This window comes from Ylistrum balloti, unplaced genomic scaffold, assembly GCF_031769215.1.
Source record: "Ylistrum balloti isolate Yb309-2 unplaced genomic scaffold, AGI_CSIRO_Ybal_v1 Utg370732, whole genome shotgun sequence".
Classification (NCBI taxonomy): domain Eukaryota; kingdom Metazoa; phylum Mollusca; class Bivalvia; order Pectinida; family Pectinidae; genus Ylistrum; species Ylistrum balloti.
Window position 1 is genome coordinate 288,639 of NW_026782432.1, and position 70,009 is coordinate 358,647.

The following is a 70,009-nucleotide window of genomic DNA, read 5'->3' on the forward strand; positions in this document are numbered from 1 at the left end:
GTAACCATACTAATCATAGACGGGATATACTCTCTCAAATTGCCCCTCCCCCAACCAAGTCTTGTAGCGCATTTTCCAAAGCTCGGCGATTCTATACAACGAATCTTCTCCGGAAAGCGGAAATTTAAAATTCCTCAAATATCTTCAGATTTAGAAACTGTTTATGAGTAAAAAAAAACTTTTGCAGGGCTATGACACTCTCAATGTGTGTTAGTACGAAAGCCAGAAAGAAAAGTAACTGCCAGCCTTGATAGCCTTCACCGGTGTCGGTTTCGTGATTAATTTCCACCTCCTGACGTTTTCAATAAACACAAAGCTCATCGATACTGCTTTAACCTTTAACAAAACGTTTTAGATTATGTAACAGACCCCTTTTTTTCAGCGAATTCAGAGATTAATGACAAAAGCATTCCTGACGTGTTCATTGCCTTAGTAACTGAAATGACAGATACTTTAAAGCGTTTGTATTTCGCCGAACTTATTTCATACTGCTTAATTTCTAAATTGGATAAATTATGTAATCAAAATAGGTTGATGGAGTAGAACACGATCTTCGATACCATTCGTTTGATAAATGACCAGAAGGCCGACACGTAAAACCCGGAAATCAACACAAATCATTGGTTTGTATGTACATAACACCGTTAACAAAATTAATGTATTTAAGAGGACACTTCGTATTGAAAAAGGTAATTACGTCATTGCACAACATGCGGGAGGCCCGTCGTATCTTATCCAGATCAACTTTGGTAATAATTGTCTCGTCAAACGACCTTCACATAACAACACATGGCAACCCGTGATCACCATTACCAGTGATGCTAATAACAGCTTAGCACCGCCGGTACCACCTGAAACAGTCTGGTAATGTTCTGCCGTAGAATGGCTTAAATATAGGAAACTGTAAGGTCTTAAAAGGTTAGTGAAGCAAATAAATGTGTTCTGTTTCAAAATGAACCCACGGATTCCGGATACGTTACGGGAATAATTGTTTAATTCACCGCATTAATGGTGGGTGCGTTTCAACCACTTTTATGAGCCCGTCCATTTTCTGTCTCTAAAATGAGGCAATTGAAATGTTAATATCAATAACTTTATTATAAAAGTTAATATTCACATTAAATTATCACTTTAGAGACAGTCTACATCGAACCACGTCTCTTCGAGCGCTTTGGAACATCAAGTCAGTCTTGAAATCCTGGGCGATTTCACGGACGAGACGCTGGAATGGCACTTTCCTGATGAGGAGTTCGGTGCTCTTCTGATACCTACGGATTTCACGGAGAGTTACTGTTCCTGACCTGTTTCTGTGTGGTCACTCCTCTGGTGGCTAGGGCACTGTCTCTAAAGTGATAATTTAATGCGAGTATTCACTTTTGTAGTGCTGTTGTTATCAACATGACTATTTATCATACATGTACTACCCGGAAAAGAAATAGGGCGGTGATAGCTCAGTCGGTACACCTCATGAGGTGCATGGTTCGTGCATGGAAGCGGAGAAACTGGCTGGTCTGTGCTAAAAGCTTGTGAAAACACCCTAAATCATTTTGATTCAGTTCAGCTAGTTAGCCAACGCCTACTAGAAGGTGACACCGTCTAAACTCGGCAATCAAATACGCAACAAAAGGGATAGAGATCCGAGTTTATGGTTAATCTAACCATGCTTTCTGTTATCGGACTTCATAAATACTAAAAGAAAGTGTTTACAAGGAGATTATTGAACAATTTGTCAAATGTCAGCCTGAAATGGATGCCCGTCAGTTTTGATAAATTACTGCAGCTGCCGGTATTGCTACTGTGCCGAACCTCTCACCCTTGACCTCTGACCTCTGACAGTAATACTCATGATTGACCTGTAAGAGCCTAGGTCACTGACCTATCTTTACGTATTTTATCAAAATTGATTGTCGTGGTGGAGAAATAACGTTTTAAAATCTTTATGAGATAACATTAAATATGTATGGTACAATATATCATAGTTATCAATGACTTGCCTCGGGCGGCGTTTACATGCATTATTCAAATTTCAATTATTTGACAATTCTGTTATATCAAAAAAAAAAAAAAAAAACAGATTAAAAAATTGCCATAATGTAAACCCACTACCTGTCTGACCATCATGACGTCACGACCATAACGAAGGTACCGGTGGTAGGTGACCAATCAGAATCTCGTCACCGGCTGTGATTCTAGATATCAGAAATTCTACAAAAACTTCATTACAAAAAGATAAAATACACTACAGTGTCAACACAGAAAGGTTAAATACACCACAGCGACAACACAGATAGGTAAAATACACCACAGCGAAAACACAGATATGTAAAATACACCACAGTGTCATCACAGAAAGGTAAAGCACACCACAGTGTCATCACAGAAAGGTAAAATACACTACGGTGTCATCACAAGAAGGTAAAATACACCACAGTGTCATCACAGAAAGGTAAAATACACCACAGTGTCATCACAGAAAGGTAAAATACACTACAATGTCATCACAGAAAGGTAAAATATACCACAGTGTGAACACATAACGATAAAATACACCACAGTGTCAACACAGAAAGGTAAAATACACTACGGTGTCAACACAGAAAGGTAAAATATACCACAGTGTCAACACAGAAAGGTAAAATACACCACAGTGTCAACACAGAAAGGTAAAATATACCACACTTTCAACACAAAAGGTTAATTACACCACAGCGACAACACAGATATGTAAAATACACCACAGTGTCATCACAGATAGGTAAAATACACCACAGTGTCATCACAGAAAGGTAAAATACACCACAGTGTCAACACAGAAAGGTAAAATACACCACAGTGTCAACACAGAAAGGTAAAATACACCACAGTGTCATCACAGAAAGGTAAAATACACCACAGTGTCATCACAGAAAGGTAAAATACACCACAGTGTCATCACAGAAAGGTAAAATACACCACAGTGTCATCACAGAAAGGTAAAATACACCACAGTGTCATCACAGAAAGGTAATATACAACACAGTGTCATCACAAAAGGGTAAAATACACCACAGTGTAATCACAGAAAGGTAAAGCACACCACAGTCTTATCACAGAAAGGTAAAATACACTACGGTGTCATCACAAGAAGGTAAAATACACCACAGTGTCATCACAGAAAGGTAATATACAACACAGTGTCATCACAGGAAGGTAAAATACACCACAGTGTCATCACAGAAAGGTAAAGAACACCACAGTGTCATCACAGAAAGGTAAAATACACTACGGTGTCATCACAAGAAGGTAAAATACACCACAGTGTCATCACAGAAAGGTAAAATACACCACAGTGTCATCACAGAATGGTAAAATACACCACAGTGTCATCACAGAAAGGTAAAGCACACCACAGTGTCATCACAGAAAGGTAAAGTACACTACGGTGTCATCACAAGAAGGTAAAATACACCACAGTGTCATCACAGAAAGGTAAACACAGAAGGGTAAAATACACCACAGTGTCAACACAGAAATGTAAAATACACTACAGTGTCATCACAGAAAGGTAAAATACACCACAGTGTCAACACAGAAGGGTCAAATACACCACAGTGTCAACACAGAAAGGTAAAATACACCACAGTGTCAACACAGAAAGGTAAAATACACCACAGTGTCATCACAGAAAGGTAAAATATACCACAGCGACAACACAGAAAGGTAAAATACACCACAGTCTCAACACAGAAAGGTAAAATACACCACAGTGTCAACACAGAGAGGTAAATTATACCAGTGTCAATACAGAAAGGTAAAATACACTACAGTGTCAACACAGAATGGTAAAATACACCACAGTTTCAACACAGAAAGGTAAAATACACCACAGTGTCAACACAGAAAGGTAAAATACACCACAGTGTCAACACAGAAAGGTAAAATACACCACAGTCTCAACACAGAAAGGTAAAATACACCACAGTGTCAACACAGAAAGGTTAACTTCACCACAGTGTTAACACATAACGATAAAATACACCACAGTGTCAACACAGAAAGGTAAAATACACCACAGTGTCAACACAGAAAGGTAAAATACACCACAGCGTCAATACAGAAAGGTAAAATACACCACACTGTCAACACAAAAGAGTAAAATACACCACAGTGTCAACACAGAAAGGTAAAATACACCACAGTGTCAACACAGAAAGGTAAAATACACCACAGTGTCATCACAGATAGGTAAAATACACCACAGTGTCAACACAGAAAGGTAAAATACACCACAGTGTCAACACATAACGATAAAATACACCATAGTGTCAACACCGAAAGGTAAAGTACACCACAGTGTCAACAAAGAAAGGTAAAATACACCACAGCGACAACACAGAAAGGTAAAGTACACCACAGTGTCAACAAAGAAAGGTAAAATACACCACAGCGACAACACAGAAAGGTAACATACACCACAGTGTCAACACAGAATGGTTAACTACACCACAGTGTCAACACAGAAAGGTAACATACACCACAGTGTCAACATAGAAAGGTTAACTACACCACAGTGTCAACACATAACGATAAAATACACCACAGTGTCAACACAGAAACGTAAAATACACGACAGTGTCAACACAGAAACGTAAAATACACCACAGTGTCAACACAGAAAGGTAAAATACACCACAGTGTCGACACAGAAAGATAAAATATACCACGGTGTCAACACAGAAACGTAAAATACACCACAGTGTCATCACAGAAAGGTAAAGCACACCACAGTGTCATCACAGAAAGGTAAAGTAACAGTGTCAACACAGAATGTCAACACATAAGGTGTACACCACATCACACAGAAAGGTAAAATACACCACAGTGTCAACACAGAAAGGTAAAATATACCACAGTGTCATCACAGAAAGGTAAAATACACCACAGTGTCAACACAGAAAGGTAAAATACACCACAGTGTCAACACAGAAAGGTAAAATACACCACAGTGTCAACACAGAAAGGTAAAATATACCAGTGTCAACACAGAAAGGTAAAATATACCACAATGTCATCACCGAAAGGTAACCAACACCAGAGTGTCAACACAGAAAGGTAAAATACACCACAGTGTCAACACAGAAAGGTAAAATACACCACAGTGTCAACACAGAAAGGTAAAATATACCACAGTGTCAACACAGAAAGGTTAAATATACCACAGTGTCAACACAGAAAGGTCAAATACACCACAGTGTCAACACAGAAGGGTCAAATACACCACAGTGTCAACACAGAAATGTAAAATACACCACAGTGTCAACACAGAAAGGTAAAATACACCACAGTGTCAACACAGAAAGGTAAAATACACCACAGTGTCAACACAGAAAGGTAAAATACACCACAGTGTCAACACAGAAAGGTAAAATACACCACAGTGTCAACACAGAAAGGTAAAATACACCACAGTGTCAACACAGAAAGGTAAAATACACCACAGTGTCAACACAGAAAGGTAAAATACACCACAGTGTCAACACAGAAAGGTAAAATACAGCACAGTGTCAACACAGAAAGGTAAAATACACCACAGTGTCAACACAGAAAGGTAAAATACACCACAGTGTCAACACAGAAAGGTAAAATACACCACAGTGTCAACACAGAAAGGTAAAATACACCACAGTGTCAACACAGAAAGGTAAAATACACCACAGTGTCAACACAGAAAGGTAAAATACACCACAGTGTCAACACAGAAAGGTAAAATACACCACAGTGTCAACACAGAAAGGTAAAATACACCACAGTGTCAACACAGAAAGGTAAAATACACCACAGTGTCAACACAGAAAGGTAAAATACACCACAGTGTCAACACAGAAAGGTAAAATACACCACAGTGTCAACACAGAAAGGTAAAATACACCACAGTGTCAACACAGAAAGGTAAAATACACCACAGTGTCAACACAGAAAGGTAAAATACACCACAGTGTCAACACAGAAAGGTAAAATACACCACAGTGTCAACACAGAAAGGTAAAATACACCACAGTGTCAACACAGAAAGGTAAAATACACCACAGTGTCAACACAGAAAGGTAAAATACACCACAGTGTCAACACAGAAAGGTAAAATACACCACAGTGTCAACACAGAAAGGTAAAATACACCACAGTGTCAACACAGAAAGGTAAAATATACCACAGTGTCAACACAGAAAGGTAAAATACACCACAGTGTCAACACAGAAAGGTAAAATACACCACAGTGTCAACACAGAAAGGTAAAATACACCACAGTGTTATCACAGAAAGGTAAAATACACCACAGTGTCAACACAGAAAGGTAAAATACACTACACCGTCAATACAGAAAGGTAAAATACACCACAGCGTCAACACAGAAAGGTAAAATACACCACAGTGTCAACACAGAAAGGTAAAATACACCACAGTGTCAACACAGAAAGGTAAAATACACCACAGTGTCAACACAGAAAGGTAAAATATACCACAGTGTCAACACAGAAAGGTAAAATACACCACAGTGTCAACACAGAAAGGTAAAATACACCACAGTGTCAACACAGAAAGGTAAAATACACCACAGTGTCAACACAGAAAGGTAAAATACACCACAGTGTCAACACAGAAAGGTAAAATACACTACGGTGTCAACACAGAAAGGTAAAATATACCACAGTGCCTACACAAAAAGGTAAAATACACCACAGTGTCAACACAGAAAGGTAAAATACACCAAAGTGTCAACACAGAAAGGTAAAATACACCACAGTGTCAACACAGAAAGGTAAAATACACCACAGTGTCAACACAGAAAGGTAAAATACACCACAGTGTCAACACAGAAAGGTAAAATACACCACAGTGTCAACACAGAAACGTAAAATACACCACAGTGTCAACACAGAAAGGTAAAATACACCACAGTGTCGACACAGAAAGATAAAATATGCCACGGTGTCAACACAGAAAGGTAAAATACACCACGGTGTCAACACAGAAAAGTAAAATACACCACAGTGGCAACACAGAAAGGTAAAATACACCACAGCGTCAATACAGAAAGGTAAAATACACCACACTGTCAACACAGAAAGGTAAAATACACCACAGTGTCAACACAGAAAGGTAAAATACACTACGTTGTCAACACAGAAAGGTAAAATACAGCACAGTGTCAACACAGAAAGGTAAAATACACGATAGCGTCAACACAGAAAGGTAAAATACACCACAGTGTCAACACAGAAATGTAAAATATATCACAGTGTCCACACAGAAAGGTAAAATATACCACAGTGTCAACACAGAAAGGTAAAATACACCACAGTGTCAACACAGAAAGGTAAAATACACCACAGTGTCAACACAGAAAGGTAAAATACACCACAGTGTCAACACAGAAAGGTAAAATACACCACAGTGTCAACACAGAAAGGTAAAATACACCACAGTGTCAACACAGAAGGGTAAAATACACCACAGTGTCAACACAGAAAGGTAAAATACACCACAGTGTCAACACAGAAAGGTAAAATACACCACAGTGTCAACACAGAAAGGTAAAATACACCACAGTGTCAACACAGAAAGGTAAAATACACCACAGTGTCAACACAGAAATGTAAAATACACCACAGTGTCAACACAGAAAGGTAAAATACACCACAGTGTCAACACAGAAAGGTAAAATACACCACAGTGTCAACACAGAAAGGTAAAATACACCACAGTGTCATCACAGAAAGGTAAAATACACCACAGTGTCAACACAGAAAGGTAAAATACACCACAGTGACAACACAGAAAGGTAACATACACCACAGTGTCAACACAGAATGGTTAACTACACCACAGTGTCAACACAGAAAGGTAAAATACACCACAGCGACAACACAGAAAGGTAACATACACCACAGTGTCAACATAGAAAGGTTAACTACACCACAGTGTCAACACATAACGATAAAATACACCACAGTGTCAACACAGAAAGGTAAAATACACCACAGTGTCAACACAGAAAGGTAAAATACACCACAGTGTCAACACAGAAAGATAAAATACACCACAGTGTCAACACAAAAAGGTAAAATACACGACAGTGTCAACACAGAAGGGTAAAATACACCACCGTGTCAACACAGAAAGGTGAAATACACCACACTGTCAACACAGAAAGGTAAAATACACCACAGTGTCAACACAGAAAGGTGAAATACACCACACTGTCAACACAGAAAAGTAAAATACACCACAGTGTCAACACAGAAAGGTAAAATACACCACAGTGTCAACACAGAAAGGTAAAATACACCACAGTGTCAACACAGAAAGGTAAAATACACCACAGTGTCAACACAGAAAGGTAAAATACACCACAGTGTCAACACAGAAAGGTAAAATACACCACAGTGTCAACACAGAAAGGTAAAATACACCACAGTGTCAACACAGAAAGGTAAAATATACCACAGTGTCAACACAGAAAGGTAAAATACACCACAGTGTCAACACAGAAAGGTAAAATACACCACAGTGTCAACACAGAAAGGTAAAATACACCACAGTGTCAACACAGAAAGGTAAAATACACCACAGTGTCAACACAGAAAGGTAAAATATACCACAGTGTCAACACAGAAAGGTAAAATACACCACAGTGTCAACACAGAAAGGTAAAATACACCACAGTGTCAACACAGAAAGGTAAAATACACCACAGTGTCAACACAGAAAGGTAAAATATACCACAGTGTCAACACAGAAAGGTAAAATACACCACAGTGTCAACACAGAAAGGTAAAATACACCACAGTGTCAACACAGAAAGGTAAAATACACCACAGTGTCAACACAGAAAGGTAAAATACACCACAGTGTCAACAGAGAAAGGTAAAATACACCACAGTGTCAACACAGAAAGGTAAAATACACCACAGTGTCAACACAGAAAGGTTAAATACACCACAGTGTCAACACAGAAAGGTAAAATACACCACAGTGTCAACACAGAAAGGTAAAATACACCACAGTGTCAACACAGAAAGGTAAAATACACCACAGTGTCAACACAGAAAGGTAAAATACACCACAGTGTCAACACAGAAAGGTAAAATACACCACAGTGTCAACACAGAAAGGTAAAATACACCACAGTGTCAACACAGAAAGGTAAAATACACCACAGTGTCAACACAGAAAGGTAAAATACACCACAGTGTCAACACAGAAAGGTAAAATACACCACAGTGTCAACACAGAAAGGTAAAATACACCACAGTGTCAACACAGAAAGGTAAAATACACCACAGTGTCAACACAGAAAGGTAAAATACACGACAGTGTCAACACAGAAACGTAAAATACACCACAGTGTCAACACAGAAAGGTAAAATACACCACAGTGTCGACACAGAAAGGTAAAATACACCACAGTGTCAACACAGATAGGTAAAATACACCACAGTGTCAACACAGAAAGATAAAATACACCACAGTGTCAACACAGAAAGGTAAAATACACCACAGTGTCAACACAGAAAGGTAAAATACACCACAGTGTCAACACAGAAAGGTAAAATACACCACAGTGTCAACACAGAAAGGTAAAATACACCACAGTGTCAACACAGAAAGGTAAAATACACCACAACACAGAAAGGTAAAATCCACCACAGTGTCAACATAGAAAGGTAAAATACACCACAGTGTCAACACAGAAAGGTAAAATACACCACAGTGTCAACACAGAAAGGTAAAATACACCACAGTGTCAACACAGAAAGGTAAAATACACCACAGCGTCAACACAGAAAGGTAAAATACACCACAGTGTCAACACAGAAAGGTAAAATACACCACAGTGTCAACACAGAAAGGTAAAATACACCACAGTGTCAACACATCAAGGTAAAATACACCACAGTGTCAACACAGAAAGATTAAATACACCACATTGTCTACACAGAATGGTAAATTACACCACAGTGTCAACACAGAAAGGTAAAATACACCACAGTGTCAACACAGAAAGGTAAAATACACCACAGTGTCAACACAGAAAGGTAAAATACACCACAGTGTCAACACAGAAAGGTAAAATACACCACAGTGTCAACACAGAAAGATTAAATACACCACATTGTCTACACAGAAAGGTAAAATACACCACAGTGTCAACACAGAAAGGTAAAATACACCACAGTGTCAACACAGAAAGGTAAAATACACCACAGTGTTATCATAGAAAGGTAAAATACACCACAGTGTCAACACGGAAAGGTAAAATACACCACAGTGTCAACACAGAAAGGTAAAATACACCACAGTGTCAACACATAACGATAAAATACACCACAGTGTCAACACAGAAAGGTAAAATACACCACAGTGTCAACACAGAAAGGTAAAATACACCACAGTGTCAACACAGAAAGGTAAAATACACCACAGTGTCAACACAGAAAGGTAAAATACACCACAGTGTCAACACAGAAAGGTAAAATACACCACACTGTCAACACAGAAAGGTAAAATACACCACAGTGTCAACACAGAAAGGTAAAATATACCACAGTGTCAACACAGAAAGGTAAAATACACCACAGTGTCAACACAGAAAGGTAAAATACACCACAGTGTCAACACAGAAAGGTAAAATACACCACAGTGTCAACACAGAAAGGTAAAATACACCACAGTGTCAACACAGAAAGGTAAAATACACCACAGTGTCAACACAGAAAGGTAAAATACACCACAGCGTCAACACAGAAAGGTAAAATATACCACAGCGTCAACCCAGAAAGGTAAAATACACCACAGTGTCAACACAGAAAGGTAAAATATACCACAGTGTCAATAAGCTGACTATATACCCCGGGTATAGCTGTCTACATAATGTATCCCTAAAGACTATATACCCGGGGTATAGCTGTCTACATAGTGTATCCCTAGAGACTATATACCCGGGGTATAGCTGTCTACATAGTGTATCCCTAAAGACTATATACCCGGGGTATAGCTGTTTACATAATGTATCCCTAAAGACTATATACCGGGGTATAGCTATCTACATAGTTTATCCCTAAAGACTATATACCCCGGGTATAGCTGTCTACATAATGTATGTATCTAAAGGGGTATAGCTGTCTACATAGTGTATCCCTAAAGACTATATACCGGGGTATAGCTGTCTACATAATGTATCCCTAAAGACTGTATACCCGGGGTATAGCTGTCTACATAATGTATCCCTAAAGACTGTATACCCGGGGTATAGCTGTCTACATAATGTATCCCTAAAGACTGTATACCGGGGTATAGCTGTCTACATAATGTATCCCTAAAGACTATATACCCGGGGTATAGCTGTCTACATAATGTATCCCTAAAGACTATATACCGGGGTATAGCTATCTACATAGTGTATCCCTAAAGACTATATACCCCGGGTATAGCTGTCTACATAATGTATCCCTAAAGACTGTATACCGGGGTATAGCTGTCTACATAATGTATCCCTAAAGACTATATACCCGGGGTATAGCTGTCTACATAATGTATCCCTAAAGACTATATACCGGGGTATAGCTGTCTACATAGTGTATCCCTAAAGACTATATACCGGGGTATAGCTGTCTACATAATGTATCCCTAAAGACTATATACCGGGGTATAGCTGTCTACATAATGTATCCCTAAAGACTGTATACCGGGGTATAGCTGTCTACATAATGTATCCCTAAAGACTATATACCGGGGTATAGCTGTCTACATAATGTATCCCTAAAGACTATATACCGGGGTATAGCTGTCTACATAATGTATCCCTAAAGACTATATACCCGGGGTATAGCTGTCTACATAGTGTATCCCTAAAGACTATATACCGGGTATAGTGACTATATATCCCCGGGGTATAGCTGTCTACATAGTGTATCCCTAAAGACTATATACCGGGGTATAGCTGTCTACATAATGTATCCCTAAAGACTTTATACCGGGGTATAGCTGTCTACATAATGTATCCCTAAAGACTATATACCCGGGGTATAGCTGTCATAATGTATAGCTGTCTACATAATGTATCCCTAAAGACTATATACCCCGGGTATAGCTGTCTACATAGTGTATCCCTAAAGACTGTATACCCCGGGTATAGCTGTCTACATAATGTATCCCTAAAGACTGTATACCGGGGTATAGCTGTCTACATAATGTATCCCTAAAGACTATATACCCGGGGTATAGCTGTCTACATAGTGTATCCCTAAAGACTATATACCCGGGGTATAGCTGTCTACATAATGTATCCCTAAAGACTGTATACCGGGGTATAGCTGTCTACATAATGTATCCCTAAAGACTATATACCGGGGTATAGCTGTCTACATAATGTATCCCTAAAGACTATATACCCGGGGTATAGCTGTCTACATAATGTATCCCTAAAGACTATATACCCCGGGTATAGCTGTCTACATAGTGTATCCCTAAAGACTGTATACCGGGGTATAGCTGTCTACATAATGTATCCCTAAAGACTATATACCGGGGTATAGCTATCTACATAGTGTATCCCTAAAGACTATATACCCGGGGTATAGCTGTCTACATAATGTATCCCTAAAGACTATATACCCCTAAAGACTATATACCGGGGTATAGCTGTCTACATAATGTATCCCTAAAGACTTTATACCGGGGGTTTAGCTGTCTACATATTGTATCCCTAAAGACTATATACCCCGGGTATAGCTGTCTACATAATGTATCCCTAAAGACTATATACCCGGGGTATAGCTGTCTACATAATGTATCCCTAAAGACTATATACCCCGGGTATAGCTGTCTACATAGTGTATCCCTACATAATATATACCCGGGGTATTGTTTTCTTCCTTGTGTATCCCTATAGACTATATACCCGGGGTATAGCTGTCTACATAATGTATCCCTAAAGACTATATATCCCGGGTATTGCTGTCTTCATAATGTATCCCTAAATACTGTATACCCAGGGTATATAGCTGTCTACATAATGTATCCCTAAAGACTATATACCCGGGGTATAGCTGTGTACATAATGTATCCCTAAAGACTGTATACCGGGGTATAGCTGTCTACATAATGTATCCCTAAAGACTATATACCCGGGGTATAGCTGTCTACATAGTGTATCCCTAAAGACTATATACCCGGGGTATAGCTGTCTACATAATGTATCCCTAAAGACTATATACCCCGGGTATAGCTGTCTACATAGTGTATCCCTAAAGACTATATACCCGGGGTATAGCTGTCTACATAGTGTATCCCTAAAGACTGTATACCCGGGGTATAGCTGTCTACATAATGTATCCCTGTATCGGGGTATAGCCTACATAATGTACTAGACTGTATACCGGGGTATAGCTGTCTACATAATGTATCCCTAAAGACTATATACCCGGGGTATAGCTGTCTACATAGTGTATCCCTAGAGAATATATACCCGGGGTATAGCTGTCTACATAGTGTATCCCTAAAGACTATATACCCGGGGTATAGCTGTCTACATAATGTATCCCTAAAGACTATATACCGGGGTATAGCTGTCTACATAATGTATCCCTAAAGACTATATACCGGGGTATAGCTGTCTACATAATGTATCTCTAAAGACTTTATACCGGGGTATAGCTGTCTACATAATGTATCCCTCAAGACTATATACCGGGGTATAGCTATCTACATAGTGTATCCCTAAAGACTATATACCCGGGGTATAGCTGTCTACATAATGTATCCCTAAAGACTATAGCTGTCTACATACTGTATCCCTAAAGACTCTATACCGGGGTATAGCTGTCTACATAATGTATCCCTAAAGACTATATACCCGGGGTATAGCTGTCTACATAGTGTATCCCTAAAGACTATATACCCGGGGTATAGCTGTCTACATAATGTATCCCTAAAGACTATGTATCCCTAAAGACTGTATACCCCGGGTATAGCTGTCTACATAATGTATCCCTAAAGACTGTATACCAGGGTATATAGCTGTCTACATAATGTATCCCTAAAGACTATATACCGGGGTATAGCTGTCTACATAATGTATCCCTAAAGACTGTATACCGGGGTATAGCTGTCTACATAATGTATCCCTAAAGACTGTATACCGGGGTATAGCTGTCTACATAATGTATCCCTAAAGACTGTATACCGGGGTATAGCTGTCTACATAGTGTATCCCTAAAGACTGTATACCCCGGGTATAGCTGTCTACATAGTGTATCCCTAAAGACTGTATACCGGGGTATAGCTGTCTACATAATGTATCCCTAAAGACTATATACCCCGGGTATAGCTGTCTACATAGTGTATCCCTAAAGACTGTATACCGGGGTATAGCTGTCTACATAATGTATCCCTAAAGACTATATACCGGGGTATAGCTGTCTACATAGTGTATCCCTAAAGACTATATACCGGGGTATAGCTGTCTACATAATGTATCCCTAAAGACTGTATACCGGGGTATAGCTGTCTACATAATGTATGCCTAAAGAATATATACCCGGGGTATAGCTGTCTACATAATGTATCCCTAAAAAGTATATACCCGGGGGTATAGCTGTCTACATAATGTATCTGTAAAGACTATATACCCGGATGTTTACAATAGTCAGATATATTTTAAGGAGTAGATAGAGAATTGCGCGACATAGTTTTTTTTTACTGAATACATTGACATTAGCTCACATTTTTACCGAAAACAACATGTGTGGTTAGTTCTGACGATTTCTCTGTTATTACCAGGAATTTGTGAATTTTATTCTGAATTTAAAGTAGGTATTAATTTACAAAGTTGTTTTGATAAAGATAATACAGAGAGAAAAACTGTGCCTAAATATGAACATTTTAGAAACAGGAATATATATGTAAACGAACATTATTTTTTTCCAAGATAAAATTGTGCATGTTTACCACACGGGGGTGATGGTATCATTTATCTCGGGTAGAAGATATCTTCCTACCGCTGTTACTTGTCTATGTAGAATAGAGCTCTTCACATTTCCCGACTCAGTGTCATCTGTCAATCTTAAATACGAAAAGTCACGCGCATAAAACATGAATACGTTTCATTAGCATATTTTATTTTGGGTTTAATGCAAATCAAACATTTTTTTAGAAACTATGAAATTATCATAAAATGAGTTTATTTGAAAATATTTAACTTAAATGAGAAAAGAAACCACGAAACGAAAACAGATATTAAGAAATTATTTGAATATTGCAATTTATAGTAAAAAAAAAATATTTTAATACCTGTAAAATGTACATAAATTATTTAAATGTAGTAATTTATATTCCAAAAAAATCTTTAAAAACATATCAATACCTGTTAAATATGCAGAAATCATTTAAATATTTTAATTTATATAAAAATATAAATCATTTTTAAGACATTTAACTACCTGTCTCATGTGATTCTGTCTCTAGCCAATTGCATAACTTGTAAGGTATTTCTCAGTCGTACTCTAGATTTTGACCTCTGTGTACCTTACTCAGTGCAAATGATTCACCAGCCCCACACCACTCCTTTGCCCAACACAAACACGACCTTGGAACAATCGCTTTCGTAGGCTGAAAGTCGTTTTCTTTTCTGGGCGGAACGAATTAATTTTTTAGATACTAGAACGGCACGTGTAATACCTTTGTACACGTTTTCTGTTGATAGTAACTTTACATACAACATGATTACATCCTTGCGAGTTATCTGTGTTCAATACGTACAGGGATCATAACCCTGAAAGATCGAGTGACAGGAAAAATAGTTCCGTTGTAGTTTGTTTATTTTTTAATGCTTCTTCATAGTTAATTTTAAACAATATTGAATCCTACAAAACAATACTACATATAAACGTAATGCATCTAGGATATAGAAAAACAAGCTTGGAGATAAACGTTACGTATTTCGCAGCTTTTTCCAGTGCACGTTTTTTCTTACACGTGTAGTGTCAATGTAACATCATTACCATATGTACGTGTATTTGTAAAATATTAAGTCAGTAGAGCAGTTTATATGTACTCTTATCAACATCGTTCTTTCATAGAAATAAATTTTACTGGCAATATAAAAAAAAATCCTGAATGGAATCAACATGAAGATGTTTTTCTTAAAATTATCGTCTTTCGGATTAACTTTATCGTCCGGAAATGTGTTCGGTATCCCGGAAGTGCTATTTATTATGTACTACCTTGTTTTTGTTTGTAGGGTTCCCCGTAAAAAGCCAGAGTCATTTTCAGTGTCTTTGAGCGTATGTTACCTTGTAGTAGCTGGTAATAATATCACTGAACAACTTGCTGGAAGCTCGCCGCAAGTCGGCCACAGTAATTAGAATAACGTGTCTTGCTAAAGGACACCACCACGTCAGCAGATACCGATAACACTGAGAAATACCAATCATCGCGGTTCGGGAGTATCAAACCACACACCTTGGAACTTGAGTTTATGTAGATCAACGTTTTAACTACCTGAGCTATCGGGACTTCAAGCATATACGATAGCGTATAATTTGGCTCGAATTTATGGTAGGAGATTTTGCTATGGAGGAGAAAACGGTGTCACAAAGCAGGTGTGAAACAAATACAGCGTTGTGTATTTTGATATGAGGAAGGAACGGTGCCACTAAGCAGAAATATATACAGCGTTGTGTATTTTGATATGGGGAGGAGGGAACTATATCACTTAGCAGAAACATATACAGCATTGTGTATTTTGATATGAGGAAGGAACGGTGCCACTAAGCAGAAATATATACAGCATTGTGTATTTTGATATGGGGAGGAGGGAACGGTGTCACTTAGCAGAAACATATACAGCATTGTGTATTTTGATATGGGGAGGAGGGAACGGTGTCACTTAGCAGAAACATATACAGCATTGTGTATTTTGATATGGGGAGGAGGGAACGGTATCACAAAGCAGAAATATATACAGCGTTGTGTATTTTGATATGGGGAGGAGGGAACGGTATCACAAAGCAGAAACATATACAGCGTTGTGTATTTTGATATGGGGAGGAGGGAACGATGTCACAAAGCAGAAACAAATACAGCGTTGTGTATTTTGATATGGGGAGGAGGGAACAATGTCACAAAGCAGAAACAAATACAGCGTTGTGTATTTTGATTTGGGGAGGAGGGAACGATGTCACTTAGCAGAAACATATACAGCGTTGTGTATTTTGATATGGGGAGGAGGGAACGGTGTCACTTAGCAGAAACATATACAGCGTTGTGTATTTTGATATGGGGAGGGAACGGTATCACAAAGCAGAAACAAATACAGCGTTGTGTATTTTGATATGGGGAGGAGGGAACGATGTCACAAAGCAGAAACAAATACAGCGTTGTGTATTTTGATATGGGGAGGAGGGAACGGTGTCACTTAACAGAAACATATACAGCGTTGTGTATTTTGATTTGGGGAGGAGGGAACGATGTCACAAAGCAGAAACAAATACAGCGTTGTGTATTTTGATATGGGGAGGAGGGAACGGTATCACAAAGCAGAAACATATACAGCGTTGTGTATTTTGATATGGGAGGAGGGAACGGTGTCACTTAACAGAAACATATACAGCGTTGTGTATTTTGATATGGGGAGGAGGGAACGATGTCACAAAGCAGAAACAAATACAGCGTTGTGTATTTTGATATGGGGAGGAGGGAACGGTGTCACTTAACAGAAACATATACAGCGTTGTGTATTTTGATTTGGGGAGGAGGGAACGATGTCACAAAGCAGAAACAAATACAGCGTTGTGTATTTTGATATGGGGAGGACTGAACGGTGTCACTTAGCAGAAACATATACAGCATTGTGTAATTTGATATGGGGAGGAGGGAACGATGTCACAAAGCAGAAACATATAACATATACAGCATTGTGTATTTTGATATGGGGAGGAGGGAACGATGTCACAAAGCAGAAACAAATACAGCGTTGTGTATTTTGATATGGGGAGGAGGGAACGGTGTCACTTAACAGAAACATATACAGCGTTGTGTATTTTGATTTGGGGAGGAGGGAACGATGTCACAAAGCAGAAACAAATACAGCGTTGTGTATTTTGATATGGGGAGGACTGAACGGTGTCACTTAGCAGAAACATATACAGCATTGTGTAATTTGATATGGGGAGGAGGGAACGATGTCACAAAGCAGAAACATATACAGCATTGTGTATTTTGATATGGGGAGGAGGGAACGATGTCACAAAGCAGAAACAAATACAGCGTTGTGTATTTTGATATGGGGAGGAGGGAACGGTGTCACTTAGCAGAAACAAATACAGCGTTGTGTATTTTGATTTGGGGAGGGAACGGTATCACAAAGCAGAAACAAATACAGCGTTGTGTATTTTGATATGGGGAGGAGGGAACGATGTCACAAAGCAGAAACAAATACAGCGTTGTGTATTTTGATATGGGGAGGAGGGATCGGTGTCACAAAGCAGAAACAAATACAGCGTTGTGTATTTTGATATGGGGAGGAGGGAACGATGTCACAAAGCAGAAACATATACAGCGTTGTGTATTTTGATATGGGGAGGAGGGAACGATGTCACAAAGCAGAAACATATACAGCGTTGTGTATTTTGATATGGGGAGGAGGGAACGATGTCACAAAGCAGAAACATATACAGCGTTGTGTATTTTGATATGGGGAGGAGGGAACGATGTCACAAAGCAGAAACAAATACAGCGTTGTGTATTTTGATTTGGGGAGGAGGGAACGATGTCACTTAGCAGAAACAAATACAGCGTTGTGTATTTTGATATGATATGCATCAGTGCACTCATATGCGCCGAGTTTCTACTCCGCGCCAAAGGTCAATAGCTGTGACCTTTGTACTTTGAGTACCAGTGTGTTTTGATAAAGGTCGTTTGTTTCACTGCCCTTTAACTATTAAGATCCCGTTAAAATTTCTAAAGCATTGTTAGCTTTTTCCAGCAACAAAAGCCGATGTTTAAATGTCTAAATATATTTGTTTTTCTATATCTTAATTAAGTTGTCACAAATTTATCTTGCCTTGATTTCGAAATTTGCTCAATAATTCATTTTGATATGATGGCACGATACGTAGGCTAAACAGAGGACATGGGATTATTTATCAAAACAAACAGACCTATGATCTCATGTCATCAATCTTTGTCTTTCTCATTTTTGTTCAATATTAGATGTGTCCAATATTTTCAGGTTTTTTTCACCAGTAGTACAATTCTTTTGTCCTTTTGTCCTAGTATTCAGATCGATTTTTTATTGAACATTAACAAAAAATAATTTTAGAGTTACTCAGGATTTGAAAGGGAATTTTACATGTTTTTCACTCATTTTCATTCTGTTTTCCTAGTATTCAAATATGATTTTTAATGAACATAAAGGTTTAAAGTAACTAACAATTTGGAATAAAATGTTTAATGTTTTTAAATGATTCTCCTGAGATTGAATTTCTTTTTATACAGATACGCTGGACATACTGCGTATATTAACCCTAAGAAAGGGACAGAATTCAAGGGGCCACTTAGCCACAATATTTGCGGTTTTGGCAAAACGTGACTTAACTAGTCTCCTTCAACCAGACTCTTGTTGTCTGCACACGCAACAACAATGTGATCAAGCAGCTGGAAGAATGAGACTAGACTTGTGCTGCAATTTCCCCTTCAGGTCAACCTGAATTAACATCAATAAGATTTGATATTGAAGATTAATCGATTATCTAGAGAAATAAAAACAAACTAAATTTTACTGTGTAGTTAAAGGATACACTGTGATACGCTTGGATTAATTGTAAACTATTTTTGGTATATGATTAAAAGCGAAGTCCTTCAATTTACATTTATAAGATATGTCATTAAACTACGGAACAACGTTGAAATTTTTTTTAAGTTGGCGGTCCCAGGTGGCGCTATGATTCAGTCTCAGGATCGAAAATATGACGGACATCATATCCGGCGTGTCGACTCATCGCTTTCCTTGTGTGTCATATTTCTATGATTAAGTCGCGTGAGATCCGACGAATTCTACTTAAGGCTGATGTAATCATTATACTTATTCATTTTGAAGTGGTAAATAGTCCATCGACACAAGTATACCACAAAGGACCGCAGAAGTAGGGGTATTTCTGATCAAATAGTGGTCTCTGTGACACAGGGGCGCGCAATTTTAACACAGGAACACGTTTCTTTGAAAGTGGGTATTTTGGCTCAAGGACTTGTGGCTTCGTAAAGCAGAAAGCATGAATGTTTTGCATCCAGGGTCATGGATAATTGTACTCGAGGTGAAAAACACTGTTATTTGAATAGTATGACGTGTAGAATTTAGACACCAGCGGATGTAAGGGGTTTAGATATATGACATCAAGGAGGTAGACCCAGAAACGTCGGGATTAAGATAAATGACATCAAGGAGGAAGGCACAGAAACGTCTGGATTAAGATATATGACATCAATGATATAGACACAGAAATGTCGGGATTAAGATATATGCCACAAGGAGGAAGGCACAGAAACGTCGGTGTTTAGATATATGACATCAAGGAGGTAGACACGGGGATTTAGACATGGTGACATGGGTCGGGGATTTAGACATGGAGACGCAGGCCGGGGATTTAGACATGGAGACATGGGCCGGGATTATGACATGGAGACGCAGACCGGGGATTTAGACATGGTGATATGGGTCGGGGATTAAGGCATGGAGACGCAGACTGGGGATTTAAGCATGGTGACATGGGTCGAGGATTAAGACATGGAGACGCAGACTGGGGATTTAGGCATGGTGACATGGGTCGGGGATTAAGACATGGAGACGCAGGCCGGGGATTTAGACATGGTGACATGGGTCGGGGATTAAGACTTGGAGACGCAGACTGGGGATTTAGACATGGTGACATTGGTCGGGGATTAAGACATGGAGACGCAGGCCGGGGATTTAGACATGGTGATATGGGTCGGGGACTAAGACATGGAGACGCAGGCCGGAGATTTAGACATGGTGACATGGGCCGGGAGTTCAGACACAGCCCCGGAATTCAGACACGAGAACGTGGGGGTTTAGACACCAAAAGTCCGTAATTATAACATTGTGGCGCAAGCCGGGGCTTTAGACACGGATACCCTGGAATTAAGTCAAGGTGTAGTTTATCACAGAAACCTAGTGATAGAGATGAATTTATGGATTTAGAAACAAGGACCTGATGATATGTTAGAGATGTAGTTAGTGTACTTTTACGTTTGGACCTGATGTCTCACCTTATGAACAATGCCGGTTGGTTTTCACTTACATATAGACAGAAGGATTCTAAACAATAATTAGGACAATCTATCGCTGTTGGTCACCAGTCTGTAAAGGTTTGTGTTGTATATGATAAAACACACATCACGGGTATGACAGCCTTAGAAAAAAGGTTACAGCGTTAGCGGTACAGCGAAATGTAGTGGGTATATGAAAAACTCGCATGTTCGTTGGAGAAGCATCATGCCAGATGTGAACTGTTTTAGTAAAAAGAAAATACCACAGGACTTGACAGAAACATTCACGAGACTAGAATGGGCCGAATGTGTTGGACATGACTATCAAGTAATCTTGTTATCAGAAAGACATGTTTTTAGCATGGGTTCAAAACAGGTGTGTAACTACTGACAATGTTATTTGTGTACAACATCATATGTTCATTTTTACAAATGAACTGCCTCGTTTTCAAAACTGTCAAGTGATCATGATATGTAAGCGTTGAATGTTAGAGGGGTGTCCCGAATAAACTGAGTGGTCAAGGTGGACCTTTGAAATAAATTGTGAACATTGGGATAGCAGGGAAACGTGACTGTGTACACTACACATAAAATCAATAAAAGTAATGTTTTTTTTTCTGTCATGTCGCTTTAAACTAAACAAAATCAAGGGCATCGAAGAAAAAGAAAAATTCTAACGCTATGTTATCACAATTTAATGCCCAGTCAAACAACGAACACATCAAATTCGATTGATAAAAAAATAATTTATTGAGCAGAATTAATTAGTTCTTTAGACTGAAACACAAACACCTGCTTCAACTGTATACAATGATGTTGCCATTTCTTCTCTAACAGACAGCCAGGTATACACAACACAAAAAGACACAGGTTTCACTGCATCGAAAATACACCACTATTTGTTAAACATCTCCTGTCAGAAATACCGAAACAACTGATTTAGCGCCAATCTTCGGAAGTCATTTCTATTTTCGATGAACGTTTAATTAGATGGCTTCCGTATTCAGGTTTCCAGAACGCATAACAAATGGAATAAATCCGAACTTAACTTTGGCGTCTGTTATGACGTCTTCAAGGACATTTAAATGAACTGCAATGTAGAGAGTTCCGTTGCTGTCTCTATGTGTTACAGATTGTGTCTAAACGTTGAGGATTTCAACATTTTTCTGCTGTACACAAACCATAACAAGCCTCTCGACACTTCAGGCCATAAGCATTACAGACAAGACCTAGAAGGACGAAACAGCTGTATGATGTAACTTCACTTACGGGTCCAAGAAGGACGAAACAGCTGTATGATGTAGCTTCACTTACGGGTCCAAGAAGGACGAAACAGCTGTATGATGTAGCATCACTGACGAGTCCTAGAAGTAGAGAACAGCTGTATGATGTAGCATCACTGACGAGTCCTAGAAGAACGAAACAGTTTTTATGATATAGCATCACTAACGAGTCCTAGAAGGACGAAACAGCTGTATGATGTAGCAACATTGTCGGGTCCTAGAAGTAGAGAACACCTGTATGATGTAGCATCACTGATGAGTCCTAGAAGTAGAGAACAGCTGTATGATGTAGCAACATTGTCGTATCCTAGAAGTAGAGAACATCTGTATGAAGTAGCATCACTGACGAGTCCTAGAAGGACGAAACAGCTGTATGAAGTAGCATCACTGTCGTGTCCTAGAAGTAGAGAACAGCTGTATGAAGTAGCATCACTGTCGTGTCCTAGAAGTAGAGAACAGCTGTATGAAGTAGCATCACTGTCGTGTCCTAGAAGGACAACACAGTTGTATGATGTAGCATCACTGTCGTGTCCTAGAAGTAGAGAACAGCTGTATGAAGTAGCATCACTGTCGTGTCCTAGAAGAAGAGAACAGCTGTATGAAGTAGCATCACTGTCGTGTCCTAGAAAGACAACACAGTTGTATGATGTAGCATCACTGACGAGTCCTAGAAGCAGAGAACACCTGTATGATGTAGCATCACTGTCGAGTCCTAGAAGTAGAGAACACCTGTATGATGTAGCGTAGCATCACTGTCGTGTCCTAGAAGTAGAGAACAGCTGTATGAAGTAGCATCACTGTCGTGTCCTAAAAGTAGAGAACAGCTGTATGAAGTAGCATCACTGACGAGTCCTAGAAGGACAACACAGCTGTATGAAGTAGCATCACTGTCGTGTCCTAGAAGTAGAGAACAGCTGTATGAAGTAGCATCACTGTCGTGTCCTAGAAGCAGAGAACACCTGTATGATGTAGCATCAATGAGGTGTCCTAGAAGTAAAGAACAGTTGTATGATGTAGCATCACTGACGAGTTCTAGAAGTAGAGAACAGCTGTATGATGTAGCATCAATGAGGTGTCCTAGAAGTAGAGAACAGCCGTATGAAGTAGCATCACTGACGTGTCCTAGAAGGACAACACAGCTGTATGAAGTAGCATCACTGTCGTGTCCTAGAAGTAGAGAACAGCTGTATGAAGTAGCATCACTGTCGTGTCCTAGAAGTAGAGAACAGCTGTATGAAGTAGCATCACTGTCGTGTCCTAAAAGTAGAGAACAGCTGTATGATGTAGCATCACTGACGAGTCCTAGAAGGACAACACAGCTGTATGAAGTAGCATCACTGTCGTGTCCTAGAAAGACAACACAGTTGTATGATGTAGCATCACGGTCGTGTCCTATAAGTAGAGAACAGCTGTATGAAGTAGCATCACTGTCGTGTCCTAGAAGTAAAGAACAGCTGTATGATGTAGCATCACTGACGAGTCCTAGAAGTAGAGAACAGCTGTATGAAGTAGCATCACTGTCGTGTCCTAGAAGTAAAGAACAGCTGTATGATGTAGCATCAATGAGGTGTCCTAGAAGTAGAGAACAGCTGTAAGTAGAGAACAGCTGTATGAAGTAGCATCACTGACGAGTCCTAGAAGGACAACACAGCTGTATGAAGTAGCATCACTGACGAGTCCTAGAAGGACAACACAGCTGTATGATGTAGCATCACTGACGAGTCCTAGAAGGACAACACAGCTGTATGATGTAGCATCACTGAAGAGTCCTACAAGGACGAAACAACTGTATGATGCTGCGTAATTCATTTCTTAAGCTCTATTCAATTTTGAATTTGTATTTAAAGATGCTTTTCACGTGTGTGTTTTGTACAATTCTAAAAGTTTCACCGTTATCATTATTCCTGTTCCCTGTCTACGGATCTAATGTGATACTTTATGGTAAAAATATTTCAAATGGTTGACACATACGTAATAGTTACTTACAGCGGAATTTTTTGAGGAAGAAGGGCAAAAAAGACATAAGTGATATGGCCTTAAATCAAACACCAGCACATCAAAATGATAAATGAAAATTGTTTGAAGGAAGCTTAATGTTTGTGATATAAGATCCCCAGTCATTGTTATGAAAAACAATTCGTTCTTGTCACAGAAGATTGTTCAAAACTATCTGGAGTGGATCGGAAGTGATCGTGAGTACGGTCCGACTTCCGGCACGTCTCCGAGTGCAATGCGTACTTATACCTTCAAGCAGGGTCTGTCACCGTGAAGAATGTATTCTGGACAAATGCCACGTGCGGTGATGGTCGATGACTTGATCACGTGACGAATACGCGTGTATGAAGAAGCCTATTTCAGATCAAGATGGGATTATATGTATGTAAAAATTGACAAACAAACAATCGAAAACGGACATTCTCAACAAAAATGTCGGTATATGGATATGAATAATGATTTACAAAATCGACAAGCAAATGAATGTCATTCGGAACCAGTCCCCGTGAATTTCCATTATGATCCGAATGTCTCTATGTTATGATTGCTCTCGGACTAAGCAGACAGTGGAACGAAAACATCCTCATTATTCTTAATGTTCACGTGCGAGTTTAGATTACTATGATTAAGTTAAGTAAAACTTATCTAAGGTAAAGAAGCAAACTAGAAAAGTCTGATTTCTAGTCACGCCCTCTCCTTGTCCCCCTTCCTACCCCCATCCCTCCCCTTCTCATACCTATCCGCCCCTCCCCTTGTCCTCACCCCTACTCTCCCCTTCCCTTGTCCTATCCATCCGTCACTTTATCAGCATCCCTATTCGCCAAATTCCCTTTTTCTCATCCCTTTCCATTCCCTTCCCTTGTCCCAATCCATATTCGCCCCTTCCCTTGTTCTCATCCCTACCACCCTTCTCCCCTTCACCTCATCCCTACCACCCTTCTTCCCTTGTCCCAATCCTTACCATCCTTGTCCTTATCCCTACCACCCTTCTCCCCTTATCCAAGACCCTACCACCCTTGTCCCAATCCCTACCACCCTTCTCCCCTTGTCCCAATTCTTACCACCATTCTCCCCTTGTCCCAATTCGTACCACCCTTATCCCCTTCTCCTCATCCCTACCACCCTTCTACCCTTGTCCCAATCCCTACCACCCTTGTCCTGATCCCTACCACCCTTCTCCCCTTATCCAAATACCTACCGCCCTTCTCCCCTTGTCCCAATCCCTACCACCCTTCTCCCCTTGTCCTTATCCCTACCATCCTTCTCCCCTTCTCCTCATCCCTACCCCTATCCCTCCCCTTGTCCTCATCCCTACCCCAATCCCTCCCCTTATCCCTACCCCTATCCCTCCCCTTGTCCTCATCCCTACCCCTATCCCTCCCCTTCTCCTCATCCCTACCCCTATCCCCCCCTTGTCCTCATCCCTACCCCTATCCCTCCCCTTGTCCTCATCCCTACCCCTATCCCTCCCCTTGTCCCATCCCTACCCCTAGACCTCCCCTTGTCCCATCCCTGCCCCTATCCCTCCCCTTGTCCTCATCCCTACCCCTATCCCTCCCCTTCTCCTCATCCTTACCACCCTTCTCCCCTTGTCCTCATCCCTACCACCCTTCTCTCCTTCTCCTCATCCCTACCCCTATCCCTCCCCTTGTCCTAACCACTAGGAAGGGATCGGTGAACGCTGTAATCCGATGATAAATCGACTGAGCCGTGGAGCGGTCTCCGAAAACTCGACGAACTCTTTTGAATGTCGTTGCAGGACCGTCCAGGAGACACTAAAAATTCTCTTACTTATTATCAATTTTATATTTTTCGTGATTGAAGACATTGTTATCGTATCAGAATACAGCACTTTTGTCGTGATTTGTCGTCTTTTGGGGCGAAAAGATGAGAATTAAGACCTGTTGATTATCGTCCTTTCGGCGCGAAAAAAAAAAGAAAGAATAATAATTTCGAATCTAAATGCTACGAGACGAATCAACGAAATGGCAGAAATCAGCCACCATAGGAAACCAAAATTTATCGATCCATTTAAAAAACAAAAAGAAATGATTCCATTCTATGTCACGGTTTGATATCCCGCACTCGTCACACAAGCTCTTACATACGTCATCTTTTGTTTACAATCAGTATTTCATATACACAAATTTTTCAGTTTTATTAACAATCTTTCTTTTATTTAATCTTGTCATACATTTGTATCGACGATTCTAACCGTAATACTTAAGAAAACTTATATATCAAAAGGTATATCTATTTTTACCTCAGAAACACGACACCATAAAGTTCAACAACAGCTTCAACTAGCGTGATAAACATATGTTCCCTTAAGAGTATGAATACACATCAAGCAAGTTACACCGTGTTCTCAAACCGTCAAAGCTGATTTATTGTGTGTTTTTAATGCTGAAGTAATGCTTGGGGTGAATTCAGACGGTTAATGTCATAACCATTACCCTCAGGCACAGGAAAAATTTAGGTCACGTGTGATGAGGTTATATTGATTTTATGAAACTTTCATGTTTTCGACAAATTGCAGCTAAGAAAAATAGAACGTGTTATTGAAACGTTATCTTTAAGAAACGCTGAACTCTCAACGGACGTACACCGTGTACAGAGATCCTTGTAAGTCTGGACACCTTGGTTTGGGTGTACAGTAGAACCTTGTTAGTCTGGACACATTGGTTTGTGTGTACAGTAGAACCTTGTTAGTCTAGACACATTGGTTTGTGTGTACAGTAGAACCTTGTTAGTCTAGACACCTTGGATATTGTGTACAGTAGAACCTTGTTAGTCTAGACACCTAGGTTATTGTGTACAGTAGAACCTTGTTAGTCTAGACACCTTGGTTCGTGTTTAACAGTAGAACCCTGTTAGTCTTGACACCTTGGTTTACAAGTACAGTGGAACCTTGTTAGTCTAGACACATTGGTTTGTGTTTACAATAGAACCTTGTTAGTGTGGACACCTTGGTTTGTGTGTACAGTAGAACCTTGTAAGTATAGACACTTTGGTTGGTGTGTTCAGTAGAACCTTGTTAGTCTGGACACATTGATTTGTGTGCACAGTAGAACCTTGTTAGTGTGGACACCTTGGTTTGTGTGTACAGTAGAACCTTGTAAGTATAGACACTTTGGTTGGTGTGTTCAGTAGAACCTTGTTAGTCTGGACACTTTGGTTTGTGTGTATAGTAGAACCTTGTTAGTCTGGACACCATGGTTTGTGTGTACAGTAGAACCTTGGTACTCTTGACACCTTGGTTTACAAGTACAGTGGAACCTTGTTCGTCTAGACATATTGGTTTGTGTGTATAGTAGAACCTTAATAGTCTGGACACTTTGGTTTGTGTGTATAGTAGAACCTTGTTAGTCTGGACACTTTGGTTTGTGTGTACAGTAGAACCTTGTTAGTCTGGACACATTGGTTTGTGTGTACAATATAACCTTGTTAGTGTGGACAGCTTGGTTTGTGTGTACAGTAGAATCTTGTTAGTATGGACACCTTGGTTTGTGTGTAAAGTAGAACCTTGTAAGTATAGACACTTTGGTTTGTATGTACAGTAGAACCTTGTTAGTCAGGACACTTTGGTTTGTGTGTACAGTAGAACCTTGTTAGTCTAGACACTTTGGTTTGTGTGTATAGTTGAACCTTGTTAGTCTGGACACCTTGGTTTGTGTGTGCATTAGAATCCTGTTAGTCTTGACACCTTGGTTTACAAGTACAGTTGAACCTTGTATTCTAGACACATTGGCTTGTGTGGACAGTAGAACCTTGTTAGTCTTGACACTTTTGTTTGTGTGTATAGTAGAACTTTGTTAGTCTGGACACTTTGGTTTGTGTGTACAGTAGAACCTTGTTAGTCTGGACACTTTGGTTTGTGTGTACAGTAGAACCTTGATAGTCTAGACACCTTGGTTTGTGTGTACAGTAGGACCTTGTACGTCTAGACACTTTGGTTTGTGTGTACAGTAGAACCTTGTTAGTCTGGACACTTTGGTTTGTGTGTACAGTATACCCTTGTTAGTATGGACACATTGGTTTGTTTGTACAGTAGAACCTTGTTAGTCTGGACACTTTGGTTCGCGTGTACATTAGAACCTTGTTAGTCTGAACACTTTTTATTCGCGTGTACAGTAAAATTTACAATACCTGAACACCTTAATAAAGTGAACTTACTTTCAACGGGATTTTTGAATAACCATTTGTTGACCTAGATAATTTAATTGATTTGCGCCTTTAAAATACATCAAGAAAAGGACATTTTGTTCAATTACATGTAGTAACTGTCACATGCCACTTGGAATTGGAAATTTATTTACAAGGAAAGTAAAATTCCTTTTTCTTCTCAAAAAATCAATATGTCGACCTTAGGTAAAAGATGTATTTAGTTTTTTTGATACAATGTCTATGAATGTGTCAGCTGCCCAACCCCATCAACGTGTGATTTGAGGATTTCTAGATCTTATCGTTACAGATCGGGAGGGGGTCAATATTCCATGCATTCTCACCTAACGCTTTGGTTATTCTTATTCTAGGCATGACAAGCTTAAAAAATATAAATAGATAAAAAAAAAAGCTATATTATATAAATCAATGAATAAGGATTTGTCATAATTCTATAGATACAAAAATTATAATACATGAATATCGTAGATATTAAAGAAAAAAAATATGTATCAGTGTTTAATTTTGAAAACTGTTTTGTGATTTTTAACTGAATAGTCTAGTAACTGAGTAATGTTACTCTACACACGAATGCGGCGACTAACACAAGACATGAGGTGATTATTTACTTCAAAATTATTCTCTTCTTCTATAAACCTTAGTGCTAGATATTGATTAAGGATTTAAACTAGGTTATCTGCTAATTTGCATGTCGTGTCTTAAATGCACTTAAATTGACTTAGGCAGGTAAACATCTGGTATTTCGAAGTAAAGAATGTTCAGAATTGTGTGAAGGAATCTAATCTAATTTCTGAACCGAAAAAATAAATAAATGTACAATTATGCATATTTAAATAGGAAAATCACATTTACACAAGTCGTTATCAAATACTAATTTTAGTCGACTATCACGCAATCTTTTCAATTATCACTTATTAATATTGTTTTGATATTGAAATTTACTAGTATTAAGGTTTGAATTTTCTAAGGTAAGTTTGAGACTTCAGGTTTGTGGATGTATGACCCCGTCTTCAGCGGCATGTGATTCTCATGGCGCTGTTAATGTGTCAATGGACAAGACAAATGACCCTTATTGTCATGAATATCATGCCTCCTGCATGATGTTCAGTGAGGTTTCACAATTCTACAATATACAAACCCCTACCTCCAAATGAACTTGACCGTTCCCTAGGCAACAACTTGTACAAATTAATTTGGTCATTTCATCATGAATGGTTAAAGAATGAATATCATTGTGTAATACTGCACTTCCGGTCGGCCACAATCCCAGAATGCAAGTCTGATAACCAATGAAATATGAGGCTTGATCACGTGATCAATATAAAATTTCATGGATTTTATTTATATGTTGATTTGTTTTTGTTTCTACCGAAGTGATTTATTAGATTAAATAACTCAGTAAGGATCCAAGCATGTCGGTGTTATTACAGGATCACCGCGAATCCTGTAGTCTGAATCCATACTTCGGCGAGTTTTTTTAACGAAATGACAATAAATTAGGATTAAGTGTTTCCAACGGTAACTTTCATTTTCTAATGATTTTTAAGACATTAATATTTTTCTTTTGTTTAGAAAGTTTCATATCTTAGTGACTTTCAGAGATAGGTAACTTTCAGTCTTTAGTGACATTCAGAGATAGGTAACTCTCAGTGTTTAGTGACTTTCAGAGATAGGTAACTCTGTGTTTAATGACTTTCAGAGATAGGTAACTCGTAGTGTTTAGTGACTTTCAGAGATAGGTAACTCTGTGTTTAATGACTTTCAGAGATAGGTAACTCTCAGTGTTTAATGACTTTCAGAGATAGGTAACTGTCAGTGTTTAATGACTTTCAGAGATAGGTAACTCTCAGTGTTTAGTGACTTTCAGAGATAGGTAACTGTCAGTGTTTAATGACTTTCAGAGATAGGTAACTCTCAGTGTTTAGTGACTTTCAGAGATAGGTAACTGTCAGTGTTTAATGACTTTCAGAGTTAGGTAACTCTCAGTGTTTAGTGACTTTCAGAGATAGGTAACTGTCAGTGTTTAATGACTTTCAGAGATAGGTAACTCTCAGTGTTTAATGACTTTCAGAGATAGGTAACTTTCAGTGTTTAATGACTTTCAGAGATAGGTAACTCTCAGTGTTTAGTGACTTTCAGAGATAGGTAACTGTCAGTGTTTAATGACTTTCAGAGATAGGTAACTCTATGTTTAATGACTTTCAGAGATAGGTAACTCTCAGTGTTTAGTGACTTTCAGAGATAGGTAACTCGTAGTGTTTAGTGACTTTCAGAGATAGGTAACTTTCATTGTTTAGTGACTTTTAGAGATAGGTAACTTTCATTGTTTAGTGACTTTCAGAGATAGGTAACTCTCAGTGTTTAGTGACTTTCAGAGATAGGTAACTGTCATTGTTTAGTGACTTTCAGAGATAGGTAACTGTCAGTGTTTAATGACTTTCAGAGATAGGTAACTCAGTGTTTAATGACTTTCAGAGATAGGTAACTGTCAGTGTTTAATGACTTTCAGAGATAGGTAACTTTCAGTGTTTAATGACTTTCAGAGATAGGTAACTGTCAGTGTTTAGTGACTTTCAGAGATAGGTAACTGTCAGTGTTTAATGACTTTCAGAGATAGGTAACTCTGTGTTTAATGACTTTCAGAGATAGGTAACTCTCAGTGTTTAATGACTTTCAGAGATAGGTAACTGTCAGTGTTTAGTGACTTTCAGAGATAGGTAACTCTCAGTGTTTAATGACTTTCAGAGATAGGTAACTGTCAGTGTTTAATGACTTTCAGAGATAGGTAACTCGTAGTGTTTAGTGACTTTCAGAGATAGGTAACTCGTAGTGTTTAGTGACTTTCAGAGATAGGTAACTCGTAGTGTTTAGTGACTTTCAGAGATAGGTAACTGTCAGTGTTTAGTGACTTTCCGAGATAGGTAACTCGTAGTGTTTAGTGACTTTCAGAGATAGGTAACTTTCATTGTTTAGTGACTTTTAGAGATAGGTAACTTTCAGTGTTTAGTGACTTTCAGAGATAGGTTACTTTCAGTCTTTAATGACTTTCAGAGATAGGTAACTGTCAGTGTTTAGTGACTTTCAGAGATAGGTAACTTTCATTGTTTAGTGACTTTTAGAGACAGGTAACTTTCAGTGTTTAGTGACTTTCAGAGATAGGTAACTCTCAGTGTTTAATGACTTTCAGAGATAGGTAACTTTCAGTGTTTAGTGACTTTCAGAGATAGGTAACTTTCATTGTTTAGTGACTTTCAGGGATAGGTAACTCTCAGTGTTTAATGACTTTCAGAGATAGGTAACTCTCAGTGTTTAATGACTTTCAGAGATAGGTAACTTTCAGTGTTTAGTGACTTTCAGAGATAGGTAACTTTCATTGTTTAGTGACTTTCAGAGATAGGTAACTCTCAGTGTTTAATGACTTTCAGAGATAGGTAACTGTCAGTGTTTAATGACTTTCAGAGATAGGTAACTCTGTGTTTAGTGACTTTCAGAGATAGGTAACTTTCATTGTTTAGTGACTTTCAGAGATAGGTAACTCTCAGTGTTTAATGACTTTCAGAGATAGGTAACTGTCAGTGTTTAATGACTTTCAGAGATAGGTAACTGTCAGTGTTTAGTGACTTTCAGAGATAGGTAACTGTCAGTGTTTAATGACTTTCAGAGATAGGTAACTGTCAGTGTTTAATGACTTTCAGAGATAGGTAACTCTGTGTTTAGTGACTTTCAGAGATAGGTAACTGTCAGTGTTTAATGACTTTCAGAGATAGGTAACTGTCAGTGTTTAATGACTTTCAGAGATAGGTAACTTTCAGTGTTTAATGACTTTCAGAGATAGGTAACTTTCAGTGTTTAGTGACTTTCAGAGATAGGTAACTCGTAGTGTTTAGTGACTTTCAGAGATAGGTAACTTTCAGTGTTTAGTGACTTTCAGAGATAGGTAACTCTCAGTGTTTAATGACTTTCAGAGATAGGTAACTTTCAGTGTTTAATGACTTTCAGAGATAGGTAACTGTCAGTGTTTAGTGACTTTCAGAGATAGGTAACTCTGTGTTTAATGACTTTCAGAGATAGGTAACTGTCAGTGTTTAGTGACTTTCAGAGATAGGTAACTCGTAGTGTTTAGTGACTTTCAGAGATAGGTAACTGTCAGTGTTTAGTGACATTCAGAGATAGGTAACTCTGTGTTTAATGACTTTCAGAGATAGGTAACTGTCAGTGTTTAATGACTTTCAGAGATAGGTAACTCTCAGTGTTTAGTGACTTTCAGAGATAGGTAACTCTATGTTTAGTGACTTTCAGAGATAGGTAACTGTCAGTGTTTAATGACTTTCAGAGATAGGTAACTGTCATTGTTTAGTGACTTTCAGAGATAGGTAACTGTCATTGTTTAGTGACTTTCAGAGATAGGTAACTCTCAGTGTTTAGTGACTTTCAGAGATAGGTAACTCTGTGTTTAATGACTTTCAGAGATAGGTAACTGTCAGTGTTTAGTGACTTTCAGAGATAGGTAACTGTCAGTGTTTAGTGACTTTCAGAGATAGGTAACTCTATGTTTAGTGACTTTCAGAGATAGGTAACTCTCAGTGTTTAGTGACTTTCAGAGATAGGTAACTCTATGTTTAGTGACTTTCAGAGATAGGTAACTCTATGTTTAGTGACTTTCAGAGATAGGTAACTCTCAGTGTTTAGTGACTTTCAGAGATAGGTAACTCTATGTTTAATGACTTTCAGAGATAGGTAACTGTCAGTGTTTAGTGACTTTCAGAGATAGGTAACTCTCAGTGTTTAGTGACTTTCAGAGATAGGTAACTCTATGTTTAGTGACTTTCAGAGATAGGTAACTGTCAGTGTTTAATGACTTTCAGAGATAGGTAACTGTCATTGTTTAGTGACTTTCAGAGATAGGTAACTGTCATTGTTTAGTGACTTTCAGAGATAGGTAACTCTCAGTGTTTAGTGACTTTCAGAGATAGGTAACTCTGTGTTTAATGACTTTCAGAGATAGGTAACTGTCAGTGTTTAGTGACTTTCAGAGATAGGTAACTGTCAGTGTTTAGTGACTTTCAGAGATAGGTAACTCTATGTTTAGTGACTTTCAGAGATAGGTAACTCTCAGTGTTTAGTGACTTTCAGAGATAGGTAACTCTATGTTTAGTGACTTTCAGAGATAGGTAACTCTATGTTTAGTGACTTTCAGAGATAGGTAACTCTCAGTGTTTAGTGACTTTCAGAGATAGGTAACTCTATGTTTAATGACTTTCAGAGATAGGTAACTCTCAGTGTTTAGTGACTTTCAGAGATAGGTAACTCTCAGTGTTTAGTGACTTTCAGAGATAGGTAACTCTATGTTTAGTGACTTTCAGAGATAGGTAACTCTCAGTGTTTAGTGACTTTCAGAGATAGGTAACTCTATGTTTATTGACTTTCAGAGATAGGTAACTCTCAGTGTTTAGTGACTTTCAGAGATAGGTAACTCTATGTTTAGTGACTTTCAGAGATAGGTAACTCTGTGTTTAATGACTCAGAGTGTTGTCAGTGTTTAGTGACTTTCAGAGATAGGTAACTCTATGTTTAATGACTTTCAGAGATAGGTAACTCTCAGTGTTTAATGACTTTCAGAGATAGGTAACTGTCAGTGTTTAATGACTTTCAGAGATAGGTAACTCTGTGTTTAATGACTTTCAGAGATAGGTAACTCTCAGTGTTTAGTGATTTTCAGAGATAGGTAACTGTCAGTCTTTAGTGACTTTCAGAGATAGGTAACTGTCAGTGTTTAGTGACTTTCAGAGATAGGTAACTTTCAGTGTTTAATGACTTTCAGAGATAGGTAACTGTCAGTGTTTAATGACTTTCAGAGATAGGTAAATGTCAGTGTTTAATGACTTTTAATTTCTCCTCGTTTTCAAATGTTTGGCGATGTTCAGAAATTCATTATTTTCAATGTATTGTGACAATACTATCATATTTTCTTGTTTCTAGTAAAACTAATAGGATATGTTCTATTTGAATGGATATCTAAGACCTTTTGTCCTAAGTGACATGGATTTAAAAGAAAGTGCGTCACTAAATGAAATTTATCGAAGCAGAGTGTTCCGAAAAAACTTGAAAGCAACAAAACAGATAGATTAAAAGAACATTATAAAAAAAAGGAACAAAACCACACAATGAAAAAAAAATGTATTAGAAATGAAATAAACTATTAATGCCAAATCTGGTTGTTTTAGAAGACGTATTTTTGAACTCGCGCATGTATGGATTTTGAACTCGCGCATGTATGGATTTTGAGCTCGCGCGTGTATATGTTTTGATATGTTTTACGCATGCCATTCGGACTAAAGATGCGATTTCTTAAGGAATTTAAACAGGGAATTTGATCAAATAAATCCGATATTTTTGCTGTAAATGGAAATATTGTACAATTTTGTTCTTAAGATAATGTCGATACATAGTCGATACATGATTAAGAAGTGTAATGGTCGCCATAGTGATCTTATTGAGAAAAAACATTGTCTGTTTGACATCAAGCTGGACGTATTTGATGCCCTCCTGTTGGTTCGGTTGTCGTATACATTTTTCTCATTTAAGAACGTGACATTACTTACTTGGATTCACTAAGATTTACATGGTCGGTGTCATCGATGAAGCAGAAGACGCTTACCCTTCCTGAACATCCGGGCGTACTTTCCTGAATTTTTTTCAGGAGTCTCCGTGTAAATATTTCGTTTGTTCATATATAGCGCTAGTTTTAGGGAAACTTGGAGTTTGAATTATGATTATGTTGCCACGTTGGTATTTTCTTGATGTTTTTGTCAACCTTTGAAAATACATGTAATATTTGCGAAATGATACATTAATATCATGTAAGGTTACGACGACTTTCCCTTTAGTTGTGCTATGGTGTCAAATTCAACAATATCAGAAATTGTTGAGCACATTTGAAAAGAATTGGGGAAAAAAACCGAGAAGGAATCTTCTTGATAACTAACAATTATCAACAGAGATGTTTTAGTTATATTTCCTGGTTGATCGCAATGCACTTCGTCATACGATTGTAATTTTGAGAAAAAAGTCATTAATCAAAACATCGAGTTGAAAGGTTTTGTTGACTAACATTAAAAATCGTTAGATTTGATCGATAACTCGTAATTGAAGCAAATTGTACTGTCAGACTAGGCCTACATAGATTAAGGTTTTTTACCGGAAGTGATGGAAATGTGTTCAATGGAACGAAGCGGGAAAATCATTAGTGGCTTCTCGTATTGAGCGCGATATTACTAACTGTTCAATAATTACTTAACTGTTAATTTTACATCACAGTGTCAGACACAGAGGCGGATAATCAGACTGGTTTGTAGGTAACAATATTGGAGTATTAACAGTTAATTTTACATCACAGTGTCAGACAGACAGAAAGACAGACAGACAGACGGATAATCAGACTGGTTTGTAGGTAACAATACTGGAGTATTAACAGTTAATTTTACATCACAGTGTCAGACAGACAGAAAGACAGACAGACAGACGGATAATCAGACTGGTTTGTAGGTAACAATACTGGGGAGTATTAACAGTTAATTTTACATCACAGTGTCAGACAGACAGAAAGACAGACAGACAGACGGATAATCAGACTGGTTTGTAGGTAACAATACTGGGGAGTATTAACAGTTAATTTTACATCACAATGTCAGACAGACAGAAAGACAGACAGACAGACGGATAATCAGACTGGTTTGTAGGTAACAATACTGGGGAGTATTAACAGTTAATTTTACATCACAGTGTCAGACAGACAGACAGACAGACGAATAATCAGACTGGTTTGTAGGTAACAATACTGGAGTATTAACAGTTAATTTTACATCACAGTGTCAGACAGACAGAAAGACAGACAGACAGACGGATAATCAGACTGGTTTGTAGGTAACAATACTGGAGTATTAACAGTTAATTTTACATCACAGTGTCGGACAGACAGACAGACAGACAGACAGACAGACGATAATCAGAGTTTTGAGTTGAATATATTAGAGTATTAACAGTTAATTTTAAATACATCACACAGACAGAAAGACAGACAGACAGTGATGATAATCAGACTGGTATCGTCCCTGGTCAGTGATTAACAGTTAATTTTACATCAGAGTGTCAGACAGACAGAAAGACAGACATACAGACGGATAATCAGACTGGTTTGTAGGTAACAATACTGGAGTATTAACAGTTAATTTTACATCACAGTGTCAGACAGACAGACAGACAGACGGATAATCAGACTGGTTTGTAGGTAACAATACTGGAGTATTAACAGTTAATTTTACATCACAGTGATGCTACATCACACAGCTGATAATCAGACTGGTCAGTGATGCTAACATCATACAGCGGTATCGTCTCTAACAGTTAATTTTACATCACACAGCGGTATCGTCCCTCGTCAGTGATGCTACATCACACAGCGGTATCGAGTTTTGGTGAATAGTGATGCATTAAAATACATCATACAGCGGTATCGTCTCTCGTCAGTGATGCTATATCATACAGCGGTATCGTCTCTCGTCAGTGATGCTATATCATACAGCGGTATCGTCTCTCGTCAGTGATGCTACATCACACAGCGGTATCGTCCCTCGTCAGTGATGCTACATCACACAGCGGTATCGTCCCTGGTCAGTGATGCTACATCATACAGCTGTATCGTCCCTCGTCAGTGATGCTACATCACACAGCGGTATCGTCCCTCGTCAGTGATGCTACATCATACAGCGGTATCGTCTCTCGTCAGTGATGCTACATCACACAGCGGTATCGTCCCTCGTCAGTGATGCTACATCACACAGCGGTATCGTCCCTGGTCAGTGATGCTACATCATACAGCGGTATCGTCTCTCGTCAGTGAGCTACATCATACAGCGGTATCGTCCCTCGTCAGTGATGCTACATCATACAGCGGTATCGTCCCTCGTCAGTGATGCTACATCACACAGCGGTATGGTCCTTCGTCAGTGATGCTACATCATACAGCGGTATCGTCTCTCGTCAGTGATCCTACATCATATAGCGGTATGGTCCTTCTTCAGTGATGCTACATCACACAGAGGTATGGTCCCTCGTCAGTGATGCTACATCATACAGCGGTATGGTCCCTCGTCAGTGATGCTAAGGGCTGAATGTCTGAAACCTAAAAGGTGACTGGGGAAATTCCAAAGTGGTCAAAATAAAAGTCAAAATCTATATGAATAGACGCACTAGCACATTACTCAGTAAACGGAGTAATGTTCATTTATCTGATAATCTTAGGCTACAGCAAACCTCGAGGACTAATAATCCATCAGCACTGTCTACCAACTGCTACCTCGGAGATTATTTGAAAATACACACAAGTGAGTAGCATATTTTAGGTGAGAATGTAATTATAGATAGTTGTGGTTGTGTGATTCCATATATAGGCGATAGGCGGGAGTGTAAAGGTTGAGGATTATACATTCAACAATTATGTAAACAGCTGCAGGTTGATGTTTTATAGGGTTCTTTGGACGTTTATAGGTAAATATTAGGCTGTAGACAATGAACAGTTAGGTTATAATTATAGGTTAATGTTTGAAAGTTAAGGAATAGGCAATTGATAAACAAAACTGGAGGGTGAAGTTGGAAGGTTGGAGAATAGGTATCTATAAAGGTATATACATAACTACAGGTGGAGGCTGGGACGTTAAGGAATTGCTAATTATTATATATCACGGTGAGATGGGTTAGCGAGGTTGGGGTATAGGTACAGTGATTATCTACATAAAGTTGGTGAAAAAAGCAGACAGCTGGAAGGCGTGTAGGAAGGCAGACAGATAGACGAGTTGACAGGCGAGTAGGCATACAGACAGACAGGTGAGTCGAGAGGCGAGAAGGCGGACGGGGAGGCAGGCAGACAGGTGAGTCGACAGGGGAGTAGGCGGACGGGGAGGCAGGCAGCTGGAAGGCGTGGAGGCAGGCAGACATATAGACGAGTCGACAGGCGAGTAGGCATACTGGGAAACAGGCAGACAGGTGAGTCGACAGGGGAGTAGGCATACTGGGAAACAGGCAGATAGGTGAGTCGACAGGCGAGTAGGCAGACGGGGAGGCAGGCAGACAGGTGAGTCGACAGGGGAGTAGGCGGACGGGGAGGCAGGCAGACAGGTGAGTCGACAGGCGAGTAGGCGGACGGGGAGGCAGGCAGACAGGTGAGTCGACAGGCGAGTAAGCGGACGGGGAGGCAGGCAGAGAGGTGATTCGACAGGGGAGTAGGCGGACGGGGAGGCAGGCAGATAGATGAGTCGACAGGCGAGAAGGCGGACAGGAAGGCAGGCAGACAGGTGAGTCGACAGACAATTAAGAGGACGGGGAGGCAGGCAGACAGATGATTCGACAGGGGAGTAGGCGGACGGGGAGGCAGGCAGATAAATGAGACGACAGGCGAGTATGCGGACGGGGAGGCAGGCAGACAGGTGAGTCGATAGGCGAGTAGGCGGACGGGGAAACGGGCAGATAGATGAGTCGACAGGCGAGAAGGCGGGCAGGAAGGCAGGCAGAGAGGTGATTCGACAGGGGAGAAGGCGGACGGGGAGGCAGACAGACAGGTGAGTCGACAGGAAATTAAGCGGACGGGGAGGCAGGCAGACAGGTGATTCGACAGGGGAGTAGGCGGACGGGGAGGCAGGCAGATAGATGGGTCGACAGGCGAGTAGGCGGACGGGGATGCAGGCAGACAGGTGAGTCGATAGGCAAGTAGGCGGACGGGGAAACGGGTAGATAGATGAGTCGACAGACGAGAAGGCGGACAGGAAGGCAGGCAGACAGGTGAGTCGACAGGCAATTAAGCGGACGGGGAGGCAGGCAGAGAGGTGATTCGACAGGGGAGTAGGCGGACGGGGAGGCAGGCAGATAGATGAGTCGACAGGCGAGAAGGCGAAAAGGAAGGCAGACAGACAGGTGAGTCGACAGGTGAGTAGGAGGGCGGTGAGGCAGGCAGACAGGTGAGTCGACAGGCGAGAAGGCGGACAGGAAGGTAGGCAGACAGGTGAGCCGACAGGCGATTAAGCGGACGGGGAGGCAGGCAGATAGTTGAGTCGACAGGCGAGTAGACGGACAGGGAGGAGGTAGATAGTTGAGTCGACAGGCGGGTTGGCGGTCGGTGAGTTTTTATTCGGATGGATAGGTAAGTAGATATGAAGATAACCGTTAACAGTGTACAATATACCTTCCACATCCCGTTCCGTTCCTCATAAAGGTGAGACTGACTATACTATTTACAGAAACAAGATTTATTAAAATTGGTTTTAAATTGAAAGTGACACTTTATCGTTTCAATGATAATGTCTATCGATTTGATATCTACTTTGAACTACGGTTCCTCTCTGTTCAATCAATATTGTCTTGTCATCGAAATTACAATATTAATCAATCTTAATTACTCTCCGGAACCCGTCTGTGATATCAGAAATAAAATTCAATATTGAAAATAGTCCGTGCTTGTCTTCGCAGTTCAAGAGTATCAGTTGAACTCTTCAGCTATAATTCTGACCAAATATGCAATTTGATTGGGTTAGAATTTAAAAACTGACCAATGACAGATATCGATGATATTACTTTGTATATATGAAATTAAGTTTACAGCTATGACGTCACCAGAACACTGACATCTGTCGGTGAGACAACGCCCAATGACAGGACGAGTCACGGAGACGGAAAACCTGCAACCATCCAGTCTACAGCAAACACAGCCATTCAGCGAGGAACTCTCGGTTACACGTTTTCCTCCAACAAGAACGAATTCAGCGGTTGTGGATTCATCTTTCTTTAAAAGCAATGACATTCGGGCCAGCAATGGCTCAGTCTAGTGAATGAGATGGATTTGAATTAACGGGAAAAAAATGGAAAACACAATTTACATATCTAAGTTCAAAAACATAACGATAACTATATATTGTAAAAGAGGGGATTTCATTTTGACCTTAAATTCAGCCAATTTAATCTGTACATAGATAAGCGGAGGTCAAGGTCGGTATTCAAAGTTTGGTTATATAAGGGTGATTGACCCGAACACTAAAGGTCATATGCCTTGATAGACGTTTAAAAGTAAACAAATCTTAAGTTGTTACGATTCGTCAACTGTTTGTGAGGTCAGAAAATTGGGACGATCTAGGTGAATCTGTACCACAGCTGCAATCACATCGTTCTGGTATTTATTTATTTATTTATTTATTTATTTATTTATTTATTTATGTATTCAAAGTTTGTTTGTTTGAATTAAAACGGTGTCAACATTAGAACTGAATAATTTCCGTTTATTCTTTATGTGTTGCCTAACAGATATTTTGGAAGGTCTTTCAAGAAAAGAATAATTTTACACTGGTTAAAAAAAATAAGAATCTTATGTTACATTTCAACCAGATTATATTGAATTAGATATTTCACATTTTGTCCTCAATTCATTGATTCTGCGTTTAAGTTTTTGGTTTTTTTATTAAAATCCTCGATCTGTTCAAAGATCAATCAGTGTTTTTATTGCGTAACATAAAAATAATATACCATTTTATTGGTATGTGAAATCCATCCCATAATATCACAGTAAGGCGTGAGATTTAAGGGATATTTGGCAGCATTAATACAAATTAAAAGACCTTCAGAGATCCGATATATTTGTTGATAAACTTTGACAAAAGCTATTAAACATACTTCTGTCTATAGCCCCTAAGCTACTGCTAGCTTCTTAAATCAGATGACGGTCTGGTTTCAGCCACTTCATCATCTTTTAGTGACGTAATTTTACCTACAGAAATAAATCATCTATGTTTAGGTTGGTATCTATATCATGTGTCTTCTAATGCAAGATTTGAATCCCGTTTGACATCAGCAATAAAAAAAAGACAAATATTCTACTGAGCGTAACAGGAGATGACTTTAGATGTACCATGGAAGACAGATTCTGGTCTTTTAAAGTTAACATAATACTCCTGTGAAAAACTTGTACATAAGATATGAGAAAAAGGGCTTTAAATGCATACTAGTAATACAGGATTGTGGTGGTGATGTTTAATGAACGTAACTGTAATACAGGATGGTGGTGATGTTTAATGAAGGGTTACTGTAATACAGGATGGTGGTGATGTTTAATGAAGGGTTACTGTAATACAGGGTGGTGGTGATGTTTATTGAAGGGTAACTGTAATACAGGATGGTGGTGATGTTTAATGAAGGGTTACTGTAATACAGGATGGTGGTGATGTTTAATGAAGGGTTACTGTAATACAGGATGGTGGTGATGTTTAATGAAGGGTTACTGTAATACAGGATGGTGGTATGTTTAATGAAGGGTTACTGTAATACAGGATGGTGGTGATGTTTAATGAAGGGTTACTGTAATACAGGATGGTGGTGATGTTTAATGAAGGGTTACTGTAATACAGGATGGTGGTGATGTTTAATGAAGGGTTACTGTAATACAGGATGGTGGTGATGTTTAATGAAGGGTGACTGTAATACAGGATGGTGGTGATGTTTAATGAAGGGTTACTGTAATACAGGATGGTGGTGATGTTTAATGAAGGGTTACTGTAATACAGGATGGTGGTGATGTTTAATGAAGGGTTACTGTAATACAGGATGGTGGTGATGTTTAATGAAGGGTTACTGTAATACAGGATGGTGGTGATGTTTAATGAAGGGTTACTGTAATACAGGATGGTGGTGATGTTTAATGAAGGGTTACTGTAATACAGGATGGTGGTGATGTTTAATGAAGGGTTACTGTAATACAGGATGGTGGTGATGTTTAATGAAGGGTTACTGTAATACAGGATGGTGGTGATGTTTAATGAAGGGTTACTGTAATACAGGATGGTGGTGATGTTTAATGAAGGGTTACTGTAATACAGGATGGTGGTGATGTTTAATGAAGGGTTACTGTAATACAGGATGGTGGTGATGTTTAATGAAGGGTTACTGTAATACAGGATGGTGGTGATGTTTAATGAAGGGTTACTGTAATACAGGATGGTGGTGATGTTTAATGAAGGGTTACTGTAATACAGGATGGTGGTGATGTTTAATGAAGGGTTACTGTAATACAGGATGGTGGTGATGTTTAATGAAGGGTTACTGTAATACAGGATGGTGGTGATGTTTAATGAAGGGTTACTGTAATACAGGATGGTGGTGATGTTTAATGAAGGGTTACTGTAATACAGGATGGTGGTGATGTTTAATGAAGGGTTACTGTAATACAGGATGGTGGTGATGTTTAATGAAGGGTTACTGAGTGTAATACGGGATGGTGGTGATGTTTAATGAAGGGTTACTGTAATACAGGATGGTGGTGATGTTTAATGAAGGGTTACTGTAATACAGGATGGTGGTGATGTTTAATGAAGGGTTACTGTAATACAGGATGGTGGTGATGTTTAATGAAGGGTTACTGTAATACAGGATGGTGGTGATGTTTAATGAAGGGTTACTGTAATACAGGATGGTGGTGATGTTTAATGAAGGGTTACTGTAATACAGGATGGTGGTGATGTTTAATGAAGGGTTACTGTAATACAGGATGGTGGTGATGTTTAATGAAGGGTTACTGTAATACAGGATGGTGGTGATGTTTAATGAAGGGTTACTGTAATACAGGATGGTGGTGATGTTTAATGAAGGGTTACTGAGTGTAATACAGGATGGTGGTGATGTTTAATGAAGGGTTACTGTAATACAGGATGGTGGTGATGTTTAATGAAGGGTAACTGAGTGTAATACAGGATGGTGGTGATGTTTAATGAAGGGTTACTGTAATACAGGATGGTGGTGATGTTTAATGAAGGGTGATAGAGTGTAATACAGGATGGTGGTGATGTTTAATGAAGGGTTACTGAGTGTAATACAGGATGGTGGTGATGTTTAATGAAGGGTTACTGTAATACAGGATGGTGGTGATGTTTAATGAAGGGTTACTGTAATACAGGATGGTGGTGATGTTTAATGAAGGGTTACTGTAATACAGGATGGTGGTGATGTTTAATGAAGGGTTACTGTAATACAGGATGGTGGTGATGTTTAATGAAGGGTTACTGTAATACAGGATGGTGGTGATGTTTAATGAAGGGTTACTGTAATACAGGATGGTGGTGATGTTTAATGAAGGGTTACTGTAATACAGGATGGTGGTGATGTTTAATGAAGGGTTACTGTAATACAGGATGGTGGTGATGTTTAATGAAGGGTTACTGTAATACAGGATGGTGGTGATGTTTTAGGGTTACTGTAATACAGGATGGTGGTGATGTTTAATGAAGGGTTACTGTAATACAGGATGGTGGTGATGTTTAATGAAGGGTTACTGTAATACAGGATGGTGGTGATGTTTAATGAAGGGTTACTGTAATACAGGATGGTGGTGATGTTTAATGAAGGGTTACTGTAATACAGGATGGTGGTGATGTTTAATGAAGTACTGTTACTGAAGGGTTACTGTAATACAGGATGGTGGTGATGTTTAATGAAGGGTTACTGTAATACAGGATGGTGGTGATGTTTAATGAAGGGTTACTGTAATACAGGATGGTGGTGATGTTTAATGAAGGGTTACTGTAATACAGGATGGTGGTGATGTTTAATGAAGGGTTACTGTAATACAGGATGGTGGTGATGTTTAATGAAGGGTTACTGTAATACAGGATGGTGGTGATGTTTAATGAAGGGTTACTGTAATACAGGATGGTGGTGATGTTTAATGAAGGGTTACTGTAATACAGGATGGTGGTGATGTTTAATGAAGGGTTACTGTAATACAGGATGGTGGTGATGTTTAATGAAGGGTTACTGAGTGTAATACAGGATGGTGGTGATGTTTAATGAAGGGTAACTGTAATACAGGATGGTGGTGATGTTTAATGAAGGGTTACTGTAATACAGGATGGTGGTGATGTTTAATGAAGGGTTACTGTAATACAGGATGGTGGTGATGTTTAATGAAGGGTTGACTGTAATACAGGATGGTGGTGATGTTTAATGAATACTGTAACACAATTGATGTTTTACTGTATTTTTGCTACTGTAATACAGGATGGTGGTTAACCTGTAAAATGTTGTAATACAGGATGGTGGTGATGTTTAATGAAGCTTTGACAATGCTATGTTTACTTGAAATATACTGTGACAGGATGGTGGTGATGATGAATAACTAATACAGGATTTGGAGGAAGTTACTGTAATACAGGATGGTCACTAAGATGTTCTAAGTGAAAGGGTTCCTGTAATACCTGTTAAACACATATACAGGATAATATTTTAATGATGTTTAATGAAGATTTGTGTCAATACTGTAATACAGGATGGTGGTGATGACTGTAATACAGGATTGGTGATGTTTAATAAGGGTAATACAAATGTATAATGCAAAGTAATACAGGATGGTGGTGATTGTTTAATGAAGGGTTACTGTAATAACAATGTTTGTAATATGGTGGTGATGTTTATATTACTGTAATACAGGATGGTGGTGATGTTTAATGAAGGGTTACTGTAATACAGGATGGTGGTGATGTTTATTGAAGGGCGACTGTAATACAGGATGGTGTAGATGTTTAATGAAGGGTTACTGTAATACAGGATGGTGGTGATGTTTATTGAAGGGTAACTGTAATACAGGATGGTGGTGATGTTTAATGAAGGGTTACTGTAATACAGGATGGTGGTGATGTTTTGAAGGGTACTGTAATACAGGATGGTGGTGATGTTTAATGAAGGGTTACTGTAATACAGGATGGTGGTGATGTTTAATGAAGTACGTAATACAGGAAAGCATACTGCCTTAGACTCTCATAAGATACCATACAACCTTAAAAAGTCATCACAAGATGTTTAATGAAGGGTTACTGTAATACAGCATGGTGGTGATGTTTAATGAAGGGTTACTGTAATACAGGATGGTGGTGATGTTTAATATATACATACAGGATGGTGTGATGTTTAATGAATACACAGCCTTTATTTGGATGAGGTTACTGTAATACAGGATGGTGGTGATGTGAATTACTGAGTGTAATACAGGATGAATGAAGGGTACTGCCTAAAATTGTAATAACAGCCTTGGATGGTGGTGATGTTTAATGAAGGGTTACTGAGTGTAATACAGGATGGTGGTGATGTTTAATGAAGGATATATACAGGAAGGCTAATGAAGGTGAACAGGATGGTGGTGATGTTTAATGAAGGGTGAACTGTAAACAAAAAACATCGTATATTTGTTACTGTAATACAGGATGGTGGTGATGTTTAATGAAGGGTACTGTAGAAATTACAGTATGGTGGTGATCAATTTTTTAATACAATGGTGGTGATGTTTGAAGGGTTACTGTAATACAGGATGGTGGTGATGTTTTTTTTCCTAATACAGGATGTTGATGTTTAATGAAGGGTTACTGTAATACAGGATGGTGGTGATGTTTAATGAAGGGTAACTGTAATACAGGATGGTGGTGATGTTTAATGAAGGGTGACTGTAATACAGGATGGTGGTGATGTTTAATGAAGGGTTACTGTAATACAGGATGGTGGTGATGTTTAATGAAGGGTTACTGTAATACAGGATGGTGGTGATGTTTAATGAAGGGTGACTGTAATACAGGATGGTGGTGATGTTTAATGAAGGGTTACTGTAATACAGGATGGTGGTGATGTTTAATGAAGGGTTACTGTAATACAGGATGGTGGTGATGTTTATTGAAGGGTTACTGTAATACAGGATGGTGGTGATGTTTAATGAAGGGTTACTGTAATACAGGATGGTGGTGATGTTTAATGAAGGGTTACTGTAATACAGGATGGTGGTGATGTTTAATGAAGGGTGGACTGTAATACAGGATGGTGGTGATGAAGGGGGTGATGGGGTGATGTTTAATGAAGGGGTGTAATACAGGATGGTGGTGATGTTTAATACAGGATGGGTGACTGTAATACAGGATGTGTGATGTTTAATGAAGGGTTACTGTAATACAGGATGGTGGTGATGTTTAATGAAGGGTACTGTAATACAGGATGGTGGTGATGTTTAATGAAGGGTGTAATACAGGATGGTGGTGATGTTTAATGAAGGGTTACTGTAATACAGGATGGTGGTGATGTTTAATGATGGTGGGGTTACTGAGTGTAATACGGGATGGTGGTGATGTTTAATGAAGGGTTACTGAGTGTAATACAGGATGGTGGTGATGTTTAATGAATTGTTACTGAGTGTAATACGGGATGGTGGTGATGTTTAATGAAGGGTTACTGTAATACAGGATGGTGGTGATGTTTAATGAAGGGTTACTGAGTGTAATACAGGATGGTGGTGATGTTTAATGAAGGGTAACTGAGTGTAATACAGGATGGTGGTGATGTTTAATGAAGGGTGACTGTAATACAGGATGGTGGTGATGTTTAATGAAACTGTAATACAGGATGGTGGTGATGTTTAATGAAGGGTACTGTAATACAGGATGGTGGTGGTTTAATGAAGGGTTACTGTAATACAGGATGGTGGTGATGTTTAATGAAGGGTTACTGTAATACAGGATGGTGGTGATGTTTAATGAAGGGTAACTGACTGTAATACAGTGGTGGTGATGTTTAATGAAGGGTTACTAACTGTAATACAGGATGGTGGTGATGTTTAATGAAGGGTTGGATGGGTGAGGGGTGGGTGTCACAGGGGTGGGTGTGGATGGGTGAGGGGTGGGTGTGGATGATGGGTGAGGGGTGGGGGTGGATGGGTTAGGGGTGGGTGTGGATGGGTTAGGGGTGGGGGTGGATGGGTGAGGGGTGGGGTGGATGGGTGAGGGGTGGGTGTGGGTGTTGGGTGAGGGGTGGGTGTGGATGGGTGAGGGGTGGGTGTGGATGGGTGAGGGGTGGGGGTGAATGGGTGAGGGGTGGGTGTGGATGGGTGAGGGGTGGGTGTGGATGGGTGAGGGGTGGGGGTGGATGGGTGAGGGGTGGTGGTGAATGGGTGAGGGGTGGTTGTTGATGGGTGAGGGGTGGGTGTGGATGGGTGAGGGGTGGGTGTGGATGGGTGTGGGGTGGGTGTGGATGGGTGAGGGGTGGGGGTGGGGGTGAGGGGTGGGGGTGAGGGGTGGGGGTGGATGGGTGAGGGGTGGGGGTGGATGGGTTAGGGGTGGGGGTGAATGGGTTAGGGGTGGGGGTGGATGGGTGAGGGGTGGGGGTGGATGGGTGAGGGGTGGGTGTGGATGGGTGAGGGGTGGGGGTGGATGGGTGAGGGGTGGGGGTGGATGGGTGAGGGGTGGGTGTGGATGGGTGAGGGGTGGGTGTGGATGGGTGAGGGGTGGGTGTGGATGGGTGAGGGGTGGGGGTGAATGGGTGAGGGGTGGGTGTGGATGGGTGAGGGGTGGGTGTGGATGGGTGAGGGGTGGGGGTGGATGGGTGAGGGGTGGTGGTGAATGGGTGAGGGGTGGTTGTTGATGGGTGAGGGGTGGGTGTGGATGGGTGAGGGGTGGGGTTGGATGGGTGAGGGGTGGGTGTGGATGGGTGAGGGGTGGTGGTGAATGGGTGAGGGGTGGGTGTTGATGGGTGAGGGGTGGGGGTGGATGGGTGAGGGGTGGGTGTGGATGGGTTAGGGGTGGGTGTGGTGGGTTATGGGGGTGGATGGGTGAGGGGTGGGGTGTGGATGGGTGAGGGGTGGGTGTGGATGGGTGAGGGGTGGGTGTGGATGGGTGAGGGGTGGGTGTGGATGGGTGAGGGGTGGGGGTGGATGGGTGAGGGGTGGGTGTGGATCGGTGAGGGGTCGCGGAGGATCGGAGAGGTGTGGTGAAGTATCGGTGAGGGGTGGGGGTGGATGGGTGAGGGGTGGGGGTGAATGGGTGAGGGGTGGGTGTGGATGGGTGAGGGGTGGGTGTGGATGGGTGAGGGGTGGGTGTGGATGGGTGAGGGGTGGGGGTGGATGGGTGAGGGGTGGGTGTGGATGGGTGAGGGGTGGGGGTGGATGGGTGAGGGGTGGGGGTGGATGGGTTAGGGGTGGGTGTGGATGGGTTAGGGGTGGGTGTGGATGGGTTAGGGGTGGGTGTGGATGGGTGAGGGGTGGGTGTGAATGGGTGAGGGGTGGGTGTGGATGGGTGAGGGGTGGGTGTGGATGGGTGAGGGGTGGGTGTGGATGGGTGAGGGGTGGGTGTGGATGGGTGAGGGGTGGGGGTGGATGGGTGAGGGGTGGTGGTGAAGGGGTGGGGTGGTGGGTGAGGGGTGGGTGTGGATGGGTGAGGGGTGGGTGTGGATGGGTGAGGGGTGGGTGTGGATGGGTGAGGGGTGGGTGTGGATGGGTGAGGGGTGGGGGTGGATGGGTGAGGGGTGGGGGTGGATGGGTTAGGGGTGGGGGTGGATGGGTGAGGGGTGGGTGTGGATGGGTTAGGGGTGGGTGTGGATGGGTGAGGGGTGGGTGTGAATGGGTGAGGGGTGGGGGTGTTCTTTTCCCCAATTTTTCTTTTTCCTTTTATTTTTTTACTTGATTTATTTTTCTCGATAACCATTCTATCACCGCCTGTGTTAGAATATTTTAATAAAACAATAAGTTGGTCGTTCTGTTGTAAGGTAAACAATACCTATATTGATTGATCTATTTATCATTATTTACCATCATATGTACATATGTACTCGCGGAATCAATTGATAAATTCCTCCCTAAAACAAGTCAGATAAGTTTTCTTTGATAAATTGAAAGAGTTATTTTTTCATAACAGACATCTTGTGCTGAAATATCGGGTCGCTTAGATCATCGATCAATACTTGTAGTTTTAACAGTATATTATATATCGATAACGAAAGTACACCATATCAAAACATCTGCGTCCGGTTGGTCCGTCTCTTTAAACCAACAACAGCCGTCTGGGGTCAGATTGAAATAAAATACATATTATTGTCGGGAATGTCATTCACCAGATTTCAAAAACGTAATATTTTATAAAATGTGCAAGATTATATCTGTGTACCAAACATACCCGAAGTCTGTGTTATTTTCCAACTTTATTTTCTTTTTCCGTCGTTTGTTCGTAGCGTTTGTACAGAGTGTTTGTACGGAGAGTTTGTAAAGAGAGTTTGCACGAAGAGTTTGTACGAAGAGTTTGTACTAAGAGTTTGTACGGAGAGTTTGTAATGAGAGTTTGTACGGAGAGTTTGTACAGAGATTTTGTACGTAGTGTTTGTACGAAGAGTTTGTTCGGAGAGTTTGTACAGTGAGTTTGTACATAGAGTTTGTCCGTAGTGTTTGTACGGAGAGTTTGTACGGAGAGTTTGTACAGAGAGTTTGTACGGAGAATTTGTACAGAGAGTTAGTACGGAGAGTTTGTACGGAGAGTTTGTACAGAGAGTTTGTACGGAAAAATTGTACAGAGAGTTTGTACGGAGAGTTTGTACAGAGAGTTAGTACGGAGAGTTTGTACAGAGAGTTTGTACGGAGAGTTTGTACGGAGAAATTGTACAGAGAGTTAGTACGGAGAGTTTGTACGGAGAGTTTGTACAGAGAGTTTGTACGGAAAAAATGTACAGAGAGTTTGTACGGAGAGTTTGTACAGAGAGTTAGTACGGAGAGTTTGTACAGAGAGTTTGTACGGAGAGTTTGTACAGATAGTTTGTACAAAGAGTTTGTACGGAGAGTTTGTACGAAGAGTTTGTACAGAGAGTTTGTACGGAGAGTTTGTACAGAGAGTTAGCATGGAGTTTTTGTACAGAGAGTTTGTACGGAGAGTTTGTACAGAGAGTTAGTACGGACAGTTTGTACGAAGAGTTTGTACAGAGAGTTTGTACGGAGAAATTGTACAGAGAGTTAGTACGGAGAGTTTGTACAGAGAGTTAGTACGGACAGTTTGTACGGAGAGTTTGTACAGAGAGCTTGTACAGAGAGTTTGTACAGAGAGTTTGTACGGAGAGTTTGTACAGAGAGTTAGTACGGAGAGTTTGTACGGAGAGTTTGTACAGAGAGTTAGTACGGAGAGTTTGTACAGATAGTTTGTACAAAGAGTTTGTACGGAGAGTTTGTACAGAGAGTTTGTACGGAGAGTTTGTACAGAGAGTATGTACGGAGAGTCTGTCCGTAAGTTTGTAACACAAATATCGATATAAATCTTTGTTTATTTCGTTTGCATGGTCACATGACGTCATTTGACAAAAAAATACTTAATGAATAATTAACGTTAGGTAGAGTACATCTTGGATAAAATTAAATGTTATCTTCCGATAATGGTTTAATTACATTAAATGCATTTTAAATCTCAACTGAAATTACAACTCTATTGTGTAACCTCACTTACAACCAAATTACAACTTTATTGTGTAACCTCACTTACACCAAATTACAACTTTATAGTGTAACCTCACTTACAACCAAATTACAACTCTGTTGTGTAACCTCACTTACAACCAAATTACAACTCTATTGTGTAACCTCACTTACAACCAAATTACAACTTTATTGTGTAACCTCACTTACAACCAAATTACAACTTTATTGTGTAAACTCACTTACAACCAAATTACAACTCTATTGTGTAACCTCACTTACAACCAAATTACAACTCTATTGTGTAACCTCACTTACAACCAAATTACAACTCCATTGTGTAACCTCACTTACAACCAAATTACAACTTTGTTGTGTAACCTCACTTAAAACCAAATTACAACTTTATGGAGTAACCTCACTTACAACCAAATTACAACTTTATTGTGTAACCTCACTTACAACCAAATTACAACTTTATTGTGTAACCTCACTTACAACCAAATTACAACTTTATTGTGTAACCTCACTTACAACCAAATTACAACTTTATAGTGTAACCTCACTTACAACCAAATTACAACTTTATAGTGTAACCTCACTTACAACCAAATTACAACTTTATAGTGTAACCTCACTTACAACCAAATTACAACTTTATTGTGTAACCTCACTTACACCAAATTACAACTTTATAGTGTAACCTCACTTACACCAAATTACAACTTTATAGTGTAACCTCACTTACAACCAAATTACAACTTTATTGTGTAACCTCACTTACACCAAATTACAACTTTATAGTGTAACCTCACTTACAACCAAATTACAACTTTATTGTGTAACCTCACTTACAACCAAATTACAACTTTATTGTGTAACCTCACTTACAACCAAATTACAACTCCATTGTGTAACCTCACTTACAACCAAATTACAACTTTATATTGTAACCTCACTTACAACCAAATTACAACTCCATTGTGTAACCTCACTTACAACCAAATTACAACTTTATTGTGTAACCTCACTTACAACCAAATTACAACTCCATTGTGTAACCTCACTTACAACCAAATTACAACTCTTTTCTGTAACCTCACTTACAACCAAATTACAACTCTTTTCTGTAACCTCACTTACAACCAAATTACAACTTTATTGTGTAACCTCACTTACACCAAATTACAACTTTATAGTGTAACCTCACTTACAACCAAATTACAACTTTATTGTGTAACCTCACTTACAACCAAATTACAACTTTATTGTGTAACCTCACTTACAACCAAATTACAACTTTATTGTGTAACCTCACTTACAACCAAATTACAACTCCATTGTGTAACCTCACTTACAACCAAATTACAACTTTATTGTGTAACCTCACTTACAACCAAATTACAACTTTATTGTGTAACCTCACTTACAACCAAATTACAACTTTATTGTGTAACCTCACTTACAACCAAATTACAACTTTATTGTGTAACCTCACTTACAACCAAATTACAACTTTATTGTGTAACCTCACTTACAACCAAATTACAACTTTATTGTGTAACCTCACTTACAACCAAATTACAACTTTATAGTGTAACCTCACTTAAAACCAAATTACAACTCCATTGTGTAACCTCACTTACAACCAAATTACAACTTTATAGTGTAACCTCACTTACAACCAAATTACAACTTTATAGTGTAACCTCACTTACAACCAAATTACAACTTTATTGTGTAAACTCACTTACAACCAAATTACAACTTTATTGTGTAAACTCACTTACAACCAAATTACAACTTTATTGTGTAAACTCACTTACAACCAAATTACAACTCTATTGTGTAACCTCACTTACAACCAAATTACAAATTTATTGTGTAAACTCACTTACAACCAAATTACAACTCTATTGTGTAAACTCACTTACAACCAAATTACAACTTTATTGTGTAACCTCACTTACAACCAAATTACAACTTTATTGTGTAAACTCACTTACAACCAAATTACAACTTTATTGTGTAAACTCACTTACAACCAAATTACAACTTTATAGTGTAACCCCACTTACAACCAAATTACAACTTTATAGTGTAAACTCACTTACAACCAAATTACAACTTTATGGAGTAACCTCACTTACAACCAAATTACAACTTTATTGTGTAACCTCACTTACAACCAAATTACAACTTTATAGTGTAAACTCACTTACAACCAAATTACAACTTTATTGTGTAAACTCACTTACAACCAAATTACAACTTTATAGTGTAACCCCACTTACAACCAAATTACAACTTTATAGTGTAACCTCACTCACAACCAAATTACAACTTTATTGTGTAAACTCACTTACACCAAATTACAACTTTATAGTGTAACCTCACTTACAACCAAATTACAACTCCATTGTGTAACCTCACTTACAACCAAATTACAACTTTATTGTGTAACCTCACTTACAACCAAATTACAACTTTATTGTGTAACCTCACTTACAACCAAATTACAACTTTATAGTGTAACCTCACATACAACCAAATTACAACTTTATTGTGTAACCTCACTTACAACCAAATTACAGAACATATGTCACTTTCGTTTGTTTTGTGCTTTTGCCAATTAGACAAAGAAAGAGACTAGCTGATTTGATAGGAAACTTGAATACATGCAGTTCATGGCGAATTTAACACTGGACGAAAATGAATCACGTATTTTGTTCTTAGAATATGAAGGAATATTACGGAAACGTATTCACATTTTTCAAAAAGACATCAGATAAACAGAAATTTATAATTCTAAGAAACTGCATGTAATGCCGAGCACGTTTGTAAGAACTTACACTGCTAAATAATAGACAGTTTAGTCATATATATTTTGTATACAACGACACGGACTTTGTTTAAATCTCATTAATGATGAACCTGGGAAACTACATGTAAAATAGTCAAAACAAATTAAATATAGTTATCGTTTACCGATATCAAGTTAATTGCAACGATATCACTTATCTAATGTTACTTCAACCGAGCTGTGTAAAGCTCAACTGAACCAGGATCTTGTTTCACGTGTACAGCACAGACTTGTTATTATAAAACATGCTCTATGATTAATTTGTGTGGTGTGTTTTAGATCTGCTTGTTACAGGTCATTTTTATTTAGAAAACAAGTTTATGTAAACACGACAAAGAGAATAGGTAATACAATACCTGATGGAATAAAAACATTTATAACCATCGACAAATTTGATTACGTAATGAGATCGTGATCACGGAAGGTATACATCATTACCTCTACCATAAACATTGGTAATTAGTCGTTATGTTGTACACGTGGAATAAAACAACCAACATCAACCCGTCAATAGATAGACCAACAAGACATGGACAACAACAGGAACTGATGTGTCGACATATCAAGGAAAAGACAACAACAGGAACTGATGTGTCGACATATCAAGGAAAAGACAACAACAGGAACTGATGTGTCGACATATCAAGGAAAAGACAACAACAGGAACTGATGTGTCGACATATCAAGGAAAAGACAACAGGAACTGATCTTTGTAGACAACCAAAGGCAACATTGTTTTTAAAAGTATTAAATTAAAGGAAAGAAATTTTCAACCTTGAATTCACGCCTCGTCGTATTTAAAAAAGCCAGTAAACATCCGCACGTTTAATCAGCCGGTAAACTGATAGTGAGGTTCGAACTTTTGTCATCATGTGGTGTCACCGGAGGATATTTGGCGCGAGAACAGACTCCTGATATTCATGTGTAAATATACACTACAAATTTCTTTTCTTGTTCCAAATTCCAGACCCTTATCTTCTCAGTGGATGTTTGCTGTACAGTATGCACAAGGTTATGTTCAATTGAATACCTCAGGCCTTTCCACCAAGCGTTTAAAAACGTTCATATCAAGAGAATTGTCTTTTTTACATAAATGAATCGATAATATGTTAAAACGAGGCTACCACTTTTGTGAAATCTAACAATATTTTTGTTTTATTAACAAAAAAAGTTCATGACACATAACGATAGATAAATAAACAAACAAACAAATAGATGAATAAATAAATAAATATTTCGGATGTAGCGAAAAAGTGTTTCCCGACAATCACTTAATCTATTTAGGATAACAATAAATGCATTTCAATGATTGTTGTCTTACAATAACATGAACATCGTAAGGTCACTCCAACTTCACTCATTATGAAAGATCAAATGTGACAATTATTATAACAATTTTTTGTACGATTACGTCACTTCCTTGACTGTTAAGGCACGGTTATGTCAAGCCGAGTGAGACTGACAACTTTTCATGTGTGGAAATCTGTGATCGAAATCACCGTTACTATATACAGAAAATTGGTTTTACAATAAAATGCGTTGTGCGAATTCATTAAGGCCTGTCATATAACAATCTTATATCACAGAACGTTCTCTCTGATACTTATCGCAATATGTAGGATTTCAGAGTTCAAAGATCGAGATAACGGTTACTATAAATAGAAAAATAATTTCGGGTGAAAGAGACTACAAAATAGTTCTTTACAAAAGTGAGAGTCGGATTTTTTTACCTCCAATCCACATTTCTTAAACTTTGTATGTGTCTATTAGCCACACGACCGACACATTTGTAAGCGTCTGTTGGCCACACGACCGACACATTTGGAAACGTCTGTTGGCCACACGGCTGACAAATTTGTATCTGTCTGTTAGCCACACGGCCGACACATTTGTAAGCGTCTGTTGGCCACACGGCCGACAAATTTGTATGTGTCTGTTAGCCACACGGCCGACACATTTGTAAGCGTCTGTTGGCCACACGGCCGACACATTTGTATGTGTCTGTTAGCCACACGGCCGACACATTTGTATGTGTCTGTTAGGCACACGGCCGACACATTTGTAAGCGTCTGTTGGCCACACGGCCGACACATTTGTAAGTGTCTGTTGGCCACACGGCCGACACATTTGTAAGCGTCTGTTGGCCGCACGGCCGACACATTTGTAAGTGTCTGTTGGCCACACTGCCGACACATTTGTAAGCGTCTGTTGGCCACACGGCCGACACATTTGAATGTGTCTATTCTGATTTCTCGTTATATTGATTTTGAGCTGCTTGCTGTTCTGTTGACACCGTGGTATATAAGAGTTATTTTTCAACATGTCACACTTTGATAAACACAATACAACTTTCACGCTGAGAGTAAAATACTTTAACACTGTAAAACGTGACCAAAAACGTTGACGCATAAAACAGATTAAATTTACTGAAAATCAACTACAAATAACATTTCTATTTAAACAGATTTGGACCGTATTGTTTACAGCAGAGGGCGGTGACATGATTACAACATATACGCAAACACAGTTCTATCAACTTAATTTGAAAAATTAAAAATAAGTTTTGAAAAGAATGCTTATCATATTGATATTGTGCTTTTCATGTTTTTTTTTTAAATTGTAATGGGTGTATTTAGAAGTGATCTAAAAAAACCGAGGTCGATAAAAATTGTCAGTATAGAAAATATGTATATATATATATGACAGTTATCATATTGTCAAGCTGACAATACAATAAAATCTGTTTGACGCGACACGTTGTTGTATCATAGAATGACGTAAGTCTTAACGGTACACATGATAATTACATTTACCTATTGTTGGTAACATTTATGACATGAGATGTTTCCATCACAGCTGTCCCGTGTATAGAGACCAGCTTATCTCAATCCGCGCAAGTAAAGAACCACCAATCAAAACGTCGAAATCTCATCGCAACATCTCGCAGAAATCCGACAAACATCGGGAGTTAATTTCCAAAGACTACAACAAATTTCCGTTACGAAAAGATGAATCCTTGATGAAAAGGCGCGAAAACTGATGAAACCGGAAGTAGATTGCTTGATTGAAAGGAAACCGACAACGTGCTCAGGAATTTGATTAATGAACCATGTACATATTGATATAGTCGTAGGGAGACAGATTAATATAACAGAAAGTTGACACTGATGAACCGGAAGTATGCACATTATACGATAGTATAACGATAAAGCATGGTAAAACCAGGAGTCTACAGAATTTATACTGATGAATTCGAAAGTAGATAATATTGGTAGAAATCGGACACCGACACCACAATATCGGCTGATTTATCACACAAGAAGTCGGCAAATGGACCAACCTAAACGTTTATGATATAAAAATGATGATATAAAAAGAGATGATTCAGGAAGTGAACACGGTGATGACACAGGAAGTGAACACGGTGATGATCCAGGAAGTGAACACGATAATGACACTAGAAGTAAACACGGTGATGACACAGGTAGTGAACACGGTGATGACACAGGAAGTGAACACGATGATGACACTAGAAGTGAACATGGTGATGACAAAGGAAGTGAACACGATGATGACACTAGAAGTGAACACGGTGATGACAAAGGAAGTGAACACGGTGATGACACAGGAAGTGAACACAGTGATGACAAAGGAAGTGAACACGGTGATGACACAGGAAGTGAACACGTTGATGACACAGGAAGTGAACACGGTGATGACAAAGGAAGTGAACATGGTGATGACACAGAAAGTGAACACGGTGATGACACAGGAAGTTAACACGGTGATGACAAAGGAAGTGAACATGGTGATGACACAGGAAGTGAACACGGTGATGACAAAGGAAATGAATACAGTGATGACAAGTTTAATGATTAATTGAGTTCATGTGCTCGATATTGATTTTGTTATAGAAGAAATGAAGCGCGTTTTAATATTTACCTCTCGGATAAGTTAATGAAACTATATTATAATAATTTTAAAAAGTGCGAAAGCTCTGAAATACCAATATGCGAACGAGATGTTGTATGAAGCAACATTTTGACTTTAGACTGGAACGCTGGAGTGATGTGGTATTCAGAAGTTGCTTCTTCAAAGTATTACTAATGTGTCTTAACTTCCGATACAAACTGTAAGTGATACTGAATTCGACTATATGCTGTAAAAGTTTTGATTTCGATTTAAGTGTCAGTGAACATCCCTATGTGTCAGTTAGTTGTCGTCTAATCAAGGGGCCAACTCGAGCAAAATGTTGAGGTCAAGTTTTTTAAATGTGTGCATGTGGGAGATTGATAGGCCAAAGGTCATTGCAGGAAATCGAACGAAAGAAAATGTTCTTGTGGGATTCGGTGAACCTTTTTGGTGGACAATTGAATCACAGAGCGCTCCGGGCGACCAGTAAAATTGAAAATTTATTTCTCTACCGTTCATTGAAGTAGTACTACGATGTACGTCTAATTAAAACACCTGCTTCACAGAAATAATTGCTAATTATCATCAGAACCACTATTTCTGTAATTAACCACAAACTCCGTGTATTCGTGATTTCCTTGTGGTATTTAACGGGATCTGCACACGTTCTCTCTGAATTTTACATCAAATGCCATACAGGTCATAAAGAAGCCATCAAGGCTGGAGATGACAGAGAGATCGCTTTTAATCATCAATCGGCCTCCTGTGTATTTGTCTAACGCACTGAAATGGCGTAATAAACTTCCAGGTTTCTCCCGTAATTTACTATTATGCACAGTTTTAAAAGGCAGAATTTCACATGTATCTTGGCGTGTGAGGCAATGGCATAATGCATTGTGAAAAAAAAGAAAAAACGAAAATACACACAAAAAAAAAGCAGTTATACACACACCAAAGAAAAAGATGATTTCGAAAACCCCACACACGCAAAGAAGACAAAGACAACGGAAAACGTATTTACATTTAGTGGTCCTGCTGTTTCACTACATTAACAATAACTGATTTTGACAGTACTTTTTGTCAATAAAAAAATAAACTGATATTATAGTAAAGAAATTAAAGAGGAAAAATACACAACTGACTCAATAAAAATGAAAACTTTGGGTCGAATGTTAACATTTAGCTGAAGAAATTACAACAATAATCAATATCAATAATTACAACGAACCTCGAACCTCGAACTTCCAATCACAAACAAAAACCACGAACCTCGAACCTCGAACCACGAACCTCCAATCACAAACAACAACCACTAACTTTGAACCACGAACCTCCAATCACAAACAACAACCACTAACCTTGAACAACGAACCACAACCACTAACCTTGAACCACGAACCTAGAACTACTAACCTTGAACTACGAACCACAACCACTAACCTTGAACCAAGAACCACAACCACTAACTTTGAACTACGAACTTCCAATCACAAACAACAACCACTAACCTTGAACCACGAACCATAACAACTAGCCTTGAACCACGAACCTAGAACCAGTAACATCGAACCACGATTCAAGAACCTCGAACTATGAACTACGAAACACGAACTACGAACCCCGAACCACGGACAATGAACAGCGAACCACGAACAACAAACTTTGAACATCGAACCACGAATTTTGAACCACGAACCTTGAACTACGAACCACGAACTACGAACCACGAACCACGAACTACGAACCCCGAACTTTGAACTTCGAACCCCGAACATGTAGAGTAACCTTCATGCAAAATATGTACAATAACATTGCTTATCATTAACACTATGTATACGTTCCTTCCGCTGTCTGTAACATTGTGTCACGTGGTACCACTAACTTACGTATACAACAACAGACTCTCAATCTGACGTAATAAGGCAGGACTGAACATTACTCAAGATGTAAGGAAGTGATTTTTCTATCATCATACAAATAGAGCGAATGTTGGGTGTTTTGAAAAGACAAAACATGATGATACACTTCTGTGATATCTATTACATACTTCAGAAATCAGGCTGAAGGCAAAACAAAATAAACCAAGCATGTATCAGAAAAATGGTCATTGTTCCAAACTAAAACATCAGAATATTAGAGATTCTGACCTGACAGTATACAATACAGCCATTAGTTTTCGTCCATCGTCGTTCTATCCGCCGTCCGTCAGTCCGTCCGTAAACTTGTAACATGTCAAACTTTTTCTCAGGTTTCACCAGAGGGATTGCTGAAGTGAAACTTTCCTGGAATGATACTGACATAATCTTGACCGAGTAATATGTATTTTCCTGGTCGGTCTGAAATCAAATATGTCCGCAATGACCACCATCTTGGAAAAAACACGTTTATCTTCTTCTCAAGTGCCACATTGAAATGAACATTAACATTGGTAAGTTAAGGAAGAATTAAGTTCCACAATTGATACTGTACTGAAACGTTCCTGAAATTAGTTTTCTTTCATTGTCATGTTTACGATTTTCTAGATTTTGCTCGTCCTTTCGTTTTAGTGTCTCAACATTTGGTCTCGATGTTCTAGGTTTTGCTCGTCCTTGCGTTTTGGTGTCTCAACATTTGGTCTCGATGTTCTAGGTTTTGCTCGTCCTTGCGTTTTGGTGTCTCAACATTTGGTCTCGATGTTCTAGGTTTTGCTCGTCCTTTCGTTTTGGTGTCTCAACATTTGGTCTCGATGACCTAGATTTTGCTCGTCCTTTCGTTTTGGTGTCTCAACATTTGTTCTCGGTGTTTTTCGTTTTTTGTTTTTTTGTTTTGCTCTTCGTTTCGTTTTCGTTTTTTTGTTCCCACTGTAATTCTTTCACTTTGCACCTCCTCTGTTTTTGTCTTTTGTGCTGACGTCACGACAACCGAACTGTTTGTCGTTATTGTGGTCTGTTTATGTTAAACAAAAATGAAGGCTGTAGAAAAGCTTCAACCAGAAAGGAAAAATGCTTTTCAATATGAAAATAAAAAATAACCAGGAAATGTAATTCGTGTTCTATTCTGAAGATCAAACTATTGACATTTGACGTATCTTTATAAATACAATATACATTTATAATTTCGCTAACATGTAGATCTAACTGCTCGAGTGTAGGGCGTGAACCTTTTACGTCAGTAGTTGATGACATTAACGACTGAATAGATAACCTTGACGTCACGTGACAAAAAAGTTCCTAACAAAATACAATCCAATTAGTATTGATACAAGAGCGGCGAGTCACGCACGTCCGTCCGTGTCGTGTAATGTAGGTCATTTAAGTATACATATTTAATCATATGTAGTCTAGTCTTTCCTCCTGTGGATGACAACACGAAAGATATCATTCCCCTGTGATGTATCAGACGAAATTGTGTCACGTGATTTGAGAAAATTACAATTGTTCTTTATTTTTGCAATTCAATCAATCTATTAAGTCATGTGTTAATATAATACATACATAATTAATTGTCTAACCTTGAATCAAAGAAATAAAAACGTAAAACGTTCTGTAAAATAGACATTTTTAGTTAAATTTAATATTTCAGAGATACAGCAGTTTTTAAAAACAGAGTAAGCACACTTAATTACTAAGGCAAGGTAAAACAGACAGAAGAGGTGAATCCGAAGAAAAGACCCTTGATTGAGTCTCTTTATTGTGGTGTGAGATTGTTGGTGGAGGGGCTTGGGTGTAGGGTAAGAGGTAGTAGTTAGAGGTAGGGGCTTGAGTGTAGTGTTAGAGGTAGGGTTAGGGTGTAGGGTTAGAGGTAGGGGTTGGGGGTTTGGGGTTTTAGAGGAAAGGGTTTGGGGTTTGAGGTTTTAGAGGTAGGGGTGTGGGGTTGGGGTTTAGGGTTTGGGGTGGGGGGTTTGGGATTTGGGGTCGGGGGTTAAAGTTAGGGGTTGGGGTGTGGGGTTGGGGTGTGGGGTCGGAGGTAAGGGTTTGGGATCGAGGTTAGAGGTAGGGGTTGGGGTGTGGGGCTGGGGTGTGGGGTTGGGGGTTTGGGGTCAGGTTTTAGAGGTAGGTTTTGGGGGTTCGGGTTGGGTGTAAGAGGTAATGGTTTGGGATCGGGGATTTGAGTTAGGGATTGAGGATGTGGAGTTTGAGTTTGAATGACGGAAGGGAGTAACAGAATTCCAAATTCATGTATCAGCGTAAAACTAAACTGGTATATAGAATGTGAACTTGTATAGAGACAGTGAACTAGAATAGAGACAGTGAACTAGAATAGAGACAGTGAACCAGTATATAGACAGTGTACCAGTATATAGACAGTGTACCAGAATAGAGATAGTGAACCAGAATAGAGACAGTGAACCAGGATAGAGACATTAAACCAGTATATAGACAGTGAACTTGAATAGAGACAGTGAACCAGAATAGAGACAGTGCACCAGTATATAGACAGTGTACCAGTATATAGACAGTGTACCAGAATATAGATAGTGTACCAGTATATAGGCAGTGAACGAGAATAGAGACAGTGAACCAAAATAGAGACAGTGAACGAGAATAGAGACAGTGAACCAGAATAGAAACAGTGAACCAGAATATAGACAGAGAACTGAAATAAAGATAGTAAACCAGTATATAGACAGTGAACTAGAATAGAAACAGTGAACCAGAATAGAGACAGTGAACCAGAATAGAAACATTGAAAGAGAATAGAGACAGTGAATCAGTATATAGACAGTGAACCAGAATAGAGAAAGTAAACCAGAACAGGGACAGTGAACCAGAATAGAGACAGTGAACCAGAATAGAAACAGTGAACCAGTATATAGACAGTGAACCAGAATAGAAACAGGGAACCAGAATAAAGACAGTGAATCAGTATATAGACAGTGAACCAGTATATAGACAGTATACCAGAATAGAGACAGTGAACCAGAATAGAGACTGGAACCAGAATAGAGACAGTGAATCAATGTATAGACAGTGTACCAGAATAGAGACAGTGAACCAGAATAGAGATAATGAACCAGTATATAGACAGTATACCAGAATAGAGACAGTGAACCAGAATAGAGACTGGAACCAGAATAGAGACAGTGAATCAATGTATAGACAGTGTACCAGAATAGAGAAAGTAAACCAGAACAGGGACAGTGAACCAGAATAGAGACAGTGAACCAGAATAGAAACAGTGAACTAGAATAGAAACAGTGAACCAGAATAGAGACAGTGAACCAGAATACACATAGTGAACCAGTATAAACATAGTGAACCAGTATAAACATAGTGAACCAGTTTAGACATAGTGAACCAGTATAGATATAGTGAACCAGTATAGATACAGTGAACCAGAATAGAAACAGTGAACCAGTATATAGACAGTGAACCAGAATAGAAACAGGGAACCAGAATAAAGACAGTGAATCAGTATATAGACAGTGAACCAGTATATATATAGAACAGTGAACCAGTATATAGACAGTATACCAGAATAGAGACAGTGAACCAGAATAGAGACTGGAACCAGAATAGAGACAGTGAATCAATGTATAGACAGTGTACCAGAATAGAGACAGTGAACCAGAATAGAGATAATGAACCAGTATATAGACAGTATACCAGAATAGAGACAGTGAACCAGAATAGAGACTGGAACCAGAATAGAGACAGTGAATCAATGTATAGACAGTGTACCAGAATAGGGACAGTGAACCAGAATAGAGACAGTGAACCAGAATAGAGTCGGTGAACCAGAATACACATAGTGAACCAGTATAAACATAGTGAACCAGTATAAACATAGTGAACCAGTTTAGACATAGTGAACCAGTATAGATATAGTGAACCAGTATAGATACAGTGAACCAGTTTAGACATAGTGAACCAGTATAGATATAGTGAACCAGTATAGATACAGTGAACCAGTATAGATACAGTGAACCAGTATAGACATAGTGAACCAGTATAGACATAGTGAACCTGTATAAACATAGTGAACCAGTATAGATACAGTGAACCAGTATAGACATAGTGAACCAGTATAGATACAGTGAACCAGTATAGATACAGTGGACCAGTTTAGACATAGTGGACCAGTATAGATATAGTGAACCTGTATAGACATAGTGAACCAGTATAGATACAGTGGACCAGTATAGACATAGTGAACCAGTATAGATACAGTGGACCAGTACAGACATAGTGAACCTGTATAGACATAGTGAACCAGTATAGATACAGTGAACCAGTATAGATACAGTGAACCAGTATAGATACAGTGGACCAGTACAGACATAGTTAACCTGTATAAAAAGGGTGATGTGAACTCTAATAAGCAATTAACGACATTGTTCATGAAGCAACATTATTCTTTTTCACAATCGCATTTTTAAAATTCTTATCAACAGTATTCGATCGATCCCAAAATCAATCATTTGGATAATTTCATGTGAGGGTTCTACATGTCATGTGCTGTCATGGCTACATTGAACCCAGATACATTTATATAAGACAGGCCTATGAAATATATATAATGATCTATATAAACACGGTTAAGATCGATATACATGTAAATAAATAAAGCGATTTCAAATTCGATCAGCTTTCATGCACAAATGACAAAAGTACAAGTTAGAATTAATTTCCCTTGGGTGGGTGGCTACACGTAGTAATAAATTAAAGAAGATGAATAACAGCAGCGAAATGCAATATTAGTCCCCATATTAGTCAAGTCTATATAAGTATTTCTGACGGTAGGTTATCAAGTCTATATAAGTATTTCTGACGTTAGGTTATCAGGTCTATATAAGTATTTCTGACAGTAGGTTATAGAGTCTATATAAGTATTTCTGACGTTAGGTTATCAGGTCTATATAAGTATTTCTGACGGTAGGTTATCAGGTCTATATAAGTATTTCTGACTATATAAGTAGGTTATAGAGTCTATATAAGTATTTCTGACGTTAGGTTGATAGAGGTCTATATAAGTATTTCTGACGGTAGGTTATAGAGTCTATATAAGTATTTCTGACGTTAGGTTATCAGGTCTATATAAGTATTTCTGACGGTAGGTTATAGAGTCTATATAAGTATTTCTGACGGTAGGTTATAGAGTCTATATAAGTATTTCTAGGTTATAGAGTCTATATAAGTATTTCTGACGGTAGGTTATCAGGTCTATATAAGTATTTCTGACGGTAGGTTATAGAGTCTATATAAGTATTTCTGACGGTAGGTTATAGAGTCTATATAAGTATTTCTGACGGTAGGTTATAGAGTCTATATAAGTATTTCTGACGTTAGGTTATAGAGTCTATATAAGTATTTCTGACGGTAGGTTATAGAGTCTATATAAGTATTTCTAAGTATTTCTGACGGTAGGTTATAGAGTCTATATAAGTATTTCTGACGGTATGTTATCAGGTCTATATAAGTATTTCTGACGGCAGGTTATAGAGTCTATATAAGTATTTCTGGCGGTATGATATCAGGTCTATATAAGTATTTCTGACGGTAGGTTATCAGGTCTATATAAGTATTTCTGACGGTAGGTTATAGAGTCTATATAAGTATTTCTGACGTTAGGTTATAGAGTCTATATAAGTATTTCTGACGGTAGGTTATCAGGTCTATATAAGTATTTCTGACGGTAGGTTATAGAGTCTATATAAGTATTTCTGACGTTAGGTTATAGAGTCTATATAAGTATTTCTGACGTTAGGTTATAGAGTCTGTATAAGTATTTCTGACGGTAGGTTATAGAGTCTATATAAGTATTTCTGACAGTAGGTTATAGAGTCTATATAAGTATTTCTGACGTTAGGTTATAGAGTCTATATAAGTATTTCTGACGTTAGGTTATCAGGTCTATATAAGTATTTCTGACGTTAGGTTATCAGGTCTATATAAGTATTTCTGACGGTAGGTTATCAGGTCTATATAAGTATTTCTGACGGTAGGTTATAGAGTCTATATAAGTATTTCTGACGGTAGGTTATCAGGTCTATATAAGTATTTCTGACAGTAGGTTATAGAGTCTATATAAGTATTTCTGACGTTAGGTTATCAGGTCTATATAAGTATTTCTGACGTTAGGTTATCAGGTCTATATAAGTATTTCTGACGGTAGGTTATAGAGTCTATATAAGTATTTCTGACGGTAGGTTATAGAGTCTATATAAGTATTTCTGACGGTAGGTTATAGAGTCTATATAAGTATTTCTGACGGTAGGTTATCAGGTCTATATAAGTATTTCTGACAGTAGGTTATAGAGTCTATATAAGTATTTCTGACAGTAGGTTATAGAGTCTATATAAGTATTTCTGACGGTAGGTTATAGAGTCTATATAAGTATTTCTGACAGTAGGTTATAGAGTCTATATAAGTATTTCTGACGGTAGGTTATAGAGTCTATATAAGTATTTCTGACGTTAGGTTATCAGGTCTATATAAGTATTTCTGACGGTAGGTTATAGAGTCTATAATAGTATTTCTGACGGTAGGTTATCAAGTCTATATAAGTATTTCTGGCGGTATGTTATCAGGTCTATATAAGTATATCTGGCGGTATGTTATCAGGTCTATATAAGTATTTCTGACGGTAGGTTATAGAGTCTATAATAGTATTTCTGACGGTAGGTTATTAAGTCTATATAAGTATTTTTTGACGTTTAGTTAACGCTACTTCACATAACTTTGTTATCATTTCTGACGGTAAGTTAACGATACTTTGTATAACTATGTAATTATATCTGACGGTAAGTTAACAATACTTTGTATAACTATGTAATTATTTCTGACGGTAAGTTAACAATACTTTGTATAACTATGTAATTATTTCTGACGGTAAGTTAACAATACTTTGTATAACTATGTAATTATTTCTGACGGTAAGTTAACAATACTTTGTATAACTATGTAATTATTTCTGACGGTAAGTTAACAATGCTTTTTATAACTATATATATCTAGGGATGTATTTTTCAGAACCTTGTACAAAGTTGACTAATCCTTGCCAACATCAATCTTGTCGTGAAAGCTGTATACTTAGATAAGTTTCTATATATAAACAATATTCTAGGTTACTCTGTATATCATATTTCTAAGGATGCTCCAGTTTTGTTTAAAACATCTGCGCCTGAGGTCTGCGACCTGTACTAAACCGATTGATGCGTCGTGTGTAATTTTTAGGTCAACAAAAATCAGACGCCAAAAACAAATTGCGCTGATCACTGACGCATCTATGTTTAAACATTTTTATGTTATCCTCTACGGTTGTGAATACATCATACCTTGTGGTCAGCCTCGTTGTCACCTTTCGTGGTAATCCCGTATGGTCAACCTCATGATCAGCCTTTGCGGCCACCCCTTATGGAGAGTCACGTTGTAACTCCTTGTGAGCACACCTTGTGGTCAGCCTCGTTGTCATTTTCGATATCACCTCTCGTGGTCAGCCTTATTGTCACCCCTCGTGGTTACCTCTTGTGATCAGCCTCGTGGTCATCCATTTTGGTCAGTCTCAAAGTCACGCTCCACGTGGTATCCCCTTGTGGTCAGCCTTGTGGTCACCTCTTGTGGTCAGTCTCGTTTTCACCCCTCGTGGTCAACCTCATTGTCACAACTCGTGGTCACCTCTTCTGGCCTGTCTCGTTTTCATCCCTCGTGGTCAGCCTCAGTGTCACTCCTCGTGGTCACCTCTTCTGGCCTGTCTCGTTTTCATCCCTCGTGGTCATCTTTGTTTTCACCCCTCGTGGTCAGCTTCATTGTCACTTATCGTGTTCAATCTCGTTTTCACCCCTTGGGGTCAGCCTTGTGGTCAATCTCCTCGTGGTATCCTCGTTGTCAGCCTCGTTGCCAGCCTTATACGTTCAAGTTTTATATGTTAGCATATCACCCAGAATAAAATCAAGTATGAGAAACTCACGTGAACGTTTACATCCCCGACAAATCTTTCCCCATTGTAGGGAAATGTATCAACTCAAATACACACATTGCAGTCTTTGATGCCTGAAGCAAATAAAGTTATTTTTGTCAATGAAAAAAGAGGTTTAATAAGAGAAAAAAAAATCTTTCTCTGTATTTCGTTGTTGAGCTTGCCCAGTATTAACATGGGCTGGAAGAGACGTATTATGTTAACGTACCGACCGTGAGTGACCGTACAATGAGTAACAAGGTCGCATCATCCCGAATCCGAAGGATCAGGGTCTGAAAAGATCTATAGGGAAAATTCGGATACGTTCCGAATGTGTGTAAATTAATTCGAATTTGTTAGATCTGAAAAACAGTCTACTGATATAGAAAATGTATCAAATTTGCTAATCAAGACAAATACAGTTATATTTATATACATCTTTAATTAGTATAGATTAAGCTATGTTTATTGTTTATTATATAGATTAAGCTATGTTTATTGTTAATTATATAGATAAAGCTATGTTTATTGTTAATTGCATAGATAAAGCTATGTTTATTGTTAATTAGTATAGATAAAGCTATGTTTATGGTAAATTGTAGTGATTAAGCTATGTTTATTGTTAACTATATAGCTTAATCTATATTTATTGTTAATTATATAGATAAAGCTATGTTTATTGTTAATTATATAGATAAAGCTATGTTTATTGTAAATTATATAGATTAAGCTATGTTTATTGTTAATTATATAGATAAAGCTATGTTTATTGTTAATTATATAGATAAAGCTATGTTTATGGTAAATTGTAGTGATTAAGCTATGTTTATTGTTAACTATATAGATAAAGCTATGTTTATGGTAAATTGTAGTGATTAAGCTATGTTTATTGTTAACTATATAGATTAAGCTATATTTATTGTTAATTATATAGATAAAGCTATGTTTATTGTTAATTATATAGATAAAGCTATGTTTATTGTAAATTATATAGATTAAGCTATGTTTATTGTTAATTATATAGATAAAGCTATGTTTATTGTTAATTATATAGATAAAGCTATGTTTATGGTAAATTGTAGTGATTAAGCTATGTTTATTGTTAACTATATAGATAAATCTATGTTTATAGTAAATTGTAGTGATTAAGCTATGTTTATTGTTAATTATATCGATAAAGCTATATTTATTGTTAATTATATAGATAAAGCTATGTTTATTGTTAATTATATAGATAAAGCTATATTTATTGTTATTTAGTATAGATTAAGCTATGTTTACTGTTAATTGTATAGATTAAGCTATGTTTATTGTTAATTAGTACAGATAAAGCTATGTTTACTGTTAATTGTATAGATTAAGCTATGTTTATTGTTAATCAAATAGATAAAGCTATGTTTATTGTTATAGATAATTAGTATAGATAAAGCTATGTTCATGGTAAATTGTAGTGATTAAGCTATGTTTATTGTTAACTATATAGATTAAGCTATATTTATTGTTAATTATATAGATAAAGCTATGTTTATTGTAAATTATATAGATAAAGCTATATTTATTGTTAATTATATAGATAAAGCTATATTGTAAATATATAGTGTTAATTGAAATCTTGACAAGAATAGAAAATGATTAATTAAGATAGATATGGATATATGTACCGTTAGCAAATTGAACAGAAAGTCAGATTACTAAAGGAAATACACGGTAAAGCGTATCAGAATGAAGACCAATATTGATTATATTTTTGTATGTTACGATCCAGGATTTAATTTTACCTCCAATGATAATAAGTTTATTTTTTTTCAATATAACATTGACGGTTTTGGACTTCACAACAAGTAACGGCGATTAAACGGCGATTACATCCCATCCCATTATGACTAGGACCTAAACGGAGTAAGTGGATCTCTCGTTAGGGAGAAATAAAACAAACGTCGTATACACAGTTAACGACAGAACTATGACTTCAATAAACACAATAGAAAACAGTAGTGGATTAGATTTCAAACAGCTCCAATTGTATTAATGTATAATGAAACTCGCGCGGCATTTACTTTTTTACCCAGGGAAACATTAGTAAAAGAACACGTGACACACATGAAATATTAACACGTGTAAGCACGTGTGTAAGACCAACTCTTTTGACGCGAGCAATATAAAGAGTACGTCATCAATATATGACTTGTGTTAGTTTGTTACATCATACATATATTGTTAGAATGTGTCACGTGTAAACGTACCTCGTGTACGCGTTATACGTTACTTATGCATAAGTCATACTCATATTG

The 70,009-nt window shown here is 38.6% G+C and overlaps 1 protein-coding gene across 1 annotated transcript; it reads left to right on the plus strand.

The window, feature by feature from the left end:
- Positions 1 to 20,748: 20,748 nt before the first annotated feature.
- On the plus strand, positions 20,749 to 57,709 carry LOC132557836 (uncharacterized). Its single transcript, XM_060222362.1, has 2 exons — positions 20,749 to 21,143; positions 57,307 to 57,709. The coding sequence occupies exons 1-2, from the start codon at positions 20,749 to 20,751 to the stop codon at positions 57,707 to 57,709; spliced, it is 798 nt and encodes a 265-aa protein (XP_060078345.1).
- The last annotated feature ends 12,300 nt before the right edge of the window (positions 57,710 to 70,009 follow it).

Excerpts from the sequence above, each read along its gene's own strand:
- LOC132557836 (XM_060222362.1), top strand. The coding sequence starts at position 20,749 with ATGGGTCGGGGATTAAGGCATGGAGACGCAGACTGGGGATTTAAGCAT. Across the intron at positions 21,144-57,306 it reads GGTTTAGACACCAAAAGTCC|AGATGATTCAGGAAGTGAAC; the intron begins GTAATTATAACA and ends TGATATAAAAAG.